The 72089-nt window shown below is 30.2% G+C and overlaps 2 protein-coding genes and 1 pseudogene across 2 annotated transcripts; all 3 read right to left on the bottom strand.

The window, feature by feature from the left end:
* Window positions 1-19627: 19627 nt before the first annotated feature.
* Window positions 19628-20307, bottom strand: LOC125810394 (bZIP transcription factor 11-like). Its single transcript, XM_049489893.1, has one exon. It carries the CDS (start codon window positions 20228-20230, stop codon window positions 19628-19630), a length of 603 nt encoding a protein of 200 aa, XP_049345850.1. The 5' UTR covers window positions 20231-20307.
* A 16526-nt stretch (window positions 20308-36833) lies between these two features.
* Window positions 36834-42958, bottom strand: LOC125810377 (uncharacterized). The gene is made up of 3 exons (XM_049489878.1): window positions 42263-42958; window positions 39185-39372; window positions 36834-37739 (listed from the first exon to the last, which is right to left on the bottom strand). The coding sequence occupies exons 1-3, from the start codon at window positions 42852-42854 to the stop codon at window positions 36909-36911; spliced, it is 1611 nt and encodes a 536-aa protein (XP_049345835.1). The 5' UTR covers window positions 42855-42958; the 3' UTR covers window positions 36834-36908.
* A 5334-nt stretch (window positions 42959-48292) lies between these two features.
* On the bottom strand, window positions 48293-58093 carry LOC125810327 (glycosyltransferase 6-like; annotated as a pseudogene).
* Between the last annotated feature and the right edge of the window lie 13996 nt (window positions 58094-72089).

Below are 72089 nucleotides of genomic sequence, written 5' to 3'. Positions count from 1 at the left end.
GGTTTTGATGGGGTGGATAATTATGGAGGTTGGCATTTTGAGGAGGGAGTCGCGCTCGAGGATTGGTACTTTGAGGAGGAGGTGGTGTTTGGTAAGAGGCGGAGGCATAATTGGGATTTTAGGTGGTTAGGTCGATGATTGAGGGATTCTGAGCAGGATTGGAGGGTGGGTTTTGGGCTTGTTCCGCGTTTGAAGGAGGAAAGTGGAGTAGAGGTCTTTCGTCCGTTGGAGCATTGAAAGAAAAAATCGAATTAGGCAGATCTTGCCTTCTCTGCATTTCGACCCTTATCTCGGTGAAGTGCTGCATCAACTGCATAATTAGTTCATTTTGATCAGCAATGACGGGATGAGCCACGACAACATCGGTAAGGCCAATCTCTTCATTGTTGTCACCCATTACTATTATTCCCTTCTGAGAACTTTGACTGGGGAAGAAATCTGTAGGGCCTTTTGCTCTGGTAAAATAAGGGTGTTCAACCAACTTATCGACACAGATCAGTTCTAACTACCTGTGAAAGAAAAACAACTCAAAGGCAAATTTATTAGTTTTAGTTCAGGGCAAATAATGCAAAATATCACATAGAAAGCATACGAACACGTAAGAGTTGCTTTGTTTGAGGACATGTTAACCTACGAATAATGGGGACTGATTTTTGAACAAGCATGAATTTGCTCATTTTATTTTGAGGCTACTGACTTAGAAAGGTTAAATTGCGTCTTCTTGTTGCATCTCTCGGCATCTGTTGATGTGAATTCAATGTTTCCTTGTAGAATGAAAGGGGGAAAAGAAAAATTCTAAAAGATACGGGCCGGCCATTGAAAGGCTGCCTACGTATCTCCCAAGGAGAATTCAGGCCCTACGTAGTTCGAATACAAAAGGAAATTCTCATTTTCATTCATTCATTTCTTGAAGATTACAAGGAAAGTAAAAAAAACATACAATAAAGCTCCTAAAGGATAGATGGTGCCTTCATCAAAGCTTCTTCTTCTGACTGCTGCATTAATCACGGGGGGGAAACTAAATTTGAATCTTTCCCATGTTGATGAGGGATTCCACGTCATAGCGAAACCCGAGGTGTCTTTCAATGTTGTGATCGATGGAGTCATGATAAGGGGAGGGTTTCCAGATTTCAATTCCAACGGGCCGAATCAATTGCTTCGTCATCCTTTATGATAGAGGCCAAGACCCACCCCTTTTTGAACCAACTGACTGTAGATCTCCAATAGCGTTTTCTTGAAAGGCGTGAGGTAGTGACAATAAAACAAAGTGTGCTCAATGACCGGTATACTGGGCTCCGATTGGTCATAGGTAAGGACGGTGTTCTCACCCCACATACACGGGATCTTCCCAACGTTGATCAGGTTGCGGATTGCTACCTTAAACTCCACACATTCTTCTACAGTGTGTCCTCTTTGGTTCGGGTGGTAGACACACATCTTTTGAGAGCTTTCATGTCCAAACCCAAAAGTGGTTCCTTCGAGAGGCTTCAGCATGCATGAAGCCTTAAGGTGCTCATAAATGAGAGCACACAGCACGAATCTTACCCCCACGCTATATGTCCGCTCATAAGCCGGGAGAGTAATCTTTTTGTCTTCTCCTTTCAGACGTCCCAGGAAGAGAGGCATATAGATGATTTCCCCATCGGTATTTTCTTCAATAGCTCCAAGGTGAGTGTCTTCGGGACCACTGTTGGCTTCTTGATTGAAGAAACTGCATTTTCCGCGTATTTTTTGAAGCCTCATGGTTATATCATTGTTGAAGACATCATGTTCCTTCCGCATAGCAACCGTCTCCTCGTTCATGATAGCATATCTTTCCATCTTAGCCGCTAACTCCGCATCTCGTGCTGCACTTTTGGCTTGCGCAGCTGCGGTGGTTCCACTTCTATTTTTCTTTCTCCCATCTCTCGAATCTCTTGTTTGAATCGACACAATGTCATCATAAATCCTCCTCGATCGTCTTCACCTTGACATTCTTCCCTTTTTTTCATCTTAACAACAATTTTACCTTTCCTGAGATGATAGAGTAATGTTTTAGGATTTGGTAGTAGGATTTTATTTCTGGCTGAAAAACTCAAGACTCATGGAATTTTGGTCGGACATTTGGTAGTGACTTGTATTTGGTATTGTAGGGATTTTTGAAATTTTTTTGAAAAGGAGTGTGCTAAAAAATGTCCTCATTCAAAGCAACGTACCACATAAACAGTTAAAGCACACAAGTAAACAAACGAATATCGCGTCTTAAACATGCATGTGACCCTTTTGAGCCAAGGTAGGCCTAGCGAATTAAAGGATGTATATGTCTTTTTAAGCCAATTCATTATCCCCAAAAATATTTCATTAAGAGCATTCAAAAATGTTTGACAAACATGAAATTAAGGAAATGAGTTCGGAAAGTAAAGTACATAAAAAGCAATCCCACGCAGGGGATGATAACAAACTTCAAGCTCATCCTAATCCTTCACCAAGTATGGTTCTCTTGGCGATGCTGACCTCTTCCCACATGGCATATTTGTTCGCCCATAGGTGATCTCTAGCCAACCGAGCCCCTTCCTGATGTTTGAACCTCTCTACCGACTGGATCTGTTTTTTCATGCTATCATTCGATTCTGAAATGCATTGCCTGGCACTTTGTAGCTCTTGTTTTAACTGAGTTATGACTTCGGCGCTCATCCGATTCTGACATTTATTACCTGGCACTTTGTAGCTCTTGCTTTAACTGAGTTATGACTTCAGCGTCTTCTGAATGCCAACATTGATTCTCCAACTCATTCCTATCAAACTTCTCTTGGAGTTGATGAAGTCGAATTTGATGTTTGGCTCCAACATCTATAATAATATGGGGAACGTTTGGACCGAGTTCGATAGTTTCGGCGAGACTCTTCTTTAACCACTCCTTGTAATCCTTAGAACATTCAGGACGAAACCTGTTTGGCACCGGCTCACCAATACCCTTCGACTTTTCCATAATTGAAGCATCTTTTTGGTAAAAGCAACTTCGCCATTTTCATGATCCGTCACAAATCTTGTCATGTCTTCGATTTGAGGAAGCTCTTGTTTCCCTCCTAGTTGTCTAAGTACTCGAGAATGAGCATATGGTCGAGTTCCTCTCAACCCAGCAAATATCAAGTAGGGGGACTTTCCATTTCGGATCACCATTTGTTTTGTTACTACCAAGCATTGGATCGACCACTGCACATCTGCCTCTCTCAAACCCTGAAGTCTCGGGTACCAAAATTCTTGGCCTCCAATCCTGTTGAAATGATTGTGTTGCACCCACCAATCGTGACTTTCGAGTCTGTTCAGTCTTTCCAAGGGATTTGGTTCTGTTGGATTATGAGCATTAACCAAGTGTCTCATCATCCACCATTGAAGTATTAGGTTACACCCTTGAAAGAAACGTGTGCCACTTTTACATCTATCCAATACCCTGTAAATGTCAGCAAGGATCATGGGAGCCAAATTGTAGCACTTTATTGCAGACCCGTAGCCTATTCCATTAAAAATAGCATGAGCGGCCATTACTACACTTGGATGGATGGTGTAGTTTGATCCTTGGGGAAACACCATTATCCCAAGTAGGCATATCGCAAAAGCGAGGGGGCGTGTTTCCTTTCATTTTTCTTCCGAGACAAACTCTTCTTTAAACTTCTCGTAAGCTCTTGCGCGTTCAAATTGATAATACAACTTTCGAAGTGGAATATTTGACCCGGGTAGCCTGTCCATCCACTCAGCTTTGACAAGTGAAAGTTTTCTTTGATTTCGTAAAAATCCAATATCTTTGGAAAGAGAAGATCAGTATCGAGTTGGTGTTTTCTCTTGTTGCACATGCCGACACTCTCATAACTTGCAAGAACTTCATCAATAGTCGGAGTCAACTCTACTTCCCTGAACCAAAATACCATGCTGTTGTTGTCCCAAAATTTCACAATTGTTCCAATCAAGTTGGGATAAGCCACCATTTCCATTAATGACGGGAGATGGCCTATGTGTCTTTGAACTTTCTTCTTGTCTTCCGCGTTCATGAACTTCCACCAAACTTGGAGGTAAGGATGGGGTATGGTCACTATTCGGGTCCTCAACGGCTTACATGTCGGATTCATCCTATAAGAAAACAGACAGAGGTAAGCTACCCCCACCCCCATAGACAATTGATTTGTTTAAATCAACATATACATCCTTCAATTAAACACATAAGTATGATTGTCTTTTTATTGGCAAATGGGCCAAATAGACACAAGGTGGGCATCTAATGGGCCCAACACGCCTTGGGTGTTGGGTTAACTTAGTTCAAAATGCGCTAAAATTGGGATTTGGTTTCGCTCTACGCTAGTTGACTAAGAGTGGCTTTTGAAAGATTGAAAACCCAAGTGGACAACTTAGGCTGGAACTCACGACATCCATTGGACACATGACGTACCAATAAATTATCGATCCTTCCAAAAAAAGGGTTGAGTATAAAAAGTTCGGCTGCGATTATACAGAAACCGTCCTTAATATACTATACATACAATAGGAAATGTCATGAATGCAGTGACTGTTATATCAATTTAAACACATTAAGTACAGATAAACAATTCAAAAATTAAAAACAATTAGTCAAATAAGTCAAATCTTATGGTTATAACTTAATTAGGTCCCCAACAGAGTCATCATTTCTATTTTACTTAAAAAAATAAATAAAAGAAATGACTAAGTTTCAAAAAATCGACTAAACTTATAGTTTGAAGAGAAATCGATTTTCCAAAAGAACAAAGTCTTCACTTAATTTTTTAGTAAAAATCAAGAAAAAAACCTAAGGTTTTCAAAAGATTCAAACAGATAAAATCAATTGAAAAAGGGTTCGAGTTCAATGTATATTTCGAGAAAGTGTTAGGCCCTCGGAATGTCCGCTAACTTGCGGTTGACCGGCGATTTGACTAAAAATGACTTTGACTAATTTTGAGAAAATATTAACTAAGAAAACTCATTTTTTTCATTATTATTTTTACTTATTATCATTATTTTATTATTATTTTTTGTTATTGTCTTTTTAATTATCTTAAGGGGAAATGAACTAAAGGGGAATAAATAATAAAAATAAAGCTAAGTATAAAAATACAAATATTTTAGTTTGAATATGATGAAAAATGAAATGGCTATCTATGAGAATTTAATTAAATTAAATCATAAAATAAACAAAGTTAGTCAAATAATACAATATAAATAATAAGAGAGGGAAATAAAATAATTAGACTTGGGCTTTGGCCCAAATACAATTAAATTGGCCATTTGACCCACCTGTCCTAAGTCTACCACTTTGCCAACAATCATGGGTCAGCCCATTAACTCCTTTAGACCTGCTGAAATTTCCTTGGGCCTTTTGCCTTTTTTCATTCTCACTTGTCATGATATACACCAATTGTATACACCAACTGTATACTCGATGTATACACCATGTATACAATTTATTCTTGAACTTCCGAACTTGTATTTTTATTCGGACTTTGTATTTTCTGCATTTTTTCACCTTGTACTTCAGTGTTTGAACCTGTATATTGTATTTTTGACTGTATACAGCGGGTATATCAGTGTATACAGCCCCTTCTTTGGGCTTTTCGGACACCTAAAATTTAATGTTTCAGCCCAGGTATCACTCTCCAGCCTTGTTTGTCGTTTCAAGACCCGGTTGACTCAATAAAAAAATAGAATCGAGCCTCCATAGCCCAACGAGAAATGTAAATGGGTAAACCGAATCCAAATGGATTCCCTCAGGATATCACATGAAGCAAGAAGAAAGGAAAAGGATTAACACATGTTTATGATAAAGGAACTTAAAAAGGAAACGTCAAGCTAACTAATAGAGAAAACAAGCACACTAATGACATAATTCCAACACATTCCCAACAGTGACTATTTAATTGTACATAACCCACAGCCATGCTTCCAGATTGAAAGTTAATGAGTTAAACTTCCCCTCAAAGATATAATTTCCAGAAAAATTGGGTACAAACAAGCCAATGAAAATTAAGCCTTTAAAGTTCAACGATTTAAAGAAGGAAAAGGTATTTTAAAGAAGCGACAACTCCACATTAATGATTAATCTAAATCAATTAGAAAATCACATTATCATTATTTTTAGACAATACACACTGCTGGTCCAAGTAAAATTGCAAAAAAAAGCATGCATCCTACATCCTAAACTAAGAGACTCCATCAGCCTCAACCAATGTGGCATTGCCTCAAACACGTAAAGGGAAGGAAAATGAACCAGTAACCACCCAAAGCAAGTCAAGAAATCATATTCCATTCTTGGCAACTGTAAGCACATATTGAAATTGAGTGAAAGCACATACACTCTCAACCTATCAAGACTTGAATAAAAAAATAACGAGAAATGCTAAAATAAGTAAAAGTACAATTGACTAAACAATATCAGCCAACTTTGAAAATTCAACAAGGAATTTTATGACGTGTTGATTAAAATTTGCAAAGGTCATCACACTAAAGCTCATAGATAAGAAATAACCAGTACCAAGGCTAAGTATCAAATAAGTTCATGACAAATTTTCATATTAGACAAGGACAAGAAAATTATTTTCTGGAAAGTAAAGGTGAACTTTAAGTAAATCGATGCATTGCAATAGATGAGATGCGAACATAATATCATGAATAGGAACCAAAGAGATATAGACATCACTCAAACTACTCACGAAAACAGGGGTGAATCATACAAGATTAGGCTAAACTTTATTGGAAAGCTACAATCATGAAGCGACACAATTAGAAGGGACATCTGGGAACACAAAGAAACAATAAAGAGGATGGAATAGCACAACGGACACAAACGGACATTCCTCAACTTGAACTAACTAGCTTATCTGCATGGAATATACAGCCGATTCTATTAAATAAAGAAAATTAACGATGCAGTAAGCAACAGATAAATCACAACTTTTAATTTGCAAATAATAAGTGTAGAAAACAACTTATATATTAGGTCATGTAAGTCGAAATCACCTGTAGAAGATGATTTCAAGCTTCACGACTGAACCACTACTTTCACAGCTCACTAGCCGAGATAATAGCGAAATAAAAGATTCCAACAATGAGAGCAAGAACTCGGGAGGGGGGAAACATCATACTTCAACGAAAACGAAACAAACAACAACTATGGACTTTCAAACAAATCCTATCACTGATTTGCAACCAACAGTAGTGAATCAAAGACATTCCAAATCCTAGCATGTAAGCAGCTCACACATTCGAAAGTCAACTAACAACACATTACGAGCAAAACGTAGAAACGAAGTGAGTGTTACCTTTAAAAGTGCAGCAAAACTGAGACAGATCGAGCTGGAATGGGCAGCGACCTCTTACACCACTTCAAAACTCGAACAAATAACCGGAATATCCGAACTGACTTCGAACAAAGACTCTTTTAAAACTAAAAACTAAAACTGCATTACGAATTTCTCAAGTGTAAAAATCAATTGCTCAAGAAAACTGCCCACTTTTTCTCCAACCCTTTACAGTAAATAAGGGTAGAATATATATAGGCAAATTAGTGTTCGAATATGGGGGGGGGAAACGGATAGAATTCGGATAGGAATGAGACCCACCCCAAATTCAAACTTCAAAATCTTTCATCATTAAAGAAAGACATACTTTTTCGTGCAAATTCAACCCATTCCGAAAGAGGACAGGGTGAGATGGACGCCCGGGATCGATTCATTCATCCTTGGGCGCGACGTGGAGTAATCTTGTGGCTACAAGGACTGAGACGCGGCTTGGTGCTCTACTGCAGGTACAAATTGGAAAGGGACATTGAGGAAGAAGACAAGAAAAATACAAAGTACTACCTGCTTGCTACTGCTTTTTTGTCTGCCTCCGCTTGCTTCTGTGAATTAAATCGTTGGAATTTGACGTGTATTGTTGTCGATATGAACGTTGGGGCTGGGTATGTTAACGTGAAGTTGGGTTTCTTTTCAGCAGCTGGAATGGGCTGGGTCATGAGCGAAAGAGTGGACTGAGGTTGGGGATATTGCTATTGTACGTATGGAATTGTGCTGATGGGTATGCTGAATGTATTGTATTGATATTGGGCTGACAATTAGGAATGGGAATTGGGTTCTTGGTGGGCTGCTGGAATTTACAAATAGGGCCCAAATTTAGTTTATCACAAATGGATTTAGGAGATTTGGCTAATAACTAAATAAGATGAATTAATATAAATTAATTAATGAGCTTCTTAATTTTAACGAAACAGAATAATTACCTTAATAAACTAATTAACTCAAAATATAAGCTATTAATTAATTAAACTAAATAACCAAATATTTAAATAAAACTAAAATCTTTTTGAGACAATTTTCGAGCATTCATAAAATATACTAATTAGACACATAATTATATGAAGTATCATATTTATTATTTTATCATTTATAAAAATGACAAAGCTATTTAAAATGACTTGAAAAATATTTTGAATTTATAAAGTCAATTATTTCAAATCATTTAGAATGTAGGAAGCTCGATGATTAGTTTATATTGTGGAGGTCCAAAATTGGGTGTCAACACATAATACATAAACGTATTATTTGACTTGGTTTCAGTTGTATCTAGGCACTCCAACTTTGGATGCAGATAAATAGATATTTATAGTTGTATAATACAAATAAGTTCAACTGTATCTTACGTGACTTGTCACGTAAGACACGTGTATTTTGCCATATCCAATTTCCTTGCTTGATCTATTCCCTTCTTAACTCTTTTTTCTTTTGGATCCCCAAAGGAAATTCACAACCTTAGCCTTCGCCTTCGGGTGAGCAATTTGTGATAGCCTGTTCACTGTGCAATAATTTGAAAATCACACAAAAAATATAAACTGTACTAGGCAAATTCTATACGATGAGCTCATGGCTGAGTAGCAGAGGGAGGCAGGACGAATAATTTATTTTTGATTGCACAAAATGTGTCAAGTTCAATATATTTTTTCTTTTTCTTTTTCAGTGTTCTTTTACAAAAGTAGGTGTCGAAATTTTAGCCAGAAATTTTGAACTTTTCCCATTTTGTAATAGTCTTCAATTTTTCATATAAATATTTTTCTTCCACGGTAACTAGTATTTTCCCCCATATTTGTTTCAACTTTTTTCTTATTAAAAGATTTCTGATTTAGAAAATGAGCTCTTACTTAAGTAACATAAGAGAATTTCAAGATACTATTGCATCTTTTTAAATGTGAACTCCTTTTTCGACTTTTACTTCAATAAATGTTGATATGACCGACTTCTAAATCACTATTAGAGACAAAAAAAAAAAACCGTCACGAATAAGTGAAAAAATTGTCCAATAAAACATGATTTTTCTACTCATTTTTCATTAGATCAACTCAGTAAAATAATGTATGATGGAAAAACAGATTCTCATTGAAATTATAAGAAATTTTCTAATTTTTATATGAAAACTTCAATTGTTTTTTTTTCCTTTCTCACCAATTCAATCAAAATAATGTGGGAATAACCACTGAACAATTTTTAGTGAGAAAATAATGATTTTTTAGCGGTGAATCGATGTTGGTACTCCATATATCGTGATCATTCCTTTAGTTAAAAGAAAAAAGTAAATCAACCTTGAATCTCTTTATTATTTTTCTTGAATGTTATAAGTAAGAATCTTCCTTGTGTTGAATTTTTCTCCAACACGCAAGTTTTTTTTTTTTTTAAAGTGTCAATGAATCATAAAGTAGTTAATCATTCAAAATTTGAAAATAAACTTTTCAAGTTTGAAATTATAGATACAAATCTTGTATCTACCGAATTGTTTCCCCTAGATTCAAGTTTTTCTTTATTCTAAGATATAGAATTATAGTAAATCATTCAAATTTGAAATTTAAATATTTCAAATGTTATTCTTTCCATTAAACTTGGAGCTCAAATCGTGGAAATAATCTTAATTGATTATATTTTTTCCTCATAATTTTCATCATACAATATTATGTCTCTTATATTTGTTTGAATCTTCAACGAATTCTTCTTCTTTGAACAAAATATATTAATCACAAGTAAATATATTTTGATTAAAAATTATATTAACATGTTATTGATGGATATAACTTTTTAAGTTTATACCTTCCAATATAATAAATCGTCTCAACAACAGTCATCACAAGAAAACACACGATTATTTTTAAAAAATGATAATTAGAACACAATTTTCTTGGAATTTAATTCTCTATTTTTCAAATCTTGTATTTACAAGTCAAAATTTAATAGTAATATTTTCCAGAATTACACTTGGAACTATATTTGGAAGCTATGTCGATTAATGTAATTATGAGATGTTGCCGACATTCCTTTTTATGTAACTACCACTACAAAAAAAAAGTGTGAATTACACGGGGATTTTCCTGGGGATTAGTATAAAAATTTGCAGGAAGATAAGTTTCCTACATATTTTCATACTAATTCCCAGGAAAATCTCCATGTAATTCACACTTTTCTTGTAGTGTACGGCTCCCTCAAATTCATATTATATTATACTCCGTTTTAAAAAAATGACCTAGTTTAATTTGATACGACGTTTAAAAAAATAAGAAATACTTTTGGTCCTAAATTAAAATTGTGTCAAATGTATCAAAATATTTATTAATCTTGTGGCCTTAAATATGCTATGTGGAGAGCTGAAATTAAAATATTCCAAAAAAAAGAAAAAAATCGTTCTTTTTTAAACAAACTAAAAATGAAAGGAGGTCATTCTTTTTAAACCAATGAAGTAAGTTTTTTGCTTGAACATAATCTTTAAGAAATTCACTTATATATCCCTAAAAAGTAAGATACAAATATATATATATTTTTATTATTATTTATTTTTTATTTTTTATTATATTACTCTTAATTAAATAACGTCTATTTAATATAATTTTTTATTATATATAAAATTGTATTTTATCTAAATAATTAATTTCAAAGAAAGAACTATTTTTTAATTATATAAAAAACTATTTATTTTAAATAAAATATAAAAAACTAAAAATATCATATAATATGAACTTGGAAAAGTACTAAGTATCAATTTATCATTTTTTTTTCCTGAAAGATTCAATGATTCTGCTTTTTATGAACCAAAGATTTGGATAATCAATTAAACTTTTGGTGGACCTAATTTGGATACTACTAGTCTACTACACAACAATAATGCATTGACCTAATTTGAAATCTTGAATCACTTACGTCTTACTTCATTATCTCACGTTAATTTTCACATTATTAAAAATATTATATTAAATTACTCAAAAATTTATATAATTGAAAATAGAATTAATGATAAATTGTTTGTTACTATTTTTTTTGCTTTTTTAGTAGTGATCGAAGTATACAATCTACCAAACTACTCTTAAAATTAAGGTTCTCCCATGTATACCAAGAAGAAAATGGTATGCAACACGTGTATGCATGACCTTAACTTCTTAAATTGGAATTAACATCTAACTAAATATACTCATCAATTTAGTAAACTTATAGGTGAAGAAAATTAATTAAAGGAAGAAACACATGGTCACTTCCAATTCCTTGACATCTTTATTGACATCTAATTTGGAAGTTGCTATGTGGAAAATAGAAGAGAAAAATGAGGCATGTGGGATCTTCTAAATCAAAAAGGTTAAAAAGGAAAAAAAAGCATTTAAAAGTAAAAGGTGATCAAATATGAATTGTGATAAGATAATTCAGTTTGAATTTTTTTTTTTTAATTTAAAATTTTGTATTTAAATTCTTCAATAGGAATGGGAGAAAGGTTGTTTAAAACGTGATCTTAAAAATGAATCTTATCAAATTTCAATACAAATATAAAACTCGATTAGTGAGTAAAGAAAGAATGTAAATTGTATAGTAGCCATCCTTGGTCCTTACCTACCAAAAGTTACCACATGTTTCTTTTTTAAAATAGCAGACCAGCCTAACATTTTTTTCCACATAAGTGAGTATTTAAAGTGTCAATTATAAATTATAATAATTAGGTCACAACTCACAACCGGTCGGTTACCTGTCTTATTCTATTTGCATCAATTAATTTTGATTTTTCACAATTTTCATGATTTCATCCTTCAATAGTTAGTTATAATTTATGTGATGTATTTTTTAAAATTTATTTTTAAAAAGATGATAGAAATATTATTTTATATTTAAAAATATTTAATTTTACTTAAAAAAAATAATAGTTTATAACTTGTTTTAATAATTATATCCAATTAAAGTGCTTCACATGCATATAATTAATATAATTAAATTAAGATGGAGGGAGTATATACAATCATGCCACTTATAAAAGATTTATTAATCACAACTAAAAGATATCAGTAACATGAAAATATATATGTTAGTTGATATCTCCTTTATTTATTAATCACTAACATATATATGAAAACTATCTCCAAACTACCTTCAATGCATCGATTAATAAATGAAAAGGACAAACGTAGTTGTTTTACACAATTCAAGTAGCTCATATATCATAATACTCTGAAAAACTATATGAGCTCTAAGGCAGTATATTGATCACAATAATCAAACTACTTTCACTGCTAGTAATATAAGCTATCAACCACAACTACACAAAGGCCAAGATATATATATAAATATGGTCCCAGCAAAATCTATAAAATGGAAGATTTTTTGTACTATAATGGAATAGTCTAGTTTTGTGACTTCAATTGTGGCTTAAGATTTATTGTCTTTTATCATAGTTTTGTGCTCTTTTAACCGAAGGGCTTTTGAGGAATAGATTATACTGCCCAAAGTAAAGACACCCTGCACATACCGAGAATCACTTCAAATGATACATTCAAGAGTTCAAAAAAAAACTTACATTGAACCGCTGTTGAACTATGTCTTGAAAGTGTCAAACATTTTAGCTTGTTTTACCTCTTCTCAAACCTAACTCGAAGAACGGAAAAAAATTGTTTGGGACATCCCAAGAGCTTAGAATCAATAAGTTAAAAGGAATGATATTGCTACTTATACGCAAGTACAACAATGATAAGCTTATTGTATTCCTCCGCAGTTCTCAACTCTCCTTTTGCCCCAATAGAATACAAAAATAAAACATATAATGATGAAAGGAAGTAATTAACCTTTTCATGGTGCAAGTTTATTGATTAGACTAACTAATAGTGTATATGCAATCACTTACGGTGCTCACTTGTTTTTATTAAAAATCAACGGCAACATTGAAGACAAATTTGAGGCGAAATAGAGGAGCAAAGAGCATCTTAAATTTCTGAATTCAACAAAGACGCAATTCTTATAGTCCAACCGGTAACCCTACAGATCTAAAACAGAAGAATAGAATTGGGTGTTGATTTTCATTAAGATTTATATAAGATGGAGAGAAATTTCAAAACCACAACCCAAAAATATAACCAAAAAGCATAAAAAGATAACAAAAAAATGCACATTTCTTAATAATACAATATAATCATTTACTTATACAACAACAACACATGCAGGAAAACCAGGCAGAAAAATTTGATTTTTTTTTGCTTTGCAAAATAAAGAAGAAAAGAGACAGAGCATTAACTCTCATAGAATGTCCTAAATACACATCAGTCTGGCAGCATTGCTACGTGTCTCTTCCAAAGCAGTATTAAGACACGTATGCATCCTTTATTGATCAGTTTGATAGTGTAAATGACCAAAAGACCCTTATTCTTTTATAAAAATGGCAAAAAGCAGTCATGTTGAAACTGCTCAAAACTTGAAAATTGTCTCTTCTATATAAGTATAAAATATAAGTAAAAAAAAAGAAGAAATAATTTAAATTAATTTGACGTTTTTCTTAATAAATTATTTATTAGCAGTTTATTTTAAAATAATAATTTTATTAATTATACTTTAAAAATATAAATATGACTATTAATAATCTTATATAGTTATTTAATGATATATATATATTATTAAAAAATAATTTGTTTTGAATATAAAAGCTAAATAATAAAAGTTTATTAAATTATTTAACTATATTAAATTTAAACAATTTAATATGTAGAGAATAAAAATGGAAATATATAGAAACTCAATAAAGTTATCATTGTATACATGTCATTTGTAAATTTAAATGGACCCCACTATACTCAATGATAGAAGGCATAATATGTAATTTAGTAGAAAAGTGTAAGGTTTTTTCTAAAGATGTTAAGAAGATCCAAATAATAAGGCTGATAGTACAATTTTTTCTATGCAATACTTATCACTTTGAGAAGTTGGAATGACAAAAATATCCCCACTTGCCAATTGAATGACCAATAAGCAGCCTTTGAAACTCTCTCTTCTAATATATATATATATATATATAATATATATATATATATATATATATATGTACGTAAATTTTTAAATTTTGTGATTTAAATAAATTTTAAATATTTATGTGATTATAAATCATTTCATTTAAATGTAAAATGAAAAGTTTAAACTTAAATTATTACTACCTACTAAATTTAGAAATATGTGTAATTCTTTTTTAAACTGACTATTAAAAAAAGAAAAAAATATTATATAATAAATTAAAATAAAAAGACCTATCAAGTCCACAAAATTTAAAATCTAAGTTAAAAAACACTTGAACATATATTTTTGAAAAGAAGAATCAAAGAATATTCATAAGGATTGTACATTCACTGTGCAGAAATCAAATACTATGATTATTGTAATATTTTCTATCTTGATTATTTTTTTAATATAAATTTTATTGCAAATAACTTAAATTCCAAAAATTATGCAAAAAGTTATAAAGAATAAGAAAAAGTTCATCACAAATTAAAGTTTCCATAATGTATAGGAACTAGGAAAGAATGTTAATAAACTTAATTAAAATGAATTGATATTGCGCGTGTTTCATAATGGTCAACTTTATTATTTGTAACTTTTTTTTTATTCACTCTCACAAAATACATTAATAATTGATGTATCTAAACTATGATTGATGGCATCATATATACCCTTATTAATAAAATTACAAGAATATACTATTTAAGACCTTAATTTACGTAATATTATTTTAGTTTTTTTATTTATAACATTAACATTTTAATTACAAATATGACATTTTATTATAAATTAAAAATCTACACGATTTTATGTCCTATTTTATTGGTTAGTGGACTAAATTGTTGGGAGTCATATTTTATCTTTTATTTTAATTAATTTTTAGAATCTCAATCACAATTATATTTGGATACGTTTTCTTTAATAAATATCTTATTTTCTCTTTCATGTTAACCTTACACGGAAGAAATATCATTGATGTACTTTTTTTTTCCTTGGTAAACGCATTGCTGCACACATTTTTTTCATCTTTTTCAAGAAAAAATTTTGAAACTCCTTCTTGAAAATATTTCTCTTTGTTTCTTTTAAAAATCATCTCTTACAACACAATTTTTTTTTTACTCTTTGAATAAATTGATTATGAGTAAGAAAGTTGCTTTTGATAATGCTCTCGGAAAGAGTCCTCGTTTGATGAAGGCTTATATCGATGTCAAGAGCCCGATTGTTTGTTCAAAATAAAAAATTACAACTGTTAATTTGAAGAAGATCCGCATTATCATAGTTAAGATGATTTGTATCATGTGGTCCATAAATTATCGGAAAAAATTTTAAACACATTTTTTTGTGTACACTTTGGTGTTCGATTTGGTACAATTATTGATGATATGTTATTTTAAATAGTGATATGTCTTAAGGAATATACTTTGGTAGCTGATCCAGTATAATACTTGGTGATTTGTTGGTTATTAACCGTAATATGTTTTTGTGTATATATTTTGATGGATGGTATAGTTAAAATATTGATAATTTGTTGATTTCAATTTGATGGATGGTGGTCGATTTAGTACAATTATTGATGATATGTTATTTTAAATAGTTATATGTATTAAGGAATATACTTCGGTAGCTGATCCGGTACAATAATTGGTGATTTGTTGGTTATTAACCGTAATATGTTTTAGTGTATATATTTTGATGGATGGTATAGTTAAAATATTGGTAATTTGTTGATTTCAATTTAATGGATGGTGTGATTAATTTTTTGGCGATATATCAATATATATAGAACAATAAAAGAAATTGATTTTTAATTGATGGTAATGTTGATTTTAGTTATATGTTCCAAACCTACAATGCATTACATCATCTAATCAAGTATATACCAACTCTTTAGAATCATCAAATTAATTTACATGGTGTACAATGTGGTGTAACCTTTCTGTCAAGTTCAAATTTTAATAACTATAACAACTAAAAATAATTATTGGATTTGTTGGTTAAAAAATAATGGTAATTTGTTGATTTAAAGTTGCAATAATTTATAGTATATATATACTTTGATGTAAGGTATGACTAATTTTTTGGTGATATGTTGGTTTAGAACTATAAAAGATATTGATTTATAATTGATGGTAAAGTTGATTTTAGTTATGTTACAACCCTATAATACGTAATACCATAATCTAATCAAGTATATATCAATTTTTTAGTATCATTAAATTAATTTACATGGTGTACAATATGATTTAACTTTGATGTCAAATTCAAATAAATCTAATTTAATTTTACCATAATGAATGAATTATACCAAATTATAACCAAATAAATTAAAATATATAAATCCATACATTGATGATAAATTTATTATTGGTTATATGTTCCAACTACATTGGTGTAAAAAAAGATTTAAACAAAAAAATTGAAGGGAGAGAACTAAAGAAAAACAAAGAAATTTTTCAGAAAATAAAATGAGGTACATAAAAAGAGAAAAAAAAGGAGAAAGAGACGAGTGAAGAGAGTTTAGAAAAAAAAAGGGTGGAGAGAAAAAGAGAATCAGTTTGCTTAGTATTTTAAGAAGAAGATTAGAAAAGGGGAGGAAAATAAGGAAATAAAAATATTGAGGGATTAATTATTGAGAGATTTGTGGAAGGTAAATAATAAAATAAGAAAAAAAATAAGGAATGAAATCTTATTTAATATAGGAATGTGTATTGTTGTATTATTTATACCAATTTATTTCTTATTTATTTTTTATTTATTTTATTTTTGTAAAAAAACTATTGCTATATAGGTGAAAAGTTAAATTATTGTTATATAAGGGTTATTTAGGTGTTTAAATTGTACATTTAAATTTTTCACCAATATTTAATTTTATATTCTAAGCCACCAATAAAATTATGGACTCTAGGCATATTTTTGTAAAAAAAATATTTAAACATACCTATAGACCGGATTGTTTGATTTGCGAGAAGAATTTATATTTAAATTATAGTTTTGAAGTTATAATTGTTATATTGAAATTACATAATTCTAAAATATAATCTCAATAATTTTAGGATTATAACTTCAGAACTATAATCCCAATAAATATAGACCGGTCTTCCCTGCCTGCACCCTTTTCCCACTCATATCATCTAGCCTCCAAGTCAAATAATGTTAAATTTGAGAATTTATTTTTGAATTCATTATATTTTAAATAAATAAAATATAAGTATAATTTTAGACGTAATTTTGAAATATTTCACTTTATTTCGTGAATCAAACAATCCTTGACTATATATATTTAGTTATGTCATAAATATATGTAATCATGTCTAAGTTGGTGAGTTCTACTGTAGTTGAGATAAAATTCACATAAATTCAACTTAAAGTGATTGAGCATACGTCATAATTTATGATAATCAAAATATTTTGTTTGAGTTGCTTCTATAATGATGAAATAAATATAATTAAAACAAAAAGATTAAAGATTACACGTGCCAACTAATTACGGAGACAAAGTTGTTTATCAAACTACGTCTTTATTTTGAAATTTAGCTAATTTTATACTCTCACGAGGGGAATGTCTATTGCATAATATAAATGCCTACTCAACTTGCGCCCTATAATAATGAAAAAATGTTATTATCTTTGATAAATAAATAAATTAAACACTTTGGTGAAAGGGAAATGATAATGGTGTGACATAAACACGCACAAATAATCTTATGTTATTGGATTAGTTTCTTGGAATACATTTGGATTAGTTGATTAAAGAAATAAAAATGTAATACTAGTATGTTTGGTTAAAAATGTCGATAGTAATATTTCTATTAAAATTACTAAAATATCCTTTAAATTATTTTTTTTAAAAAAACCATTAAATTTTTAAGTCTTTTACATTACAAATGACGACGGAAGGAATAAAGTAGAAAGATAATTAAAAGTTAAGTACTATAATTTAAAGTATTCACAAATTACAACATATATGAGGGACAAGATTATAAAAAATTTGGTCAAATCCTATGTAATTATAAGGTGTAAAATCATAAGTTAGGGGCTAGGGGTTATGACTAATTTATGGCTTTAATTTTGACATAAAGAATTTAGGTGTTTATCAAACATATAAATAAATTAAAAAATATTTATAAACTAGATGGACTATGTCAAAATTAAAATTATTTATAAATTAGATTGACCAGCTTATAATGGCATGGGGTGATTAGATTGAGCCTTTAATCACAATATTGTGGGGTCTATATAAAAAGACAATTAAGTCATAGTTTAGTAGGTTTTTTTCAAAAGAACAATAGTAATAAGTTTGTCACATCTCACTCGCTTTCTATAACATATAAATGATATATTTATCGTATTAAGTATTTTAAATTTTTAATTAGCTGGTGAAAATATCACTATTGAAAAATCACTATTTTTTGGGAAAGTTTTACTGAAAAAATGTCCAGTGGTTGTTTTCATATATATGTTGATTGATTAGTAAGAAGAAAAAACTATTCAACGATTATTTTCAATATTTCAAATGAAAATCTATTTTTCACAATGCGCTTTCTTAGTGAGCTAATTCAATTGAAACATGATCGAAAAAACGTATTTCGAGTAGTGTACGACAAATGATACATTCAATTAAAAATATTTTTATCACCATGGGTTGTGGTAGAATAGTTGAGATTATTTCATAATTAGAGATCTCGAGTTCGAGTCATGAGAATGAAAAAAATCATATTGAGAGCGTCGACCCTAGAAATCGGTATTGTAATGCACAAATTTAAATTAATTGTTGGACTTCAATATTGATACCAAACATCGAATAAATATTATGAAATTCAATAATATGAATTCATATTATTTTATGCACTAGTTAATAAAGGCGCAATAATGATTTAAGAGACGTACGCATTTGAGAGTGTGGAAAAGTAAACTACGCTATAGTTGAAATGCAACGTTATAAATTATATAAAGACAAGGAAAAAGACTTTATAGTATATTTTTTTATAGAATAAAGCCAAATTAGACAATCCATAAAGTCTTTTAGTACACACCATAATGACTGGTTTTTTTGCTTAAAAATAAAACCACCATTTGGTTTCCCACAACCTCAAAACTCCTAGAGTCTATAGTGATTTTATTCTATTAACATCTTTTAATTTACAAGAAATAGATAGAGAGTGAGAAAGAAATTATTCTCTTTCGGTCCATCTACCCATGGTTGAGGCATATAGTGCTTTAAAACTATGTTATTCAGATATTTTAAAAATGTCGTCAGATATATAACATTTTTAAAATGTTCGAACAACATAGATTCAAAGATTCTCCCTCTGGCAAAACATGTTTTATTGATGATTTATTATAGGTTGATTAATGATATGTGGTCTTTGTTCCGCGTATAAATTATTGCATGGCCATGCAAAGGCGGAATTGTACAATTGTTGCTGAAGTTGTCGTGTGATTAAGATGTCACGTATGCCCTCGAGTCTTTGTCGCAGTAAAACCGATTCAACTCGGAGCATCTCGTTGTTTCTCTCAACAAGTTGGTAATGACCGATTACCAACTGAACCCGATTTGTTAAATCCCGATTTTCAAGTTTAAGCCGGTTCGATTGGTTCCTCAAGTTCTCCAAATGTGTTTGCTTACGTATGCGGGATCGCCTCGCTGATTCGCGATTCGATATCATACGCTTTCGTTTTCTCTCATTTATAGCCAAATTCGGGCTATCGTTAGGAGACTCGGGTTTAGATTTGTCAGAGCCTGAACCGGGGTCATGTGAAATTACCGGTTCAGGGGTTAGGGATTGCATTGGTGAAAATACCGATTCTACCCCTGGTTCAGGGAATATAGAAGTCAGTTCGATGTAATTCCATTGAGTGAAATCATCGTAAAAAGAAGGGAAGGTGTTCGGAAAAAACCCATCGGAGGACAGAATAGTGGACAACATGATCGGAAAAATTCTTATAGAGGGGGTGGGTGGGAAGATAGAAGGAGAAAAGGGATGAAACTAGGTGAAGAGTGTAGTATTTAAAGGGGAAGAGGGAAGGGGTTATTTGAGGGTATTTTGGTCATTGTATAACTTTTGACTTTTGAGTCAGGTGGCATTATTGGGGTGGGGTAGTAACAAGTAATTCTACTTTTTTTGTTCCAAAAAAATAAATAAATCTACTTTTCTATTTTATTTAAAATTAAAAGAAGATTTGGTGTGATATAAGCTCCTTGGGGCCAAGAGGGTTAAAGCTTAGTCATGAAGAAAACCATTATGTGCTAACGTATCATTTGCCTATTGACTTATTAAACTTAAATATTTCATATTATTAATTAATATAGACTAATTTATGAGTTAATTGGATGAGACCTAACTCTAATATCATTAGAAAGAAACGAATATTGAGCTTAATTCAAACCCCTAATTCATCAAGGAATATATATATCATTAAATAAGATCAAGGATCCTAAATAATGTTTACTAATAGAGGACTCAACAACTTCTCGAGAATACATAACTCGTCAAATAACATTTGTCTAATGCAATTTATATATCTTATTCTATTTGTAAGTTATTACATATGAACAAGTTTATTCAATGCACGCCTAAAAAATAAAAACTGTTGATTTCTGTAGAATTTTCAAAAAAGTTTAGAAGAACCTTGAAGATTTGAAAGTTTAATCATCTTCTTTGCAATAAATTCGATGCACTATTCATGTCAATCATCTTCTTTGTTTTTTGCCCAATATTGTGTGTGAAAAGTGGAGTGGAGTATTTGTTAAGTGATTAGGTCATTTCATCTTACCTTTTTATGTTAAATTTTAGTATTATTTTTTCGTGCTACTTCGAAACGATTTAAGCTTACATTCTTCTACTTAAAACAGTGTGCAACTAGAAAAGAGTTACACATATATTTTTAAAAAAAAATAAAATACCCATCCTTAGAGCTCTCACTCTTTTTGCTCCTTTGTAAGTAATTTGAACTCACAATCTTTGAAATGGAAGTGAGGGATGTTTACTATCCAAGCAACTCCCTCTTGTCTTACACATATATAGGGGTGTACAAAACCGAACCGAAAACCGAACCGAAAACCGAACCAAACTGCAAATCGAGTCAAATCGAACAAAAAACCCAACTAGTGATTTGGTATTGAAAAAAAAACCCGACTATGTTTGGATTGTTTTGGTTTTAATTAAAAAAAAACAACCCGAGACCAAACCAACCCGACATTAAATATGTAATTTTAAAATTTTATTTTAGACATAAAAATATTTACATTGATATGATTTTAAAATATTTCTTATACTATTTCATAGTTTTTATCTTTTAATATATTATTTCAAGTTTAAAACTTAGAATTCGGAATGGTCCAATAAAAATTATAGTTTATAGATGTTGATAATTATAATAAAACTTAAATCAAAATCAAATTAATACTAATGCAAAAAGAAAATCAATTCAACACTAAGAATGACAATAATATTGAATATTTGTTCTTTAGTTTTACATTGGTTTAGACAATTAAAATACATAATTTAATTTTAATTTTCCTTAAATATTTAGTAATGTAACTAATACTTATTAAACTTATTTTAGCATGATTTTGTATTTTTAAATTATGATCATTTTCATTATGACTTTGCAATATTTATTTTATATGATGATTTCATTATTATTTTTTATTGAATATTTTAGTGTCATATTTTGTGTTATTTTCTTAAGAAACACCTTAGATAATTGTAATTTGGTTTGATTTATAAATTTAAAAATTCGACACAATGGTTTGATTTGGTATTTAAAAAACCCGAACCAACCCGAGGTTGAAAAATTCAAAAAAATCCGAATTTTATTAGTTTGGTTTGATTTATAAATTTAAATTTTTTACACAAATGATTTGGTTTGATATTTGAAAAACCCGAACCAACTCGGTCATGTACACCCCTACACATATATTACGAATAAGCTTAGAAGGAATTCTTTTACCAATACTCAATGGTTGTATTAAATTTATAAAAACAATACACATATGTTTGTTAGACAATACTTATATATATCACTTGATGATAGCTATTTATCATTATATATAACCATTATAAATAAATTTGATTCGGTGCAAGTATTGTTTGAAGTAAACATTTAACATGTGCAAAGAATAAATAATAGAAGGAAAATTGAGAAGTTGGATAGTATGAGACTTTTTTATGTCAGAAATTGATTGCCAGTGTGATTTGTGAGAAGTGTTTGGGAAAAAAAAAGTAAAGTGTTATACTAATTTTGATTTGTAATTAGGTCACAAGATTCCTAATTTAATTTCTTGTGGTCAAATCTTACTCCAACTTCAAAATTGGCTACTTTAGTCTATACTATTATTATACTTCAACAAAAAACACATAAACTGCAACTAGTGGAGATAAATGATATTAGATTTTTCTATAGGGCCTTCCCCACTAAACACTATTACTAGTCAATTTGTTGTTTTTAGTGATAATGTACTTTCGTAATCTCTTAGGAAAGTGGATAAGTAAATCAAATTAATAAAGTATAATATATTAAGTTGTGCATAAGAATTTAGTAGGCATTTGGTCATGCGATACCATATCACGATATGGTATCGTGAGATGGAATCAACGTTTGAACATGCGATTTTACGCTGATTTCAACTCATGATTCCATATCATGAGATGTGATTCCATATTCTTCAAAAACCATGATATGAAATTATATGGGAATTCCATATCATGATTTGAAATATTTTAATACAAAAATTGATCTACGAGTTTATATTTTGTTAAAACAACCCCACATTTATATCTACTAACCATTTATTTCATAAGTAAATAAAATTTATAATCACATCATTACTTTTTAAAATTTATTATTCTCACCGACATAAAATTTATTATTCTCATCAACATATAGTCTTATGTGCTTGTGATTTTGATGTGTGATTTACCTTTGTTGTTGCTGGTTGGGAAGGTACTGCACATGATAGTAAAGTACTTGAGAATGCACTTGTTGAACCAACGTCACAATTTCCATTTCCGCCACATGGTAACTTTAAATTACATCCTTTGAATAAATATTATTTATTTACACAAAGCTGTCTCATTTACGTCACATATGCTTTTAGTAATTCTTTATAAAATGTTTGTTGGTAGATAAATATTATGTCGTTGGTGTTGATTTCCGAAACACAAAAGGATTTTTAGCTCCATACAAAGGACTACGCTATCATTTGCAAGATTACCGAGGAGGTGAAAGAGAGCCTCAAAATGCCAAAGAACTGTTTAATTATGAGCATTCATCTCTGCGCAATGTGATTGAACGGACTTTTGGAGCTTGAAAAAATAAATTTAGAATACTGAAATAAGGCATGAACCATTATGATATTGATACACAAGTGAAAATTGCCATAACTTGTGTAATGTTACATAGTTATTTGCGAGAATACCAAAGTACTGATGAGATATTTATGGTCTATGAGCATGAAAATATAGTTGTGGATGATATTGACCAACAAATGGCATATTGACCAACAAATGGCTCAAAGTAACAATGTTGGTTCGTCTTCTCGGTCACATGATCGAGAAATGCAAGTTCAATGTGAGGAAATTGTCCGTACTATGTGGGAGGATTATATTAAAGACTAGTACACTACAATTTATGTTTATTTTTTTTATTAATTAAAGTTAGATGAAACAATTACTTAAGTGGAGAACAAATAGCTTTGTAATAATTTATTATGCGATTTTATAAATTTTTGTTTATTTGATAAGATTGAATAAACAATTGGGGCTATTTTAATAGTTTTACAACTTATGAGATTTTTATGTTTATGAGTAAATATACAACACAAAAATTCCATATCGCATGTCCAAACAAAACTTCAATTTCATCTCATGATTCCATATCGCATGACCAAACAGGCCCTTAGTGTTTGTGGTCCTTATCCTTTACACTCTCTTCTTTTATGTGGCGCCGTTTGATTTTCAAAAGTTAGATAAAATTTTTATGATTGTTTTCTTTTTTATGTTTTTTTTTTAAAAATAAAATAAAATTATTAATTATTGTGATATATATTTATTTTTTTATATAGATTTAAAATATACAAATTTTATTTCACAAAATTTAAAGATTTCATATTTAAATTTACAATCAATATACAAGAAAGAGTAAGTTGGATCTTTTAATTCACCCAAGGAAATATGAAATTATCTATAAAATTTATCGGTGACTATTAGTTAATATAACGCAAATACAATCCTAGGTAATTGAATTTTTTATATAATTCATATCTAATTCATAACTAAATAAAACTAGCATGAAATTTTATGATTAAACTATAAATATTTATCTGTTGCTAATTTCATATTTTCTAATCATTATTCTACACGTTGTCTGCGCAGTACTATTTATACGTTTCAACCTTGAATATTTACTTTACCTCATTGACTATTCTCCAAAATATAGTTGGGGGGGAGGGGACAAATCAAAAAAAAAAAAAAAAAAACAGCACTAAGAAGGAACCACTCAAAGTATAATACTTTATACCTACACAAAGTAAGAATTTTATAGCAAGACTTGTGAAGAATACATAAATTATTGTCTAATATAAAGAAATAAGACTTGTGAAGAAAACATAAATTATTGTCTAATATTCCTTCTTTATAGGATTCTCTTTTCTTACTGATGGTCTATATTTTTTTCTTTTACATTATTAGAGAGTCTTTAAATATTGTCAAAATTATATAAAGAGATTATTTCACTATTAAAGAATCAATCACTAAACTCAATACCCCCTTATGTTTAGGAATAGTACTGAATATTTGAAGTATATATTGATAATATAAAATGATCAATTTAACTTGAATTAAGATAGAATTAATTCTGATAAGTAATATTACATTAAAGAATTAATCAGGAGACTTAACAGTCAACACTACCCTCATGTTTAGGAGTAGTATTAAATATTTAAAACATGGACACTATAAAATAAACAATTTAACAAGAATTAGGATAGAGTTTATTCTGATAAGTGGTATTATATTAAAGAAATCAATCAGGAGACTCAACACCCCTTCTTGTTCAGAAGTGATACTGAATATCTGAAGTATGAACAATATAATATGAGCAATTTAACTCGAATTAGGATAGAGTTGAGTTTGATAAGTGATATTATATTAAAGAAAATAAACCTTAAACCTAATTTAATTCGAAACAACAAGGTTTTGTCTATATAATTTCATAAAATAACTTTCAATGATTTAAAAAAGCTTCAAAATACTTGACCTAATTTTTTCTTATAGGCCAACCCAAATAACACAAGAGGTAGAGGACACTCTTTAAAAGCCTATTAATTCCCTATTTTAAAGTTTTAGAAGAATGAGAATATGAAATATACATACTCTTTTTAATATAGAATATGCTACATATATTTTAAATCAACACAAAGTTTAAGAAAAAAAAATTATTATTTAAATTTTATTTTTGTGATTTTTTTCTTTTTATTTAGACTAAAAAAATGATATCAACTTTTATATTTATTAAATTACAATTTAACTTTAAACACACTAAAGATGTAAAAACTTGAGTATTGCTTCTTTCATTTGATAAATTCTAGATAGGTTGTACAACTAGCTCCATCATTAAAAGATGATTATTAGAAGTAAACCTTTTTTTAATTATTATTATTATTATTATTGTAAGAAATCTTGTCTATAAGAAATTTAATTAATTATATTAATCATAAAGCTGAAATCTAAATAAATATTAGAGGGAAACCTCAACCATTAATGGGGAATATTCAAGGAAATTAAAGGAGCTTTGATATGTAGAGAATTTAAATTCTTTGTGTGTACGCAAATGGCTAGCATGAGGCAGACAAACATAGAAGACTTTTATTCTCCTAATCATCAAAATTAAGTAAATATTATAAAAAAGAAGCTAGTCTTGTCTATTCTGGAACATTGTTTTTCTTTAATTAACAGATCATTCAAAAAAACTTTGGGTTATATGGAGAAACGACACTAGTTTCATCTTTAATTTATGACATTATTCAAGAATATTCTCTCACTCCATCTATCAAGGTTTTGAGTACATGAAAGATATAAAGGTCAATAATTAGAGTATAATATTAATAAATGTTATATTACTATGTTTAGAGATAATACATTAGGTTTTGAAAATAAATTGAAAAATAAAAAAGTAAGAACTTTATATATAAAATATTTAAGACCATAAAATTCATTGTGTGTGTTTTAAAACTTTAATTCCTTTATTATATTTGATGTTATGGATTATTTTCTCGCATGATAAAATATGTATATTTATTATTGGTGTAGTAATATCTCAAACACCAATAACTTCATTGAACTCAAAGTCAGTAACAAATTATACAAATACTTTATATTTTTACTTGTAGGAAAATATGCAAAAGAAATCTATAGAAACTGACAGTAATCCAGTGGTACCCTCTCATTGACAAAATCATGGTCAGGATCAATTCATGGACAACTAGGAAATTGTCCTATGCAGGTAGAACACAATTGGTACAGACTGTGTTGTTTGGAGTGCAATCTTACTAGGCACAACTTTTCATTATCCCAGCAAACATAATCAAGCTGATTGAGGGGTTATGCATAAGCTATTTATGGTTAGGGGTTGGATATGTTACTAAAAAGGCACTAGTTGCTTGGGAGAGAATGTGTTGTCCTAAATCTGCAGGAGGCATGGGATTGATTAATATGCAAGTCTGGAACAAAGCAGCAGTGGCCAAATTATGTTGGGACTTAGCAAATAAGGAGGACAAACTTTGGATCAAATAGATACATACATACTATATAAAGGGGCAGAGCACTTGCCAAGAGAACAAACAAGTCAACTGGATGATACGAAAAGTCATGAGTGCTAAACATATAATTGATCAAGTCCAACTGATGAGGGGCAAGAAAGGGAGTATGATGAGGCAAATTTATATGTACATGATGGGTGAGCAATAAAGACCTGACTGGAAATGCCTCATGTTCAACAATGCAGCAAGGCCAAAAACTTACTTCACTATGTGACTCATGCTTAACAAGAAGTTAGCAATAGTTGACAGGCTAGCTAAATGAGGTGTGAAAGTAAATAAGACTTGTATCTTATGCAAGAATGCATAAGAGACTATAGAGCATCTGATCATCCAATGCCAATTTGCTAGAAAACTTTGGGAAAGATTGTTTACATGGATTCATCATCATAGTGAAGTTCCAATGACATGAGACAGTTTATATAGTGGTTATTCAACATGGGAAGGGGAAGACTAAAAAAACCTAAATATTCAAGATTATCTTGGCTGAAGGTGTCTATGGGGTGTGGATTGAAAGGAATAACAGAATTTTCTTGAAAAGGAGCAAAATGGAAGAAAGTGTAGCCAAAGAGATTGCATACGTGACTATTGCTAGAGCTCCTGATAGTATTAAAAATGTTGTTAATGAATTTAAATTCTAAGTAATAGGTTGTAGTGTTAGAGTTTAGTTTTGATGTTTTAATTTTGAGAACAAAGCATGATGTGATAGCTGCTTGTTTTGTAATGTTTTGCCGCTGGTAATTAATAAAATGTTAGTTACCAAAAAAAAATGAGAAAAAAAACCTCTTTTATTTATAGTCAACAAGGATATATAATATGAATGTGTGCTATTGTATCTTCTTAAAAAAGTGACAACTCATTTAATGTAAAAATCATTTCGTTTCTCATATTTTAAAATCCAATAATAATAGCAGAGCAATATTTATTCTCTCTTAGCTCGCTTATTATCTAATACTTCAATTTTTATGATTACCTATTTTCTTTGCTTTGTTGTCATATTATTTACCATTGTTATCGTTTATTTCTCCAATATTTTCATTATACCTTCTTTACAATATATATAATTGTAACTAGTTAGGGTTGGATAGAGAATTTAATAAATTTAATAAAATTTGATGTTTAAAATTTTTATTGCTAAAGTTATCTCACTATTAAAATTATATTTGGAGTCAAAATTTAATATTTAATTTCTTAGAATTTTAATAGTTATTTACTTGCTGCAAGACTGCAATTATAACAAATACAATTTTTAGCATCAATAAGTATGTATATTAGCAAACGTGTTAATTTTTTGTCGATATTAGATTATTGTTATTGGATTTGAAGTCGCTCTACGTTTTAGAAATATTACAAAAAGTGTTAATTACCGCTAAAAATACATATATATAGCAACAATTAAGCTATTGCCGTTAATTAATTACTGTTAAAAATCATTTTAGATGTAGTATGCCACACAATAAACTATAAGAAATTATAATTTTGTGGTAAATAATGATTACATGTTTGGTATATAATTTTTATTTTCAATATGAGCATCTTGTAACAATTGTTATATTACTTTTCTTAAATTATAATTTCCAAATTATTAATCTGGGGATAAAATAATAAAATGGCTCATATTTTCATTTCTAAAGTTGAAACTAAATTAAAGTTCATTTCAAGTTTAAACAAACACACATTTTAGATTATTTTCAATATAAATTTTATTGTTAGTCGAATGAACAATACATCAACCAATATATTCATTAATTCAGTTATTATAATTCAAAGATCAACTTATTAATCCCAAACAACCAACCCTAAATGAAAAGAATAAAATCAAATAAAATCGAATAAAATGTAACAGACTTTGCAATATAATTTATATATAAAACATATTAGTATTCTATTTTTAAGATCAACCTATCAAATTGTCATAAAAAAAAAAACTTATATCGTTGTAAGTCAACTTAATAGAATATTATAAAAATTGATATGTTCAATACATAGAATATAAAAATTAAAATGTCTAGCAAGCATATTAGCAGGCCGGTTGATAAAAGCAAAAGCTCTTCTAATAATAGTTTCATACGAATCTAATATATATATATATATATATATTAAAATAGATTTCTTTTATTATATATTATTTTCGCAAAGTGTGTGTTGATATTAATAATTACAATTTTTTTTTATTATAAAATTTAAATTTTGAATTCGTTTTCAAAAAGATGCATAGGCAAATTGGACCATTGCACTTTGTATGATAGTTTAATAGAAAATTAAAACATGGGGCGGCTTCTAGAATTTCATATTTTTGACCACATTCACATTTCTCACACACACAGAAAGAAAAAAAAAACTTTGAAAAGTGCTTCGAAAGACTTTAGGACAGCATCTAACTATGCAAATTTTCTTATGATTATGATTATGAATTGTGTTATCCCTTTTTATTTATTTGCTGCTTTACATTTACCATAAGTAGATTTGACTAGTTTTTTAAAGAAAAAAGAAGAAGATTAAAATGATGTTTAAATTACGATTGAATTACTTGTAATAAATTCATATTTTATGGGGGATTTAGTGTTTCCTTAGATATAATATTCTTTTTTTTAAAGCATAAATCGATTGTGATACAAATTAAAATTTGAGTATGAAAGAATGTGATTTACAAAATTAAATTTCAAGAGATTCAAATTATTTCTCTATGGAAAAATTGAAATATGAAGGAGAGGATTTTCATTTTTGGTACGAACAATGTAAATGAGTGGTAATATCAGATTTATATTATTTTTTTTTGCTTTTTAATCAATGCGTGTGTACAAACGAAGTAACAAAATTTTGATTTGTTATCCAGCTTACCTGATAATATATATATATATATATATTAAAAAAACACTTTAAAAAGAATATCTAAAAGGGTCATATAGCCCGTAAAATATGACTTTGTTACTGCAAATTTGATTATAATATAAGCATCATTTTAATTATTACCCCTATTTTATTTTTTTTGTTAACTAATGAGATTCAATCAATTCACTTTTGAAAATCACAACGTGTGATATTATATAAACATATGCAAAATTTACTGGAAATAGCAATTTTATAATATCAAAATTTTGAAGTGTTGGTCGAAACTTAGGTCTGTCCAGACACTTGAATACAAATTTGTAATTTGAAATTATATTTGGATATACAATTTAAATTTCTTAAATTGTATTTTTCTTATAAAAATGAAAATTTCAAATTTTGTGAAAACTATCAAAAAAAATTATCTCTTATATAATCCAATTGAATGAGTCAACCATAGTTTATAAACAAAGTATCAAAATACCTTTAGACACTGTTTTAATCAAGAACAACTTTCACATATAGCAAACATAAAATTCATATTTGTATGTTATAGCAAAGTTTGCATAATTGCGTTTCATAGCAAACATAAATATGTATATTTCGCTAAACATATACAAAATAAAGCAGTTGTATAATCTGCTTTGATATACATATATACAAAAAGATCAATTGTATAAAGTGAGAGAGGCGAGTGAGCGAGCGAGATTTGGGAGAGTGGCGAGCAAGATCTGAGAGAGGGGAGAGAGGGAAACGAAAATATATGTATATATACAATTTTCATGCATTTTATACATTTGCGTTTTTGTATAAAGTGAGAGAGGCAAGTGAGAGAGCGAGATATGGGAGAGTGGCGAGCAAGATCTGGGAGAGGGGAGAGAGGGCAACGAAAATAGATGTATATATACAATTTTCTCTCGCTTTATACAAACACAAACACATTTTATACAATTTGCGTTTTTTGTATAAAGTGAGAGAGGCGAGTGAGAGAGCGAGATCTGGGAGAGTGGCGAGCGAGATCTGGGAGAGGGGAGAGAGGGGAACGAAAATATATGTATATATACAATTTTCTCTCGCTTTATACAAACACAAACGCACTTTATACACTTGAGTTTGTATAAAAAAACGAGAGAGGCGAGGGAGAGAACGAGAGTGGCGAGCGAGATTCACCAGGAGAGAGGTGAAATAGCAATTGTTTGCTATGAGGTACAATTAAATCAAACTATATTTATAGCATTTAATTTGAATTAATAGTTTGCTATTATATACAATTTTCCCTTTAATCAATTACATATCTCAATATTTCTTTTATTAATAAATCTTTAAAATTATATGCTATTATTAAGATTTCAAATACACAAATTTTATAAATATTTATTGGTCCAATAAATCAAGAAACGTAGTAACTAGCTAGTCTTTGATATAATTTTTTTACCTGAAGCGGACAATCTCTTCCAATTATTTCGTAAGATATAAATTTATGGATCAAGTCTTATATTGACACGAAATTTTGGCCCTCCGTAATTTTGATTAATTTATTTGAGCTTCTTCAATTATAAACAATAGAAAAATAATTAATCAAAAAATATTTTCAAGTCAATTTTGTCATTTTATAAATAAATATATATTTATATATCATGACGTATATGGTATATATTTTTTCATAAATATTGAATATTTTGTTTGAAAAATAATAAACAATAGAAAAATAATTAATCAAAAACATTTTCAAGTCAATTTGGTCATTTTATAAATAAATATACATTTATATATCATGATGTATATGGTATATATTTTTTCATAAATATTGAATGTTTTGTTTGAAAAAATCATTTCAGTACCCACCCCCACTCCCACCCCAAAAAAGTGTGAATTAATTAATGTGTTTTTTTTTTTTTTCTTTAACCCAATTAATTCACAAATTAGTCGATATAAGTATTATTTTTTTTCAAAATAATTAGTCTATGTTTGAAATAGTTATTCTTTGAGTTTAGAATCTCAATAATTACCTAAATATATCAGATATATTTAGATACGTGTATTTTTACAACCAGATACATTGAAATAGGAAAAGAGATAAGCAAAAGAAGGAGAGAGGGGAGGGAGATATATTTTGAAATACAGATACAAAGCGAGAAAAGCGGGCGAGATAGGGAGAGAGGTGAGCGAGATAGAGGCAAGTGAAAGAGTTAAATACATGAGAATTCACTTGGATATAATGTATCTGAAGTAAATTTGACCTAGTTTTAACTCATGTATCTAACATACATGTAGACACCCCAAATACATCAGGGGAAACTTACATAAATATATTATATTAAGAAAATATTTACCATTTATAGCAATAGCATTTTTTGTTCACTTGATTCACTTTTAATACATTTATAATACAGTTTTTATTCATATTACAAAGAACAATTTATTATTCACATATATACACGTTTTATTGATGAATAATACATTTATCACACATTCTAATACACTTATAATTCAATGTGTCAATTTCTTATTAAACAAGCATAATATATTTAAAAAAAACAGTTAAAATACATATGTATTGCATACATAATTCACTTTTAATATATATTGCAGATTTAACATGATATTGTCATATATTGCTATAAATGATAATAACTAAAAAGTATCGCTAAAATCAATAATTATTTATTAAAAAGTACCAATACAAGTAATTTTTTCATACAGGTATCTGAAGTCCAAATTTTGATAAGTTCACAATGTTAAAAACTTATATAAAGAAGAATAATTTACTCTTAAATTAGTGAAATTTGTATTGTTTTGTATTAATCTGGCCAAAGCCCATGTGATCTACAACAGCAGCAACCCTAAAGGGGAAAGAATGGATTTTTTGGACTTTAAAGTTAAAAGTCTAAGTAAGGCTAGGGGTGTTCATAGGTCGGTTTGGATCGGTTATTGGTCAAAACCAAAATCAAACCAACTTAATCGGTTTTAAAATTATCAAAACAAAATATAGTATATATTTATCGGTTTGGTTGTTATCGGTTTTGGTTCGGTTTGATTTGGTTATTCGGTTATTAACCATAGACAAAAATAAAAGAAATAATTAATCAAAACATGAAAAAAGTGACAACAATCCATTTAAAATGAAAATAGTTAGAATGACTGACATTACATAACTTTCAATCATTGAATTTACTCTTACTAAAGCTTCAAAATTCATTAATTTGGCTTAGAAGAAAGAGAAAGTGATATTTTCAATCTTATAAAGAATTGTCATAGATACTAATATACATAAAACCAATAAGATAAATATTCTCACCTTGGACATTTTTTCCTTCATAAGTAAATTATAAATAATTTTGATGAAAATACATATAAGATCTTTAAAATTGTTTATAAAAATAATATATTATGTATGTATATTAATAATATATATGTATATAATTTGTCGGTTCGGTTCGGTTATTTCTTCGGTTTTTTTCGAACAAAATCATAACCAACCCATATACTATCGGTTTTTAAAAATCTAAAACCGAACCACACCTAACCCAAATAAAAATCAGTTTATTTAATCGGTTTGATTCAGTTTTTCGGTTTGAATTGGTTTTTATCCAAACCGTGAACACCCCTAAGTAAGGCAATGGCGAGGAATTTGGGCCAATAGCCCAAAGTTTAGATTTATTTTACTTCTAATCTTTAACTTCTTGATGCTATTATTATTATTCTTAATTTTATCATTTTTATCTAACTTAGATGAATTTTTAAGAGTTTGCTTTAATTTATTATTTATCGAATGTTCCTTTGAGAATTTTTTTAAAAAATAACAAAGATAATAGATATAATAAGGTTCTATAGTTATAATTTTGGTAATTGTGTTTCATAGTTATAATTTTGTTTGCTATGGAGGCTGGCAGGCTGCGGTTTGTATATTTCGCTTGCAAATATACTAACAGGATAAGTATATAGAAATAGAGGTTGCAGTTTGTACATTTCGTTTGCGAATATACAAATAGTGTAAGTATATACAAATTTTGTATTTATACATTTATGAATTTTTCAGAACTTTGTTTGTACATTTCGCATGCCAATTTGCAAAATAGGTAGTTTATTATAAAATTTTCATAAATCATATACAAATAACTCGGGTAAGCATATATAATTCATTATTTATACAATCAGGAACCGAATTATACAAATTCTGAATTTATACAATTAGGAAACCAAGTAGCAAAATTTCGCGAAATTGTAAGCACAAATTAAAAACAATCAAAATTATAGTTATATTACATAATATACTCTAGTTGTTTTCCATTTCGCTTAATTTTCCCTATTCCTTTCTATATACATGTTTAAACTTTTTTTTTTGCTTAAAGTTTCTATATACATGTTTAAAGTTATTTTCAAATTAAAATACTTGATCTCTTTAAAGAAATGTCAAAAGAGTTCCTTTCCATAAGATAAATTTACAAACAACTTCAAAATATCTTAAGTAAGTCAAATAAATGTTCTTAATTAAACTTTCTGGTTAACTATCTTTTATAAAAAAATTTAAGTGCTTAATATTTTCTTGAACCTATCCTTTTGATGTAACCCTAGGTTTCTCAAGCCTACCTGTGATGTCGCTCTCATAGAAGATCATAATCAAACCCTTCTATCACATAGAGATTCTTAAATACAAAATCACCCTTAATTTGATTAACCAATCTACTATCCTGGTCCTTTCATACTAGTACCAAGAGTAACACTCTAGATTCTAAGACTTAAGAATTAAAATACAAGTTGAGGAAGTAATTCACTTACCTTAACCGAAGAGATTGATGGAAAAATTGAAAGAAATTACCCTAAATCGGTCTCCCCAGTTTCAAGAACGAAGTTATAGAAAATAAAAGGTTTTAAAAACTTTTTTGCACAAAACCCCAACTAACCCCGCTATAGTGGCCCGACGCACTATAGCGGCGTCGCCATAGCGGTCCACCCGCTATAAAGGAAATTACTTCATCCCGCTATAGTGACATGACACCACTATAGCGGCTTGAACAGAGATAGACTCGTAGATTCTCCCCAAAGTCTCCATTTCGAAATACATCTTCGATTTGATTATGAAAGGACATACGTATTCCTTAATGTCTTAGCTAGTAGAAATTACAATCCACGCTTAGACATACCACCCCAAGCATTCCCGAATTATCCTAGACCTTAGCTTGCTCGAATTCTGTCTCAAACTGACCTAACCTAGAATTTTTAAGTGACTAGCCCAAAAAAATTCTTGTCTGATTCTTTCACCATTGACCTACTCATAATGACCGGAAGGAATCGTCAGTGGCGTACACAAAAACTTCAATAAGCGGTGTCGATATTTATAGAAGGCAAGTTAAAAATTTAACTATCGCACTTGTCAATAAATTACATCTTTAACTCATTGATTTGAATTAGTTTTAAGCTAGAAGAGATCTTGAGTTCGATACTACTTAACCACATTTTTAGTATGAGTATGTTATATTTTGCAAAAATAAGCTTAAATGAGGTTTGAACTTGCGACATCAAGCTCAGTTTATTATATTTTACAAAAATAAGCTTACAATGAGATTTGAATCCGCAACTTCGACACTATAACCAAACAATGAACCACCACACCATTAGACAATTATAACCAAACAATGAACCAATACGCCATTCGACGAAGGGGCGTGGCTTGACACCCCTTCGCTCAACGTGGATCCGCCCTTCGAAATTGTTACATTGCTCAAAAGAGCTATGGCGAAACACGAACTATCCGAATTCTGTATTTCTAAGGTTGGTAGGCTCTTCCTCTCAAAATATTTTTTTCAATTGATGATGCCAATGGATATGAAAGTAATGATTGGTATACAAGTTCACGTAAATTTACAAACGTAATTTTCAGAGACACAAATGAACCTGTAATGTATATGTATACAAATCAAGAAAAGACTAAAACATTCCATATACGAATCATCCAATTGTTCATAATAAAAATGAAAAAGTATAGCAAGAACATTTACATATACAAATTCAAGTAAATATGCAGACGCAATTTTCAGAGATACAACGAACTTGTAATGTATATGTATAGAATCTTGAAAAAACTAAAACGTTCCATATACGAATCATCCAATTGTTCATAATAAAAATGAATCTATACATAACTGATCAATTCATATCATTACACCTAAACATATAAATGATTTAACAAACATAATACAATTTCATTGTTCGGTCTGCCAACAAATTGAATTATACAAACTTGTTCATTCGTATATACAAATTGATATGGAAAAATATACAACTTAACTCGAAAAATATACAAATCAAGGTTCGCGAATTATAGAAATCAAGGCCTCCATAGGAAACCAAACTATAACTATGAATCGCAATTATCAAAACTATAGTTATAGAGTATTAATATGATTATTATGTTTGCTATTCCTAAAATTTACTCTATAAATAATAATAATAAAATAATAAAAAAGTGTAATGGAGATAATGAATAGTAATTTTCCAAATTATTCACCCCTTCAACTATAGAGTTTAGAGGAAAAAATAGAGATAGGTTGGGAGTTGCCCCTCCAAATTATTTTCCAAGGAAGGTGATTCAATTGAACCCCTTCATCGGCTCGCCACTGCCAAATATAATTTTTTAAAAATAGTAATTTTTCATTTCGTGTTCTATGTACAAACTTAATGTTTATCATTACACTAGAGAGGAAAGAGTTCAACGTTTAGAACCAAAAAGAGCTATTCACAACATAAAAATAAATGAGTGGAAGAAAACTACATTCAAAATCTTACTTTGGATCAAGCAACCTCAATCATTCATCAACATTCAGCCAGTCACTGGGCTCTTTACTATCAGCGGTATGGACGATTACGTGGTGGAGAGTGTTGGCATTTTTGACAAGCTGGTGGAGCTTTTTCTCTACTGAACACAATCTTGAGAGTCTATCAGAACTGTAATTTACTTTCTAGACATTTGCAGGCACGTCCATGTCGTCCTCTTCAAGATCACTAAATGATACATCCTCCTCATTGTCGATAGGAATGGTGGTCTTACTAACACCTACGAATTCTGTGCCTTCTTCCTTTAACCAATCATCACCATCATCTTCATCACTCTCTTGTAACTTACTAGTGGAAACAGATTGTGGTTTTTCAACATTCTTATGGGTAGCAAGTCCTCCTTCAACCACAGATTTGTCAACAATTTGGATTTCACTGCTAATGGCAGGCTGCTTTTCAACATTCTTATGGGTAGCAACTCCTCCTTCAACCACTGGTTTGTCAATAATTTGGATTTCACTGCTAATCACAGACTGCTTTTCAACATTACTATGGGTAATAAGTCCTCCTTCAACTACTGGTTTGTCAACAATCTGGATTTCACTGCTAATCACAGGCTGCTTTTCGACACTACTATGGGTAATAAGTCCTCCTTCAACCACTGGTTTGTCAACAATTTGGATTTCACGGCTAATAACAGGCTGTTTTTCAACATTACTATGTGTAACGAGTCCTCCTTCAACCACTGGTTTGTCAACAACTTGGCTTTCACTACTAAGGACAGGCTGCTTCTTGGTAGCAGGGACAGGTACTGCAGTAAAAGTGCTCGATTCCACACTAGACATCTCATGAACCACATCTGTAGAAAGCGCAGTGGACGGCACTGAGACAATCTCTTCAGGCCGAGAGTTATTTCTGTCATTTGATTCAGAAGTCCTCTTCTCTGGCCAGTCTTCTTCTATTGGCTTAGTTCGCTTATGCAACTCTTGTGCCAATGAGGCCCTGGCTTTGACAAACTGCATACAAATAGCATTTGCAATGCCAGTGATTAAGATCACTCATTCTCACATAAAATGATGAAACCAAGCATCAGTTTACGCACAAAATAGCTAAAAACAGGAAGGAGGTAACTATTATACAAGCTGGAATGATGCAAGTCAAATGGACAAGTTGCACTCCACGTAACACAGTTACTATCAAAGCCCAACATATCACTGTACTTCAGCATGAATTAAAATCGTCACCCCTAGTTTTTGTTGGATGAGTTTATGCCTTCCTTTCCTCACATCATCCTTGTACGGAAAAGAGGGAGTACTTTTATATGCAAGGAAAGAGAACAGCATGACCACTCGATGAAATCAGGAGGGAACTGGGATAAATGGCTAGTCCTACTAGAAGGATTCTTTGGATAATAGATACTGTGACTGGTATTCTTATAATTGGTTTAATAGGCATTTTAATTTTATGCACATATTACGAATTGGGTTCATCCCTGTCATAATGAATTAATTGAGTTTTCAACGTGAAAGCATAAGAATTCAATGGGAATCCCTTCTTTGTCTGTTTGATTTGAAGGGAAAGGACCCCTGAGTTCAAAGGCTGAGCTATGTTGGATAAGCTTTTGGATGCCCAGAGAGCATCGAGAAGCAAAAGGCAAGTCAGGGAGGCTCACCAAAAGCAAAAGTAATCAAATAATGAAAAGGTAAAATCATGAAATATCTAACTTCCATGGGTAGGAGGGGTCCTTGCGGGGTGGGGTGGGGTGAGAGAGAGTTCGGATGGAACTATGGAATGACAAGAATGTTCGACTCTCTCTGATGAAAGACCTACACAGTTTTCAGTAAATATGTGAAGATGTAAGGTTCAACCCATTAAGTACTAACACATGAAAAATGGGACAAATCCCTCCCCCATAATCCCCCAGCAAAGCTAAAGAAGTGTCTTCTTCCTCTTGAATTAGTTGTTAACAATGTACCCAAATACACTAAAGTACAATAAGGTAAAAAATTATTTTCCAAGTACTTCACCTTCAATTAAGTAGGGAAGTTCAAGAATATTCTACATACAATTCTGATACTTAAAATCAACAAATCTAGACATGTTGTGAGTCTGAGCACAAATAATTATACACAGTAATTCTTTTGATATTCAACAATTTGTATATAGAAACAGATCATTCCAGAACCTAAAGAATCCAAACAAATATTTTAACCACCATAAAAAATCAGATTTAATTATTGAGCTTTAATACAAAAATCAAAACCAGCCAGCCCTAGCATAGACCCCGTTGATCTACTCATTTACAGGAAAAAATATGTAGTTGTCAATTTGTGTTATCAGCAGAAAAATCAAAGCTATGAGACACATGGAGTATCTTCAATTATATAAGCAGATAGTAGCAAATAATTACATCCAAGACAACAGAATGGGAGTAATCATTATGGGTACATGAGACTGTTACCTGTGGTGTTGACAAAAGCTTAGCATCTTGCTTATCCAGTCGAGGGTGAAGAAGTACAAAGTAGATCTCCCAAAAACGCGCTTCATTCATGTAAATTGGACAGAGCTCAATCCTCAAAGCAGGCAATCTGGGGGCAAGTTGTTCAACAGCTAATGCATGCTCTTGCTGTGCATCAGATAAGTAGAAATCTACATCAAGAGGAAATCCATAAGATAAATGGTGCGAGCAGTCAGGGGTGGAGCTAGGTGGGAGCTTTTCCGTAGATCTTGTATTTGTACTGGAAAATTAATTAAATATATATGTATATTAACTCGTGAACTCCAAACAAAATTAATTGACAACTTAATGGTAAGGAAGGGGACTTGGAAAGCAAGAGTTGTGAATCCCACTATTATCAAAAAGTTTCATTTTTTTTTCTGTCTTTTTAAAAAGGAAATTTAGAAAGAGGTCCCGGGATATAAACTTAAGTCTAAAGTAATAATTCAACATAAAGAGAGATCAGTCTGTACAGTGATTGTTAAAGAAACCGTTAAAACAATAGTTTGAAATGTTATCGAATTCAGGAATTGGTAAAGAAAATGCCACATCAAATTTGAAAGACAACAAATAGCATAATATATATTAGTTTTGAATTGATGAAGGGAAAGCCATTTCTAGGTCAGGACAAACTAGATTTTAATATACAACAACATACCCAGTGTAACCCCACAGTGGGGTCTCTAGGGAGGGTAGTAACTAGTATGCACGCCGACCTCACCCCTACCTTGTGCAGGTATACAGGCCAGCGAAAACCTAGACAGAAGTGTTATGTGTGTGTTATTCTTAAAAGTAGAATTGCTAATTACTCATAAGGTACTTCTAACTGGAATTGTTAGTATAACAGCTGCATGGTAAGAAAGTATAATAAAAGGAGTAATAAAATTAGCAAAAGTGATAGGATCACATGAACCAATGTTGCTCAAACTCTTTAGAAATTCTTTCTGGGTGCATGTTGGATCCTCCAAAAACAGTGCATTTTGAAGGATCCGGCACAGTTGTGGTGGCAGTTTTGGAGAGTCCGAGCAACATAGACAAGGACTGCACAATCTTACTTGAAATCCTAAATGAACCTATGTGACTATATGAGATCCTATCTCTTTTTAACTCTACTAATGATTTGGATGAATCTTATGATCATAAAATATGATCCAATTATGATTTTGACAACGAGGCACCTATTCATCCATAAAATTAACAGGTCGTGTGACAGCAAATATCAATCTAAAAAGCTAAGAAGATTTCATACTCATATGGTTATTATATCCATATCAAACACTTGTTAACACAAACGAGAGGCAATTTAACAAACAATTGGCAAAATTTCCTACTCTTTCAACTGTTTGATTGCACGTACAAAAGATAATGCTCGCATTACAATTACTTTCTTTAGTCCTGTGGAGTGTGGAGTATAAGAGACTTAGGATAGCACAGAATCTTACAAACTTTGAAGCATTGATCCAAACAAAGCTTTGAAGTATTTTGCTACCATATCTTTGTTAACAACCACTACCCAGTGTAATCCCACTTGTGTGTACGTAGCCTTACCCCTACCTTGTGTAGGTAGAGAGGAGCTATCATGTCATTGTCCTGATGTATATTAAATTGTCTTGGAATGACCTTGTTAAACAGATATGACAACCCTATTAACCTGACGGTTGAAGCTTTTTTCGTATATTAAGGTTTATTACTTACTATTTCACTTATACCTTAGAACTTACTGGTCCATTAGAAAACATGTTTTAACTTACTGTCTTTGCTATAGTGCTCAGTTTAGTCTTAACTAGGATGACTGGTACATATATCCTCTAAAATTCAACTTTATTTTAAAAAGTACTCATTATTAAGCAAGACGTTAAATGGTTAACTCAAGAAAGCCTAATCATCATTTCAGAATCCGTCATAAATACCCCCATCCCAAAAAAATATTTGATATACCTCCATTTATTTTGTTCTTAAAGTTCCATACATGTAAACAGCACACTAAGATTGTGTAAACCAGTAAGCAAGAAGGAAATCATTCTTTCTGATAGTCAGCAGTCAGACTTTTTACTTCCATGCGGTCAAACAGAACAACAACAAATAATGCTCTATGGTACATAGTATAATTCCTTTGGCAAACCAAATCTATGCACAAAACAAATCTGCTGCCTCTACCTACTACAGAATTACTGATTGCAATTTGATATCATGATAGTAGTTGCTTAAATAGAGATAGTAGTTTCAGACACCCAACGGTGTGACTTAGTGGTCAATGAAGTGGATTGAGAACCATGAAGTTTCAAGTTCAAAACACTTGATGATTTCTTGTCACAAGCCTTGGTGGACAGTATTACCATTTACCCACTACCTGTATTGGTGGGAGGTAGCAGAAAAATAGAGATAGTAGTTTCAGAACCCTCTGAAACCTGCATTAATCAATTTACACGTGAATAAAGATTTTTGTTTACAAGTAGTACATCTACACTCTGTTATTAGAGATTTCTTTTAGATAAATTCCTATTCAATTTGGAAGTTCATCTGTTGCAGCTTGGAGAGTTGCACCTATCCAAATTCACTATTGATCTAAATAGTTTACTTTTGGGACGAATTATTCTCATATCAAAGTAATATTACTTATGATACCAAAGCCGCCTCTAAACATATAACATCTGAGCCTAACTCAACCCCAAAAGGATTACTCAAGTCCATATAAGCAAATCACTAGTTCATTTTCTAACCAATGTGGGACTCTAACCCACTCTTACACCTCCTTCACACCCAAGCTCAACTAGAGCTTGAACCGAGAGCCCAACCATGAATGAACCTAAATATATAACATATGAGCCTAACTCAACCCAAAAGCTAGCTCATGAAGGAAAGGATTGTGCAGGTTCATATAAGCAAACCACCAATTTCATTTCCCAACCAATGTGTGACTCTTACCCACTCTAATGCAGCCAAAGCAGACCAATGATCTCACAATCAATAACATATTGGAAGCATTTCAACAAATTCAAAATAAGAGTAAACAAATAAAAGAAAATGAAAAAGTAAAATCACCTTCATCATCTTCATTTTCGGGCAAAGGGAAATCCAACCAAGTTTCAGGATGCATCGCAATGTCCCTTACGAAAGCCACTACTTCTTCCGTAACACCAACAACACCTTTGTCCAGATCAAAGCCTTTCCCCTCTTCCTCCTCTTCCGGTCCCAACTGCAGTAAATTCGACGCCATTTTCGTAATTTCCGACACCGCCATATTACTCGACAGTAAAGATATTCCGCTCTTGAACTTCCCACTGATTTCAGCAAAGTCAGTCTGCAAACCTACGATCCCCGCCGCCGGGTCGGATTCCTCCTCATCCGGATCCAATTTGGAGTTGTCAATAGGCTTATACGAATCAGATTGTGGCGGTGGAGCTAGAAATGACGCGACTCCCCAAAATTGACTGGTTAGTGTTTTAGTTAGCTCCGACAGATCCTCTTTAACGCCACGTGAAGGCGATGTCGGTGAAGATGAATCTTCTGTTTGTTGATGATTTTCCGATTTTGGATTGTCAGTGGAGTGATCTCGATTAGGAGGTGGAACGACGTCGTTTGTGTCGTCGTCGAGATTCAGGGAGTTGGCAATTGATCGAGCCAACCATGACATTGTTAGTCAGATCACGGAGAAGTGATCGGAGTTTACAGATCGCCGGCGATGAGTAATTTAACGGTTGTGATTGACTGTGCAAATGTTAGCTGTCGAATTGAAAAAATAAAAAAATAAAGCAAATACGCATAACTAACTTTGTTGTTCTGAAGTACCTGCATGTGTAGTCGTTATTTTTGGAGTTAAATAGTTTTTTTTTTATAAAAAAAATAATAAAAAAATATATAATTAAATTATTATTTTTTTCACGAGTTTTTTTATCTCAATTATTTAATTATTAGAGTATTAAAAACTAAAAACATATCAATTGTTGAGTTGGTTGTATATTACTTTCATTCAATAATAGCTATGTGTAGATTAACTCAGCATGGATATGGGTTTTAATATTAAAGAAGTGATATTATATTTTAGATAAATAAATAAATTAATGAATAGTTAAGATATGATATTCATGATTAAATCATACTCTTTTTGCCTCAACTTGTGTAACATTTTTCATTTATCGAGAGTTAAACAGATTAAGTTTGATCGACAATTTGCGCCTGAAATATTCAATTTTTTTTAAATGAAATTTATATATTCAAGTAAAAAATATTATAAATCACAATAATTGAAAATTGAAAATATTTAAAAGATATATGAAAAAATTACGGTCAAAATAAGCTTGTTTGAATCTTGAAATTTGAAAAGTGTCACATAAATTGGGATTGAGGAAGAATTTAGATGATTTAACTCTTTAAAAAAAAATTGATTGTAAGGATTGAATCTAAAATTTCATACATGTAAATTCTTTGAGATTAATAATTTAAATTTACTCCTCAACTCTTAAATCCTATAACTTTAATAAATAATGTTAAATAGAGTGTGTTAGTAGTGTTTGCATTAGTATTAGTTATGTATGTATTAGTTATGCATGTATTAATTAGGCATAATACATAAATATGACCCTTAACTTGGCTTCAACTGACAACTATGCCCTCCAACTTTGAGTATGCACAAGTAGACACTTAAACTTGTATAAAATTAAACAAGTAGACACACGTGTCCTACATGACATTATACATGTAGGACGCCACGTAGGACATAAAATTTTCATGTAGGGTGCCATGTAGGATGAATGTGTCTATTTGTTCAATTTTATACAAGTTTAAGTGCCTACTAGTGCACACCCAAAGTTAAAGATCATAGTTGTCGGTTGACGCCAAGTTAAGGGTCATGTTTATGTATTATGCCTATTAATTATACACAACTTATTTCTTATGCATTGTTTGGTTTGGTGTATTAAAATTAGCATACATTGCATTAAAATATTTATTTACAAAAATATCCTCTACAATCATGGTGGAAAAGATATAAAAGGAGTTTTGAAGGGTAATTGAGTCTTTAACCATGCAAATGCATGTATTAAATCCTTTGTAGTACTAATACCTAGAAATCTATGGTATTCGCAATACACTCATCATACACAATAGAGTGTATAACTAATGTTAGCATTAATTATACGTAACATGAAAAAGTGTACCAAACAAGGTACTACTAATATACAAAGCTAATGCATGCATTATTTTTGTTAATACACTCTATCAAACGACCCCTAACACTAGTACCTCAACTTGACAATTAACTAATTGTTCTAACAAGTCTCCAACAAGATAAACTCTCTTCTTGTTACAAATCTCACATTGGTCACATCTTTAACGATGCTCAGAATTATTACAACTCTATAATAATCATATTACAAATTCAATAAAGACTAATAACTCTAGCCTTTAACTATCCAAACATCACACAAAAAGACTAATAACTCTAGTACTTTTTAACTGATCAAACTTCAGTATTAAATAGTACAGACTCGAACATAACTTGTAAACAAGATTCCAGTGTTGTTGAGACAAAGTCCTGCAGTTTTGCTCTGTGACTATTGCTCTTAAGATGATGAATTTCATGATTATGCAATAAATGCGGTTCTCAATGGCCTTTATGTCATATATATACTGAAAATTTGTCATGCCCTAATATATCACGAACTAGAACTTTACTTCGATAGAACTTCCAAAACTCAATATAAGCCTAATCACTTACTTGCCCCTTTCTTATAATCATGTGTCACCATCAAACAAATTTTTATGCAACATGCATCTTTCATGAGAATTTGTTGCAACAAACTAAATTACAACAATATATAAGTAGTACTCCACTAATTGATATTTATAACACATTTAGCTTTCTAACTTAATTATTTCTATGTTGTTCACATAGGAAAAATGAAGTTGAATAAGGGTGAGAAAGAAAACAAAATAATGAGATGCATCAAAGCACCAATTACTAGAGTTGTTATTAAGGTCAAGAATTTTTACATGAGAAAGCTATGGGATAATTACTCTGAAAATGTTGTCTATGGTTGTCTAATGGGCTGTTCTGCCACTCCACAATTGTCTTCTTGGCCTAACAGAACTTTTAGTGGCAATGAATTTGATTTCCCAAGGACAACTAATCTTGAAAATATGGTAGAATTAGAGCATCTCAATCAAGCAATAAGTAGTGTGCGTGTGGTTCCTATGGGAGAAATGCAAACTTGAAGTGTATCAAGTATATTGTCTTTAAAAATGAACTTTTTACAAAAAAATTCATTCCATTTTATAATAAGTGATGTTTTTATTTTTTTATTTTGATTCAAAATAAGTGATGTTTCACGTAATTAAGAAGATGTTAATTTTTTTTTCTTTCAATTTTACTCTAATTTAGATAAGTGAGTTTTTATGTAAGTTTTTATCCATTGACGGTCGTCTTACCTTTCTCCTGTGCTATATGTAGACACGTAATTTTTGACCGAATTTAAGGTATTACACCATTTTTAGTACATAAATATTGCTTTATATATAAATTAAATATTTTATTTTTCATCGTATTTTAGTAAGTTTATTTTAAAAGATTGAAAAACTACAAAAAATATATGTTTTCATTTAGATTTAATAAATAAGCTAGTGTTTCTTAACTATATTTTTAGACTAGCTATTTGACTTTTCTTATATTTTATTAATTCAAAATAATTAATTAATATTTTTATGGTTTATATATATATATATATATATATAATTAAAATAAAAGAAATAACCTACCTCTACCCTCACCCCACTTACTCCTCCACTACCCCCACTATACACACATACTCACACGTCTACACACTATATATATATATATAATTAAAATAAAAGAAATAACCTACCACTACCCTCACCCCACTTACTCCTCCACTACCCCCACTATACACACACATACTCACACGTCTACACACTACACCACTACTGTCTACACACACATTACAATATATATACACAGGACCAACGAAAAGAAAAGGAGGAAATCAGCAACCAAAACACCCAACATACAGATTACACGAGAAAAAAAAGAAGAAGAAAAACCTTCCCATTTTATTTGATTATCCTTTTAAAAAATTCACCAACACATTCACATCTTTTCTTCCTTACCCATTCTTTTCGTATCAACACAAACACATATACCATCACAAACAACCTACAAAAGTTGTGGGTGTTCTAATCGAGCTTCGGTTAAGATTTTGCGGTATTCAACTTTACTTTATCTTCTTATTTAATTTATTCATGGAATTTGATGTAATTATTATGATAAGTTTTCTTACACTTTTATTTTATTCATAATTTGATTAAAATGAAGAATGTGTTAAGTGTTATATCTCTTTAATGAATGAAAGTAACTTTATTGGTGGTTATTTTTATTTATCTATTTTTGTTCATTAGTTGTGATGTCTTAAAATGAATGGGTCATGATGTTGTTTTTTTCTTGATTTCGATGTTAATAATGATAAAGTAGGAATTATTGGGTTCACAAAATTATTGTTGTTTTATTTATTAAATAAAGAATGAGATTTATTTTAGCAATTCGTCATTGTTTTGTTGGATTAATAAAAAGTACAATATGAGTATGCCTAATTTCGCCATTAACTTCAAGATAAAAAAATAAAATAAAAATATAATATGTGTAGGCCTAATTTTAACATTAACTTTAATTTAAGGGTGAATAAAAATAAAAGAATATAAGATAATCCAAAATTTATATTGTATCCTAGAAGTTTAGATTTGTTTTATTTTATTTGATTTTATTTAATATTTTCTTATAACATTAGATGGGTTTTAGGCATGTAAACAAAAAATAGTATTTGTTTCAATTAAAAATGTGGTTACACATCTTTTTTGAAACACTTAAAAGAAATTCAAGGATGTGGTGACACACCTTGATAAAATTATTCTAATATATATTTTAACATGTGGATTAATTTAATTAAAAGTATCATCAATAAATATAATAATGAAATGAGAAGATTAGTTGTCTAGAATTCAGAAAAATAAGAGTAAGTACTTTTAATACTAGATGAGTTTTATGCACATTAAAAATATTTGTAAAAAATTAAGAATGCGGTTGCGCATCTTTTTTGAGACATTGAAAAAAAAAACTCAAGGATGCGGTGACGCACCTTGTTTAAAAATATAATAACTTTCATTAATTTAAAATAAGATCACTTATAGATAAAATTAGGTGATGCACTCGAGAGAAGAAAACAATTATGTTCATAAGCTATTTATATGTCAAAAGTCGAGAATGCAGTTATGCATCCGATTTGAGACCAAATAAAAGTTCAACAATAAAAATGCAAACAAGTCATGACCTGAAAATAATATATCCACAAATGATTTAAAGTAGGTAGAAGTCAATAAAAGCGACCGTGCTAGAACCGGGACTCGAGGGATGCCTAATACCTTCCCCTCGGTCAACAGAATTCCTTACCCGAATTTCTAGTTCGCAGACCATATAAAGAGTTATTTCCTTTTGATTAGGGATTAAACAAAAGGTGACTTGGAACACTATAACTCAATTCCAAGTGGCGACTCTGAAACAAATAAAATAATCCCTTAATCATTAATCAGTAACGTCACTTAAATTGGAAAAACCCTTCCGCCGCTGTGCGCGAAAAGGGGTGTGACACTATACTCTCAACTAGATCAATCGCTATATTCTAATTTATTGAATAGGTGCTCTGTGGAACATGCTTTTATAAAGTTCACTCTTTATTCCATATATTTTTTTTTATTGTTGATTGAATTCAGGTAAGAAGGAATCTCAGAAGAAGGACATATATTAAGATAAGATCATTCGCTCGTGTAGAGAATCAATAAATTATTTCAAATAAATACTAATTAATTAAGGATAATTTATGGCATATTCATCAACAAATTGTAAGGAAAAAAAGATATTCATGTTTAAAAGAATCACATTTAATTTATCAAATGATCAAAATCACAATCATCCAAATCAACACAATTTCTTACACAATAACCCCCCCCAACCCCCCCCCCCCCCCCCACACACACACACACCCCATCCCACTTCAAACTAGCCATAATTCAAATGTTGGATGGAAAGTCAAAAGGCAAAGGAAAAACAGTGGAAGAATCAAGTAAATTGTTATGAAGAAAACCATACTTCCTCAACACTTGATTATCTGCAAAATTTAATGCCTTTTGCATTGCATCATAACAAGTTTCCCAAGAATATATTGGATTATAATCCCCACTACAAGGTTCACAACCAGTAAAGTGTGTAACAAATGGTCTCCTAATTGAATAATTATCCTTAATTAAGTACTCTTCCCAAACCTTAATCTCACTTACTACCTTCTCAGCATGTCTCCTCCTTAAAATAGGTATTTTTTTCTCTATTTCAAAGTATTTGTTTGTAATATTATCAAGTGTTTCTATAATATCCACCCAATAACCTTGGAAATAATATTCACTTTCTAAGTATATTTTGTCACCCCATTTGTCTTTTTCTTTTAATAGAAAATATGATAGACCTGATTGGTCATCTGATTGTGGAAAATTTTTGTCCTTGAATGTTGTTCTTAAGATTTCACCCCATTTATTGTACTCTGGTGATTGTGGTCCCATTTTTGCCCAAGCTTCTATTAAGTCCATTGACCATTGACAATTTCTAATCAAGAACACTCCAGCATTGATACCTGTCCATAAAAGTAGCACAATCAATTAGTCGTAATTTATGTGATATAGTTTGAGTTGATATAGAAGTTACGAAAAAAATAAGATTTTTAAAATTTATGTTTGATTAGTGTGACTATAAATTATTTTATTAAGGATAAAATAAATATATTAAAGTTAATCTGTTCTTAAATATAAAATATTTAATTCTTTTTTAGGTTGATAAAACAGAAAAGTAAGTCGTATAAATTGAGAAAGATGAAGTACTTCTTTCATTTCAATTTATTCTATCCGTTCCATTTTACACGACTCTTATATAAAAATAGATATTTCATTTTACTTATCAATTTTAATAAATTAAGAGAGTTTTTTTCCCTCCTACGTACTATCCGTAATCATACTACTCTTAATATTAAATAACTACGTACATAGAGTAGTAGTAGTAGTCAAATTTAAATAATTTCAACATAACCAATATCAACATTAGTAATGTTAGAATTACTAATACACCCAAGGGCTAAGCTAGCAAGAGTCGAATGGGTTCATCCGAACGACCTTCGGTGGAAAATTATACCGTGTAAACATGAGTAAAATATTTTTTTATGTATATATAGTAGATATTGAGCTCCTTTGACCTCTTCGTGTGCTTACTTTTTATATATCGAACCCACTTAGTAAAATTTCTAGCTTCACCACTAAGTTAAATATGCCCTAAATGATTATTACAAGAGTATGAAAAAAAATTCTCTTAATTTGCTAAAATTGATAAGTAAAAAATGTTTTATTTTTTATATAAAGACCAAGTAAAATGAAACGGAGAAAATACCTGTCCAACTTTTGTTCTCATAGATTAACTTTGGCCAACCATAAACCACAAAGTTATGGTTTTTGTATTTCTTCAAAGGTAACTTGAAGTCCATGTCAGTAAAGGCAGCATCAGAGTCCACCCACCAAATCCATTCTGCTTCTGGATGAGCTACCATTGCTGCTCTAACAGCTGGCAATTTTGCCCAAAAGAAGAACATTTTTGGTTCCAATAATACATTATTGTAGAATATATCATATCCATGTATTCTACTATAATCTACCTGTCACAAATTTTAAACAATTTTTAAAAAAACATATAAAAGAAGTCATCAAAGGTCTAAGAAAATATACATGCCATTGTCTAAGCCTTTTCAAACTCCTTAAAGGGACTAAACTAAAATTATTAGAAAAATTTCTTAAATACACATCTAATTTTATCATAATCTTTAAAATTTCCTATCATTTAAAAAATTTCAAAAATTTCCTCTTGAATACATTACTCTCCTCTTGTCGATACATCACAATCCCCCTCTTAGATACATCCCTCCCCTCTCTGATACATTCCTCACCTATGTATCTGGATGTCTGGTCTGCTGATGTATCCGGAAGTCCAGAGGTGTATCCGGATATCCTATCCACTCTCTGATACATCCCTCACCTATGTATCCGGATGTCCAGTGGTGTATCCGAAAGTCTGTATTTGAAATCCATACATTTTAAAAGAATTTTTGTAATTTGAAAAAGAGTAGAAAAATAATGTAATAAGATCTTAACACTGATTTATGTAAGTTATATCTAATTGTTCTTACATTAGCTAAACAATTGACTTACTCACAATTTCCATAAAGAGAAGATACAAAAAGAATTCAATTCAACCCCCTTCCCCCCTCCCTCTTGCACTTCCATGTCCATCTTATCCATCAACTTTGTTAGGATAAATTACTCTTAAAATTATAATCTCGAGATAATTTAGTTTGTGAACCAAACAATCACTATCAGCTATTGAACTAAAATAAATAGAATGCGTGAATAAAATTTAATCATCTTAACATGAGTATATAAATATGTACCTTGTTCTTGAAGAACCTTAGCAACAAATGATCACCAACGGGGTTTTTACAAGGCGTGGATTGTGAACCCGAAACAATTAAAATGCGCTCTTTTTCGCCTTCAAGCTTAAATGAAGGATGAAGATTGAACCATTGTCTTCGTTTGTCGTTCCAGTTTTGTATTGGCTTCTCTATAGTGTAGCTCAAATTTGGTTCATCATAGAAATTTGTTGATCCTTCTTGATCTAAATTGAAGTCCAAATTAATGGTAGAAAAACTCGGATACTTAGGGCTTATGAAAGACCACAAAGCCAAGACTATAACTAATGTTCCACCAACAAACATAAACACGTTAGAGAAAAATGATGAAACTTTGGTCATTGAGTTATAAGGTGTATGATTATTGCTAACTTAGAAATTGAAAAAGGTCGACTTAGGGGTGAAGAAATGATGTCTTATATATATATATACATCTCCCACCAAGGGAGGGTCTGAACAAAATAGTGTGTATACATATTTTACATCTATTTCATGAAGGTAGAAAGACTGCTTTGAAAAGACTCTCGACTCAAATAAAGAAAATCAAAGCAGTAATAAAAAGAAAAAACAACAGTTGGATGTATCTTATATACATCCGAATGGTAAAATATTGTTGAAAGTATTAGGTCATTCAAATACTCACTCTGATTCAATTTGTTTGGCTTGATTCGAAATATAATGTTCAAATATTCAATATATATATATGTGAATTTGGACATTGAATTTTGAAAAACAAATAAATTACATATATAAAGCTATATAAAACGTAATCAATCACAATAATTAACAATCTAGAATATATAGAAGGTATCTGAAAAAATCATGATCAAAGCTAAAAATATCATTCACTAACTCATAATAATGTGTTATTAAATCGTTTAAAATTAACTAAGATAATTTGTGCCTACATAGAAAGTCGCCCTTAAACTTTTTGGCTTTGGTAGAAAATCATATTATTTCGATTATGTTCCATTAATTAAACACAAAACTAAAGCAGATTCCCTTCACTTTGCCAAAAGCAGAAAAGTTAATTAATATTAGTCACTAAAGCTTAATTATAAGATGTCACGATCTAATTTATCTAAGGCACCATAACATCAACACTTAGTCGGTAGGCAAATCAATTTTAGTTATAATCAGATTCCACTACGTACCAACGATAATAATTAAACATTTAAATCATTCGAAAGTCATATAATATCATAAATGCAGAAAACACAAAGATAAAATATTAAAGTATATATGACAAGTAATTCCCTAATTAATTATTGGGTTTTAGTGTTTAATTGTCCTTAACATATGCCTGCATGAAAATTGAAAAGTAACCCTTTATTTCTAGGCTTTTGCAAAACAATATTCCATTACGATTATGTTCCATTAATTGAACACAAAATTAAAGCAGATTCCCTTCACTTTTTTTTTAGAATTAAAAGTTAGATCCCAGGGACGTTTTTTTATTAAAAAGGAGAAAAGAGGTGGCTCAAAGCAAAAAAGCAAAAAGTAAAGGACACTAGGAATTAAAAAATGAAAAAAATAAAAAACAAGAAGACAAAGAGATATTAGGAAAGTGCATCCACTAATTAGTACTCGTTCTTCTTCCATTGCTTCCTTCAGTCGCCGGAAAACCTCACAGATCTTGCAGGTGTGGGTTTGCAATTATTTGGAGGTCCACAGATCTCACAGACTTCATGATTCAACACCAGCGAAGACTTCTTCAACTTGGAAGCTGCAACGGTTAGCTGGATCTACAGGTAAAGGTGAATTCGTTCATTATTTGTGCAATATTGTCCTTCATCTTATAGTACATCAGTTTATATTTGATTTACTTCCTCCAATTATTCATCTCAACAGGTTGAATTCCTGAGGAATTGATACCACTGTTCAAGAGTTATAATTTTCGGAATACTTCATTTATAGCACTGAGTAAGATCCTTTTCTTTGACTATATTACTATGTTTCTCCTTTGATATCAATGTTGTGATGTATTGAGATGGCTTGTGATGACTACTCTATGTTGTTGCGGCTAAGGGTGTACATAGGTCGATTTGATTTGATTTTTCATTAAAAAAAATCTAAACCAATTATGTTGGTTTATTAAATTTAAAAACCAAATCAAAGCACATAAAGTCGGTTTTTTCGGTTTCGACTTTAATCGATTCTTTTGGTTTTTTTTCGGTTTTTTACTATTATATGGTGTTTGAAAAAGAGATTAAATATATTTTCACTTTCATGTGTGATAAACTAAACTTAAAAAATGTTAAATGAATAAATTTTTTCGAAAAGACGGTAAAATTCACATGAGTACAATTTTTTTTTTGAAATATCAACGCTCATTATGTTAAATTAATAAGATTAAAGGCAACATGCAAACTTAATACAAAACTAAATATTTACAAAGTAAATTGTTAACTTTGAATTTGAAAAATTATAACAATATAAATGTAACTTCAAATCTAAATACAAAATAAAATATTTACAAATTTTACAAGCCCAAATTTAAAATAAAATATATAAACTTTGAAAACTATAAACTAACTAAAAATATATTAACAAAGTATATTATAAATAATATTTTTATCTATAAATAAAATAAAATTATATATATATATATATATATATGTATGTATATATATATGGTATCAGAGCCAAGTAACTAAAATAATGGAACTAGATTTTACTCTAGTAAAACCTATATGGTATAGAGAAAAAGAAACCATAGTAGCAATACTACATGTAATTAAAAAATTAGATGAAGATTTGAAAAAAAAATAGTAAGTATAATTACTTGGACAAATAAATCTGAAGAAGAAAGATATGAAATACATCATAATTTTTTAGAAGAAATTATAGATGATATGAACACGTCTGATTATTACTTTTCAGAATAATTTGAGCTTAAAAGAAGTCTCAGAATTATTAAAATACTTAATAGAAACTCAAAAACAATTAACTTTAAGGTTAAAAATAAAATGATAGAGATAGAAATTATTTCTAAAAAAGAAAATCTTCCAAGAAGAATTACAAGTATAATTGAAAAAACAGAAAAAATTGACAAAAAAGTAAGTCAAAAATACATAAACGAATTACTAGCAAAAAAATTTGCGAGTAAAAATACTTATAAAAAAGGAAGTATGGATGAAATATTAATCCAAAAATTCCTAGAAAAACAAAAAATTGAAGAAGAAAATCTAGAAAAAACAAATCTAGAAATAACAGAAAACAGTTCTGAATCAGAAAAGGAATTGCAAAAAGATGAATGAACTAGATGAACTAGTTTATGCAATGGAAGATCTTAATCTTTCAGAACAAGAAATGAAAATATTCATGAATAAATGGGAAACAGGAGGACCCCAAGGAAAATTCGAAAAATTTGAAGAAGGTGATAGATCTAAATCCATTAAAGAAGAATGACCAGAGCCAGAAAAGAATGGAATTTTTTTTGCTAATAAAGCAAAAAAGAATAATGATTTTATAAAACACTATCACAATAGTGATAAATCAAAATTTATGTCAAATAGACTCCCAACAGAAGATATTGGAACTCAGTTCTTAGATCTAAATTGTAAAAGAGATCCAGAAAATAGTTTAGACTTATGGTCTCAAAACATGCTTCTATATTTCCTATTAGGAAAAGGGAATTATACAGTTGAAGAAAAATATATCATTATGATAAATACTTTTATTGAAAAGTAAATGATTGGTTTTCTGGGTTAACAGATGATGCAGAAAAAATAATAAAAAATGATACCTTAGAAGGATTAAAAAATTCCTTACAAGAAGGTATAACTAATCTAAAGCAATACATAACAAATGAATTCTTTGGTGGACAAGGAAATTCAAAGGAAAATAAAGAAATGATAAGAACTGTTGCTAAAGAGCAATTAGAAAAATTACAAATATGTAAAATGAGTTATGTTCAAAAATACACTTGTGAATTCGAAGAATATTACTACAAAATCTTTGATAGTGGTAAGGAAATGATACCATACCTTGAAAAATACTATAAAAAATTACCAGGCTTTTGGGCAAAATATTTCAGAGAAGAATATGAAAAAGAAAATAAAAAAGGAGATACTCTTGGTCAAATAATAAACTTCTTAAAAAATAGACATGGTCAATTATGTATGTCACATAATATACAAAGAAAAGCTAAAAGAATTAATACACAAATTTACTGTCTAGATACAAAAGCAGCTACCCAATGGGGATGCAATGACAAACCTTATAAAAAAAGAAAACTCAAAAAGAGTTTAATGAAAAGAAAAAACTTTTCTAGACAAAATTATGTACCTAGGAAAAAATATTATAAAAAGAAAAAAGAATTTACAAAAACAAAACTTGCAGAAAAATGCAAGTGTTACAATTGTGGCAAAGAAGGCCATAAAAGTTACGAATGTAACAAAAGAAGGGTAAAAATCTCAAAAATTGACAGAGTAGAAATTGATTCAGATCTCGAATCAATAAAATCTACAGGAAGTGAAGATTTCTTTGAGGAAATCTATGAAGAATACTCAACCAGTTCAGATGATTCAAACTAAATGAGTAAAGAAATTCAAGAGAAAGAAGATTCAGTTAATATTTTAGAAACAGAAGAAGATCACAGAGAACGCTTTAAAAGCAACCTTTGATGGAGAAACATTCAAAAAAATCCAAGAATTAAAACTAAATCTTAAAACAGAAGATAATCTATTGAATAGAATACAAAGAATGTTTGCAAGAGATAAAATTTCCTATTATCATGAATATCAGGAAATAGAAATTACCCAAACAACATGAAAACATAAACTAAACATGTTAACAAAACCTATAATAGATCAGATTCTTAGGAAAATTCCTGAAAAGAAAAGAAACAAAATGAGTTATGTTCATTTAGGAGGAATCCTAATATTAGTCAAATCGACTTTTAAAGAAGGAATCAATTGTCCAATAGTCATAAATCTATCGGACGAAAGATTTATTAATGCAAGAGAAGGAAATCTGGGTGTAGTAGAGGGAAACCTAGCTTATAAAAAACTTTTATTCACATATTATCCGAAATATTGTATTTCACTCAAAGATGCTGATTTTAATGACGCATTGAGTTTACATTTTCAGATCAAAACAAAAGATCTATTCAAACCAGGTAATCATATAATGAGTATCTATTATCAAGCTTTGTACACAGTTACAAACTCAAACTATGACAAAATATATAAAAATAAAGAAATGATCGAAATAGATCAAGAATGTGCAGGAATAGCAAGAATTGTTGAGGTAGAAATTCAGCAAGCTCAAATTTCAGATGAATATGAGATTCAGTTTGGGAAAACACAAGAAATAGGTAGTACTAGTCACCCTAGACTTTCAATAGAATATGGAAGGAATTCCATTAGAAAAAGCATACCTAACAAATATCCTTTAAAAGTTTTAGAAACTTCAGATATCACGAAGATTAAAGAAAGAATCTTTAATGGACTAGAATGGAAACCTCAAGAAATCTTGATACAAACAGGAGCTACTGCTAACCATGTAAAATGTATTCTAATAGATGGAATATCAATATACGAAGGAAAGCAATATACTTATAAAACCTTCGAAAGAAATAACTTTAGTTATAAAATATGGTGGATTTACCTATACAACTAGATACAATAAGAATAACAGTACCATGTTATATTACAAATCATGAAAGTGATCAGGAACTAATTTTAAGAAATCTTTTCCTAAATAAATTAGAAGACTATAGTATAGGAAAAAAATGGCATAGAAATGTTATACAAGGGTGAAACATGTTTCATACCAAAAATGTAAATGCCAAAAGAAATCATTTTTAAAGTTTCAGTTTTCATAGAAATAACCTCCTATGATACAAAAATAACAACCTGTTGTCAAATAGACAATAGATTTGAAGCAAGTTTAGCTAAATCTTTTTTAATAAAAGATTGGGACATAAACAATAATAACATATCAATGATTGGAATCACAGGAGACAAAGAAAAGCTTTCAAAGTCTAAAGAGAAAGTAGAGATAATCTTAGGATCAAAGATTGTTTCTACAAATAAATTATTTGCTTATGATAAACTGAAAACAAATATATTATTAGGAAGTGATTTTCTACAGCAATTTCAGGATTATCATCAAACATTATACATGATAAGCCTTAAGATTCCTTGCGGACATTTCATAAAAGTCCCAAGAACAAAATCCATATAATCTTGAAAAAGACAATGGAAAATTCAAAAGAAAATACTTAGAAAATCTAAGAAAAATTACTTGTAAGCGTCTTAATTTGGAAAAGATTAAAGAAAATTTACAAAAATCTTATGGAGAAAACCCATTAGAAAAATGGGAACAAAATCATGAAAGGGCAACCTTAACATTAAAAGACCCTAGCATAATCATTAGAGTCAGACCCATGCTTTACAATGAAGGTGATAAAATTGAATTTAAAATTCAAATTAAAGAATTACTCAACTCAAAATTAATAAGAATGAGTAAAAGTCCTCATAGTAGCCCAGCATTCATGGTAAGAAATCATGCTGAAATAAAAAGAGGAAAAACTCGTATGGGAATAAACTGTAAAGAGCTAAATAAAAATTGCTTATTTGATGGATATTTTATCCCAAATAAGAATAATTTAATTAACCTTGCAAAAGAAAAAACTTATTTTTCAAAATTTGACTGCAAAAGTGGATTTTGGCAAATAAAATTAGCAGAAAACTCAATACAGTTAACTGCTTTCAGCACTCCTAACGGACATTATGAGTGGTTAGTCATGCCTTTTGGGTTAAAAAATGCACCACATATATTCCAAAGGAAAATGGATAAAATATTTTCAGAAAAGGAATTTTTAATTGTCTATATTGATGACATTCTAATATATTCTAAAACATAAGAAGAACATTTAAGACATCTGAAAGAATTTTCAGAATTTTTTTTTAAAAATAGAATTATTTCTAGTCAGAAAAAAGCTGACATTAATAAAAATGAAATAGAATTCTTAGGAATGATTATTTCAAAAAATTGAATTGAACTCCAATCATACATCTCAAAAAAGATTATGGAATTTATGATAAATTAACAACAAAACAAGAAATTCAAAGTTTTCTAGGTTGTTTAAATTACGCAGGTGAATTTATTCCGAATTTAGCCAAAAAAGGGAATATACTACAAAAGCTAATAAGAAAATCCAATAGACTTGGATGGACAGAAAAACAAACACAGTGTATCAAAAGTCTAAAAGAAGAATGTGCTAAGTTGCCAAAACTTAGATTACCAGAAGACAATGATAATCTGGTTTTACAGACTGACTCGTCTGACTATCATTGGGGAGCATTATTGCAAACCGATTTAAATGAAATTTAAAGGTACACAAGTGGTACTTTTAATGATGCCGAAACAAGGTATTCTACAAATGAAAAAGAGTTATTGGCCATAGTTAGGGGGATTAGAAAATTTTCTACTTTCCTTTTGCCAAAACAGTTCATCATTTGAACTGATAATACCTAGGTTTCAGGACTAATATTTAACAAGCTTCCTTCTGAACCTCGATAGAGAAGGTTGCATCGATGACAAGTATTGTTGTCCTTTTATTCATTTACTATAGAATACATTAAAGGAAATGACAATTTTCTTGCAGATTTTATCTCCATAAATGTCCAATATGGACAATCAGATAAAAATCCTAGTAAACAGGATGTATGAGAAAATGAAAACAGTGGATGAATCCATAGACGACAAAAGCCAGAAGCTATTTAAAATCAGAGATGAATTGTCAAAATTATCTGAGCAATCTCGGATGTTACAATCTGAAATCAATCAGCTCAGTACTACACAGGCTGAAAACATAAGAGAATTTTTACTCTTATGTGAACATTTGGATACTTATCCAAAACAGAATTCAAATCTGAAAGGGAATATTAATCCCAACAAAGTGGCAGGAGATGTCCACTAGCACCTAGTGCCCAAAACATCTCAAAGGTAAGCACGGATATGGCTATTCCTATATCGAAAAATGAAGGAAAAAGCCGAGCAATAATTGAAGCTTCTACTTCGAAAGAAGGAACGAGCTCATCCTCAGTGAAAGCTGAAAGAATTATATCTGGGAAACTAGAAAGCAGAACTAACCAAGTTCCGTCAAGAACAAAAGTGTTTTCTTCCTTTCAGGTTGGTAAACAACATCCTAAAGAGGAGGAGTATCTTGCCTTCACAAGATATGTATACAATCTCCCAGAAGAAAGTGGAGAAACATTTGGTGTTTTAGGAACAACAAGCTTGTTTCCAAGAATATCAATTTTTTCTAACGGAATACCAAGTTTCACAGCTCAATTATTTGAGTTCGGATATTTAGATCGGTATATGCCAAACAAGATCTAAAAGAATTGTCTTAGTTACCAACAAAACTATTTAATGCAGTTAAAAATTACGCTCAAGGAGATGGAGTTTATTGCATATTTTACAGTATTGCAATGGAATGCAGAGATTTGCAAGCATATTACCCAACCCTCAACTATGTGTCAATTGAAAAATAAAAAGATTTTAATGTAAAAGCCATAGGGGTAGACAAGAAGCTTCCTCATCTTAACAAAAAATGGATTCAACCAGAAGAGCCTTAGGAATAAAAGCGTTATACTTTATTCTTAAACGATTCTATAATGAAGACTGTCGAGTCATCGATCAAGATCAAGATTGGATCTTAATAACCAAAGGAAAGTCAAAATCAAAACAATTAAAAGAAAGAATTCTTGATATAGAGCTTCACAGATTAGGAGCAACAGAAGAGACATGGAAACTAGCATGTAAAATGCTAGATCACAATCATTTAGGAGCAGAATAATTGTCAGGTAGAAGACAAAACAAGAGACGTAAGCACTTACGTCATGAAGATAGCAACAAAGAAAATAATCTTTTCTTTTTCTCAAAGTCAAAAAGAGAGGTCTCATCTTGTCGGCCATCAACAAAAGAAGACGAATAAGTCTTTATCTTATCAACAAGGAATCTTCAATTAGTGAAGGACCAAAGGAAAAATATGTAAAAGTTTAGGGAAGTCCCGAAAAACATATATTTTGTAATAAGTCCCTCCTTCTATCTATAAAATGAGAGGAACTTCATACTTGACGAGGCAAACTACATTTTCTGAGAGAAAAACACTTGAAAGAAAAATGTTAGGTACCTTAAAGAGTATGAGAGGTAGTGAGTAGTAACTTCTCCCGTCAGCGAAACGTATTTCTTTTTATGTTGTGAGTATTATGTAAGATATAGTATAGTTTGTCTGTAAAATATTCATATGAAATAAAGTTTGGTTTTTATATCTCTCTTCTTACAACCCTTAAATAGTCTTAAACGAAGGTTGTGATCTTCTGCCTTAAGGAGGAACAATAAGGAAGTAAGCCGCAAGACTGAGGTCGTTAGGCTGAAATACTGTTCATTGCCTGGAGGAGAACTACTGCGGTAGTGATAAGGACTATTCATCGAATAAAAGGAGGAAGGTATAAACGCACAAATTTTATCTCATATTAATATTTTAAAGATTAAACTATATTATACTACACATACTTAGACATATGAGAATTACTTAGTACCTATAGGGAATAAAAATATAAATGCTAAAATCTCATGTTAGCAACATCATCAATGCTATATACATATCATGTTGTTTGCATATTTTCATCTCTATATGCTATTAGCATAAAAATGAAATTTTTACGAAGATCTGTGCATAGCATAAGAAAAAGAGTTTGAAAGCATAAAAAAACTTTATTACATATGGATAAAGCAATTTCAGAAATGGAACAAGTATATCTGCATACTAGTCATACCTATGATGCAATAATATTTTCAATACATGAAATGAAAATGTATAGAATACAAGAATATTTTGAATACAAAAATGCTCAATCAATTTAAAAAAATTATAGAGTATTCACTGCATAAGAACTGTACAGTCTTATTTATCCGCAACCCTGTTTGAACCAAACAACCACTTTTTAATTACATGTAGTATTGCTACTAAGGTTTCTTTTTCTATATACCATATAGGTTTTACTAGTGTAAAATCTAGTTTCATTGTTTTAGTTACTTGGCTCTAATACCATTAATTCTGTGTCTGTTTGGTTCAAACAGGGTTGCAGATAAATAAGACTGTACAGTTCTTATGCAGTGAATACTCTATAATTTTTTTAAATTGATTGAGCATTTTTGTATTCAAAATATTCTTGTATTCTATACATTTTCATTTCATGTATTGAAAATATTATTGCATCATAGGTATGACTAGTATGCAGATATACTTGTTCCATTACTGAAATTGCTTTATCCATATGTAATAAAGCTTTTTTATGCTTCCAAGCTCTTTTTCTTATGCTATGCATAGATCTTTGTAAAAATTTCATTTTTATGCTAATAGCATATAGATATGAAAATATGCAAACAACATGATATGCATATAGCATGGATGATGTTGTTAACATGAGATTTTAGCATTTATATTTTTATTCCCTATAGGTACTAAGTAATTCTCATATGTCTAAGTATGTGTAGTATAATATAGTTTAATCTTTAAAATATTAATATGAGATAAAAGTTGTGCGTTTATACCTCCATTCTTTTATTTGATGAATAGTCCTTATCACTACCGCAATAGGTCTCCTCCAGGCAATGAACAATATTTCAGCCTAACGACCCCAGTCTTGCGGCTTACTTCCTTATCATTCCTCCTTAAGGCAGAAGATCACAACCTTCGTTTAAGACTATTTAAGGGTTGTAAGAAGAGAGATACAAAAACCAAACTTTATTTCATATGAATATTTTACAGACAAACTATACTATATCTTACATAATACTCACGACATAAGAAGAAATACTTTTCCCTGACGGGAGAAGTTACTGCTCACTACCTCTCATACTCTTTAAGGTACCTAACATTTTTCTTTCAAGTGTTTTTCTCTCAGAAAATGTAGTCTGCCTCCTCAAGTATGAAGTTCCTCTCCTTTTATAGATGAAAGGAGAGACTTATTACAAAATATATATTTTTAGGGACTTCCCTAAACTTTTACATATTTTTCCTTTGGTCCTTCACTAATTGAAGATTCCTTGTTGATAAGATAAAGATTTATTCGTCTTCTTTTGTTGATGGCCGACAAGATGTGACCTCTCTTTTTGACTTTGAGAAAAAGAAAAGATTATTTTCTTTGTTGCTATCTTCATGACGTAAGTGCTTACGTCTCTTGTTTTGTCTTCTACCTGACAATTATTCTGCTCCTAGATGATTGTGATCTAGCATTTTACATGCTAGTTTCCATGTCTTTTCCGTTGATCCTAATTTGTGAAGCTCTATATCAAGAATTCTTTCTTTTAATTCTTTTGATTTTGACTTTCCTTTGGTTATTAAGATCCAATCTTGATCTTGATCGATGACTCGGCAGTCTTCATTATAGAATCATTTAAGAATAAAGTATAACACTTTTATTCCTAAGGCTCTTCTGGTTTGAATCCATTTTTTGTTAAGATAGGGAAGCTTCTTGTCTACCCTTGTGGCTTTTACATTAAAATATTTTATTTTTTCAATTGACACATAGTTGTGGGTTGGGTAATACGGTTGCAAATCTCTGCATTCCATTGCATTACTGTAAAATCTGCAATAAACTCCATCTCCTTGAGCGTAATTTTTAACTGGATTAAACATAATTAATGGTATCAGAGCAAAGTAACTAAAACAATGGAACTAGATTTTACTTTAGTAAAATCTATATGGTATATAGAAAAAGACACCTTAGTAGCAATACTACATGTAATTAAAAAATTAGATGAAGATCTAAAAAGAAAAATAGTAAGTATAATTATCTGGACAAATAAATCTGAAGAAGAAAGATATGAATTACATTATAATTTTTCAGAATAAATTATAGATGATATGAACACTTCTAATTATTACTTTTCAGAATAATATGAGCTTGAAAGAAGTCTCAGAATTATTAAAAGACTTAATAGAAAGTCAAAAACAATTAACTTTAAGGTTAAAAATGATAGAGATAGAAATTATTTCTATAAAAGAAAATCTTCCAGGAAGAATTACAAGTATAATTGAAAAAACAGAAAAATTTGACAAAAAAGTAAGTCAAAAATACATAAACGAATTACTAGCAAAAAAATTTGCGAGTAAAAATACTTATAAAAAAGGAAGTATGGATGAAATATTAATCCAAAAATTCCTAGAAAAACAAAAAATTGAAGAAGTAAATCTAGAAAAAACAAATCTAGAAATAACAGAAAACAGTTCTGAATCAGAAAAGGAATTGCAAAAAGATGAATGAACTAGATGAACTAGTTTATGCAATGGAAGATCTTAATCTTTCGGAACAAGAAATGAAAGTATTCATGAATAAAGGGGAAACATGAGGACCCCAAGGAAAATTCAAAATATTTGAAGAAGGTGATGGATCTAAATCCATTAAAGAAGAATGGCCAGAGCCAGAAAAGAATGGAATTTTTTTTGCTAATAAAGCAAAAAAGAATAATGATTTTATAAAACTCTATCACAATAGTGATAAATCAAAATTTATGCCAAATAGACTCCCAACAGGAGATATTGGAACTCAGTTCTTAGATCTAGATTGTAAAAGAGATCCAGAAAATAGTTTAAACTTATGGTGTCAAAACATGCTTCTATATTTCATATTAGGAAAAGGGAATTATACAGATGAAGAAAAATATATCATTATGATAAAAACTTTTATTGGAAAAGTAAATGATTGGTTTTTTGGGTTAACAGATGATGCAGAAAAAATAATAAAAAATGATACCTTAGAAGGATTAAAAAATTCCTTACAAGAAGGTATAACGAACCTAAAGCAATACATAGCAAATGAATTCTTTGGTGGACAAGGAAATTTAACGGAAAATAAAGAAATGATAAGAACTGTTGCTAAGAGCAATTAGAAAAATTACAAATATGTAAAATGGGTTATGTTCAAGAATACACTTGTGAATTCGAAGAATATTACTACAAAATATTTGATAGTGGTAAGGAAATGATACCATACCTTGTAAAATACTATAAAAAATTACCAGGCTTTTGGGCAAAATATTTCAGAGAAGAATATGAAAAAGAAAATAAAAAAGGAGATATTCTTGGTCAAAGAATAAACTTCTTAAAAAATAGACTTGGTCAATTATGCATGTCATATAATATACAAAGAAAAACTAAAAGGATTAATACACAAATTTACTGTCTAGATACAAAAGCAGCCACCCAATGGGGATGCAATGACAAACCTTATAAATAAAGAAAACTCAAAAAGAGTTTAATAAAAAGAAAAAACTTTTCTAGACAAAATTATGTACCTAGGAAAAAATATTATAAAAAAAAAAAAGAATTTACAAAAACAAAACTTGCAGAAAAATGCAAGTGTTACAATTGTGGCGAAGAAGGCCATAAAAGTTACGAATGTAACAAAAGAAGGGTAAAAATCTCAAAAATTGACAGAGTAGAAATTGATTCAGATCTCGAATCAATAAAATCTATAGGAAGTGAAGATTTCTTTGAGGAAATCTATGAAGAATACTCAACCATTTCAGATGATTCAAACTAAATGAGTAAAGAAATTTAAGAGAAAGAAGATTCAGTTAATATCTTAGAAACTGAAGAAGATCACAGAGGATACGCTTTAAAAGCAACCTTTGATGGAGAAACATTTAGAATAATCCAAGGATTAAAACTAATTCTTAAAACAGAAGATAATCTATTGAGTAGAATGCAAATAATGTTTGCAAGAGATAAAATTTCCTATTATGAATATTAGGAAATAGAAAAGGTAATAGAAATTACCCAAACAACAGGAAAACATATACTAAGCCTGTTAACAAAACCTATGATAGATCAGATTCTTAGGAAAATTCCTGAAAAGAAAAAAAAATGAGTTATGTTCATTTAGGAGGAATACAAATATTAATCAAATCGACTTTTAAAGAAGGAATCAATTGTCCAGTAGTCATAAATCTATCGGACGAAAGATTTATTAATGCAAGAGAAGTAAATTTTGGTATAGTAGAGGGAAACCTAGCCTATACAAAACTTTTATTCACATATTATCTGAAATATTGTATTTCACTCAAATATGCTGATTTTAATGACGCATTGAGTTTACATTTTTAGATAAAAAAAAAAAGATCTATTCAAACCAAGTAATCATATAATGAATATCTTTTATCAAGCTTTGTACACAGTTACAAACTCAAACTATGGCAAAGTATATAAAAATAAAGAAATGATCGAAATAGATCAAGAATGTGCAGGGATAGCAAGAATTGTTGAGGCAGAAATTCCGCAAGCTCAAATTTCAGATGAATATGAGATTCAGTTTGGGAAAACACAAGAAATAGGAAGTAATAGTAACCCTAGACTTTCAATAGAATATGGAAGGAATTCCATTAGAAAAAAACATACCTAACAGATATCCTTTAAAAGTTTTAGAAACTTCAGATATCACAAAGATTAAAGGAAGAATCTTTAATGGACTAGAACGGAAACCTCAAGAAATCTTGATACAAACAGGAGCTACTGCTAACCATGTAAAATGTATTCTAATAGATGGAATATCAATATACGAAGGAAAGCATTATACTTATAAAACCTTCGAAGGAAATAACTTTAGTTGTAAAACTATGATGGATTTACATATACAACTAGATACAATAAGAATAACAGTACCACTTTATATTACAAAACATGAAAGTGATCAGGAACTAATTTTAGGAAATATTTTCCTAAATAAATTAGAAGACTATAGTATAGGAAAAAAATGGCATAGAAATGTTATACAAGGGTGAAACATGTTTCATACCAAAAATGTAAATGCCAAAAGAGACCATTTTTAAAGTTTCAGTTTTCATAGAAATAACCTTCTATGGTACAAAAATAACAAATTGTTGTCAAATAGACAATGGATCTGAAGCAAGTTCAGCTAAATCTTTTTTAATAAATGATTGGGACATAAACAATAATAACATATCAATGATTGGAATCACATGAGACAAATAAAAGCTTTCAATGTCTAAAGAGAAAGTAGAGATAATCTTAGGATCAAAGATTGTTTCTATAAATAAATTATTTGCTTATGATAAACTGGAAACAGATATATTATTAGGAAATGATTTTCTACAACAATTTCAGGATTATCATCAAACATTATACATGATAAGCCTTTATATTCTTTGCGGACATTTCATAAAAGTCCCAAGAAAATAAAATCCATATAATCTTGAAAAAGACAATGGAAAATTCAAAAGAAAATACTTAGAAAATCTAAGAAAAATTACTTGTAAGTGTCTTAATTTGGAAAAGATTAAAGAAAATTTACAAAAATCTTATGGAGAAAACACATTAGAAAAATGGGAACAAAATCATGAAAGGGCAACCTTAGCATTAAAAGACCCTAGCATAATCATTAAAGTCAGACCTATGCTCTACAATGAATATGATAAAATTGAATTTAAAATTCAAATTAAAGAATTACTCCACTTAAAATTAATAAGAATGAGTAAAAGTCCTCATAGTATCCCAGCATTCATGGTAAGAAATCATGCTGAAATAAAAAGAGGAAAAACTAGTATGGTAATAAACTATAAGGAGTTAAATAAAAATTGCTTATTTGATTGATATTTTATCCCAAATAAGAATAATATAATTAGCCTTGCATCAGGAAAAACTTATTTTTCAAAATTTGACTGCAAAAGTGAATTTTGGCAAATAAAATTAGCAGAAAACTCAATACAGTTAACTGCTTTTAGCACTCCTAACGGACATTATGAGTGGTTAGTCATGCCTTTTGGGTTAAAAAATGCACCACAAATATTCCAAAGGAAAATGGATAAAATATTTTCAGAAAAGGAATTTTTAATTGTCTATATTGATGACATTCTAATATGTTCTAAAACATAAGAAGAACATTTAAGACATCTGAAAGAATTTTCAGACATTTGTTTAAAATATGGAATTGTTTTAAGTCAGAAAAAAGCTGACATCAATAAAAATGAAATAGAATTCTTAGGAGTGATTATTTCAAAATATTGAATTGAACTCTAATCATACATCTCAATAAAGATTATAGAATTTTCTGATAAATTAACAACAAAACAAGAAATTCAAATATTTCTAGGTTGTTTAAATTATGCAGGTGAATTTATTCCGAATTTAGCCAAAAAAGGGAATATACTACAATAGCTAATAAGAAAATCCAATAGATTTGGATGGACAGAAGAACAAACACAGTGTATCAAAAGTCTAAAAGAAGAATGTGCTAAGTTGCCAAAACTTAGATTACCAGAAGACAATGATAATCTGGTTTTACAGACTGACTCGTCTGACTATCATTGGGGAGCATTATTGCAAACCGATTTAAATGAAATTTGCAGGTACACAAGTGGTACTTTTATTGATGCCGAAACAAGGTATTCTACAAATGAAAAAGAGTTATTGGCCATAGTTAGGGGGATTAGAAAATTTTCTACTTTCCTTTAGCCAAAACAGTTCATTATTCGAACTGATAATACCCAAGTTTCACGACTAATATTTAACAAGTTTCCTTCTGAACCTCAATACAGAAGATTGCATCGATATGAAGTATTGTTACTATAGAATATATTAAAGGGAATGACAATTTTCTTGCAGATTTTATCTCCAGAAATATCCAATATGGACAGTCAGACGAAAATCCTAGTAAACAGGATATATGAGAAAATGAAAACAGTGGATGAATCCATAGACGACAAAAGCCAGAAGCTATTTAAAATCAGAGATGAATTGTCAAAATTATCTGAGCAATCTCGGATGTTACAATCTGAAATCAATCAGCTCAGTACTAGACAGGCTGAAAACATGAGAGAAGTTTTACTCTTATGTGAACATTTGGATACTTATCCTAAACATAATTCAAATTTGAAAGGAAATATTAATCCAACAAAGTGGCAGGAGATGTCTCACTAGCACCTAGTGCCCAAAACATCTCAAAGGTAAAGCACAAATATGCCTATTCCTATATCGAAAGATTAAGGAAAAAGCCGAGCAATAATTGAAGCTTCTACTTCGAAAGAAGGAACGAGCTCATCCTCAGTGAAAGCTGAAAGAATTATATCTGGGAAACCAGAATGCAGAATTTACCAAGTTCCTTCAGGAACAAAAGTGTTTTCTTCCTTTCAGGTTAGTAAATCATCCTAAAGAGGAGTATCTTGCCTTCACAAGATATGTATACTATCTCCCAGAAGAAAGTGGAGAAACATTTGGTGTTTTAGGAACAACAAGCTTATTTCCAAGAATATCAATTTTTTCTAGCGGAATACCAAGTTTCACAGCTCAATTATTTGAGTTCGGATATTTAGATCGGGTATATGCCAAACAAGATCTAAAAGAATTGCCTCAGTTACCAACAAAACTGTTTAATGCAGTTAAAAATTACGCTCAAGGAGATGGAGTTTATTGCAGATTTTACAATATTGCAATGGAATGCAGAGATTTGCAAGCATATTACCCAACCCTCAACTATGTGTCAATTGAAAAAATAAAAAATTTTAATGTAAAAGGCACAGGGATAGACAAGAAGCTTCCCCATCTTAACAAAAAATGGATAGTCTATAAAACCATATTATCATTGTCTTCTGGTAATCTAAGTTTTGGCAATTTATCACATTCTTCTTTTAGACTTTTGCTACATTGTGTGTGTTCTATATATATATATATATATATATATATATATATATATATAATACGTTAAAATATATAATAGTTATATATAATTAATAATCAGGTTGTTTGTAAAATATTACAGGCCGCGTTTGTAAATATGGTGTAAAATCCTACTCAGTACTCCCTTTTCCTACTCTGTTCTCTTGTTTAGTAGTGATTTGTCACTATATCTATGTAATTTCTCTCAAAATTTCTTTTTTTTTATATATATTCTGTTCATCTCTTTTCCTTACCTCTGTTCTTAGCACCTGCTTCTTTAACTACACCCTGGGATACACAGTCCTTTCGGTTCCCTGACCATGGCGAACTTTCAACTTCCCTAGGCATTTACAGGTTAATCCATCGGGGTTACTAAGAAGATAAAGAACTAACCATTTACTCAGAATAATTTAAACATTATATAATTAAGTAATATAAACATTATATTAAATATTCATAATAATAATACAATCATAATATAATACAATTAGCAGGCCGCATTTGTAAATATGTTGTAAAATCCTACTCAGTAGTCCCTTTTCCTACTCCGTTCTCTTATTTAGTAGTGATTTGTCACTAAATCTATGTAATTTCTCCCAAAATTACTTTTTTTTTATATTCTGTTCATCTCTTTTCCTTACCCCTGTTCTTAGCACCTGCTTCTTTAACCACACCCTGGGATACACAGTCCTTTCGGTTCCCTGACCATGACGAACTTTCAACTTCCCTAGGCATTTACAGGTTAATCCATCGGGGTTACTAAGAAGATAAGAAACTAACCATTTACTAAGAATAATTTAAACATTATATAATTAAGTAATAGAAACATTATATTAAATATTCATAATAATAATACAATCATAATATAATACAATTAGCAGGCCGCGTTTGTAAATATGTTGTAAAATCCTACTCAGTACTCCCTCTTCCTACTCTGTTCTATTGTTTAGTAGTGATTTGTCACTAAATCTATGTAATTTCTCCCAAAATTACTTTTTTTTTATATATGCTGTTCATCTCTTTTCCTTACCCCTGTTCTTAGCACCTGCTTCTTTAACCACACCCTGGGATACACAGTCCTTTCGGTTCCCTGACCATGGCAGACTTTCAACTTCCCTATGCATTTACAGGTTAATCCATCGGGGTTACTAAGAAGATAAAGAACTAACCATTTACTAAGAATAATTTAAACATTATATAATTAAGTAATATAAACATTATATTAAATATTCATAATAATAATACAATCATAATATCTACTTGATATAGGGAGAGAATTACGAAGATCTAGAAAACTAATAACTACTTACATGATAATGGCCGGAATGAGGTTTCCCTTTCGGGAGTCCCCGAGTGACCTTGTAGGTACTTGAAAATTAAAACACTCACACACTTTGTACACAAACGCTTACTCACTTTTTTTTTTGATTAAAGGGAAGGGGAATATGTGAAAGGAAAGTGAATTTGTAAATTATAAACTCTTACAAACTACACTATTTACTCAGCTTCTGCTAATATTTCACTCTTTTTATATTAAATATTCATAATAATAATACATCATAATATAATACAATCATAATATCTACATGATATAGGGAGAACATTATGAAGATCTAGAAAACTAATAACTACTTACATGATAATGGCCGGAATGAGGTTTCCCTTTCGGGAGTCCCCGAGTGACCTTGTAGCTACTTGAAAATTAAAACACTCACACACTTTGTACACAAACGCTTACTCACTTTTTTCTCTTTGATGAAAGGGAAGGGGAATATGTGAAAGGAAAGGGAATTTGTAAACTATAAACTCTAACAAACTACACTCTTTACCAACTTCTGCTAATATTTCACTCTGGTTTTCTTCTTGCGAATGGTTCTATTTATAGGGGTGGATCCGGACTTGAAGTTCGGATTTCAAATTCTAAAAAACTTTCTTCACCTGCCGGGTGCTCTTTGGGCCCCATCGTCACATGGCTTTGTGAAACTTTTTCAAATTTGAATGGATCCTTTTGTTGTCTTGTGATAGTGGAGTCAGTAGTGGATATGTAGTGGAGTCTTGAATGAACCTTCTTTGTCTTCTTGTTATGTAGTGGTGTCTCCTTTATCATAATGGCTTGTGATGTCATTGCTCACATAATTGTTTGTCTTCTTTTGTTGACATCATTTCTTACGCATTTCTCTAGGTATCCAGGTTGTGTAGTGCTATGAAATCAAAACTCATTCCTGAATCATTGTCTTCATTTGGGTCGTAGTGCTGATTAAATTGGTCCATCGATAAATCATTTTCATCGTTGCTACTCTCTGTCTTCGTGTTTAGAATTTGCTGGATCTGGCTCTGGATTTTCTCGTATAATTTTTTCTTGTATTACCTCCTTAGTCTTTTCTGTGAGTAACTTGTAAAGGGAGCTTTTTATTATTTTTTCTATCTTTTTTTTTCTTTTTTGGAGAAATCCCTTTGTCTTTTTGCTTGTTTTTGTTATTGTATTAAAACTTGCTGGCAGAATTCTTATACTTTTTGGTAAAGTGTCAACCATCAACGGATTTGATGAGTATTTACCCGCTACCGTTTGAGCGGGACTAGCTGTACCTCTAGCTGCTACAATAGCTCTTTCTACATTCGTTGGGGAATGTACACCCGTCTTATCCATTTTGTAATGAGATGGAGAACTCGTTAAAGGTATGGTTTGATCGGTATTTCCTAATAAAAATCGTATCCTCTCTTGTAATGAGTGGATATGTTGTGTCATTTTTCCTTTTTCAGTCTCTAGTCTTTCGATCGTCTGATTGAGTCTTTTGAATCCGTCCGTCATTGAAGAACAGTGATCGCAGAAAATTATTCTGTCTGTGTCTTTTTGAATGTTGTATTGTAATGAAGGTCTTGAAATTTGTCTCATAGCTAGGCTTATAAAATAATTCGGCCTAAGAGTTCCTCTAGCATAATCTAGTGCTTCATTTAAATCATTGAATCCTTTAAAAAGTGGAGTAGGAAAGTCTTTAATTGAATCTATTACTTCTATCCATGTCTGGAATATTCCTTGCAATTTTCCTTGGACTACTACATAAAATCTGAATTTTTTGTCTTTATTTTTGTCTGTAAAATAATAGATTAATGAGTTTACCACTGAAATGAAATAACTGTTGTCTCGAGGGATCTTGTTGTATGCTATCCATAAGTTGTCTATTAAGCATCTTTGAGGTCTCTATCTTTGTTTCTGGTTTTACCCCGAAACTTAGATTAGATGGAGGATAAAAGATTAGATTTTGTTTCCCAAAATATATTCTTTCTATGCTTGCTGTATTTAGTCTCATATGTGGTTGAAATAAAGTATTTCCTAAGAGAGTCTGCAGATACAAGTCTTTGTCTTTCTGTCCAATTGAACTCGAACTGGATGCTTTGTCTTTATCTTTGCCTGTACTCATTCTGAAAACAAACAATTAGTTTTCATAAGTCTGCTTAGTTGATCAGCTAAGGAATTATCTTTTCCCTTTATACGTTCTAAAGATATATTATATATTGACGTAGCGTCTAAAAAATTTAACCATCTTCTTTTACTACTAATTTTTCCTTCTATTATTTGGTGGAATTTTACAATAGTCTCGCAGTCAGTTCTTACCAA

This window comes from Solanum verrucosum, unplaced genomic scaffold, assembly GCF_900185275.1.
Source record: "Solanum verrucosum unplaced genomic scaffold, falcon-dt-bn FXZP01000038.1, whole genome shotgun sequence".
NCBI classification, from domain to species: Eukaryota; Viridiplantae; Streptophyta; class Magnoliopsida; order Solanales; family Solanaceae; genus Solanum; species Solanum verrucosum.
This window is presented reverse-complemented; position numbering and strand designations above follow the sequence as displayed.

Coding starts and splice junctions, on each gene's coding strand:
- LOC125810394 (XM_049489893.1), bottom strand. CDS start 20,230: ATGTTGTCCACTATTCTGTCCTCCGATGGGTTTTTTCCGAACACCTTC.
- LOC125810377 (XM_049489878.1), bottom strand. CDS start 42,854: ATGTCATGGTTGGCTCGATCAATTGCCAACTCCCTGAATCTCGACGAC. Junction 39,373..42,262: donor CGAAAATGAAGATGATGAAG/GTGATTTTACTT, acceptor CTCTTGATGTAG/ATTTCTACTTATCTGATGCA. Junction 37,740..39,184: donor AGCTTTTGTCAACACCACAG/GTAACAGTCTCA, acceptor ATTTGTATGCAG/TTTGTCAAAGCCAGGGCCTC.